The sequence below is a fragment of the Hyalella azteca genome, unplaced genomic scaffold, assembly GCF_000764305.2.
Source record: "Hyalella azteca isolate HAZT.00-mixed unplaced genomic scaffold, Hazt_2.0.2 contig5025, whole genome shotgun sequence".
Classification (NCBI taxonomy): domain Eukaryota; kingdom Metazoa; phylum Arthropoda; class Malacostraca; order Amphipoda; family Hyalellidae; genus Hyalella; species Hyalella azteca.
In genome coordinates, this window is record NW_025935231.1 from 55,423 (window position 1) to 119,318 (window position 63,896).

The window sequence follows — 63,896 nt, forward strand, 5'->3', positions numbered from 1 at the left end:
TATGGGAAATAGACGACACGACGGCTAATGGTTCTTAACATCTTATATACTGGGCTGCAGGAAGATAGCATTGGAAATAAAACATAATTTTCATCATCATTATGGATTATTTTTTCATTCTTTTCGAGTATGCTTAACTTAGGACGTCTTGTAGACCCTCTTCAGAAAACGAAATGAAGCTTCATGTAACTTCCCAGACATCAAACCGAAGTGAAGCCAAGTTTTCTCTCAAAGGCAAGCTCCAAAATCGAACGCTTTGATGGCCGCAGAAAATCGTTCGATGTCCAGAATAAATTGAGAAGGTTGATCTATCACGTCCTACTTGTCAAATTTCGAAAAATCAAACTTTTGAACATAGCATAGTTGGTTTGAGCAGAGCTACGTCAAACGCGATGAGGGATTTAGAAGAAAACTAATTTAGAGAGACGCGTGTCAGGAGACTGTATTTAAGTGTATGTATCCGCAAGTCGCACCTGTAGAATGAATGAAATACAATACATATTAAGATGAAGTCGATATTAGGTACAATCAATATACAAGGAAATATTAAAAGTTTGAGTAACAATTTAGGAGCTATTTAAGGGCTTACCTTAAACGTTGGAGGACAAGGCTGTAGTGAGGTTACAGTTAACTGAACTAACGAAGAAAGAAAAAAGTCAATTTAGAAGTAGTTCGGATGTTTACGAAAGGATTGATTTTATTAGAAAATTTGAAGATTCAACTAATTATAACCAGGGTTGACATTGGAAATCCCTAGAATGGCTACACATGCAACTGCAATTAAATAAAAGCGAACATCATTCTAAATTTATTGTTGTTGTCTCTTGCACCGACGATTCTAATTTCGTCGGCTATCTAATCTAATTCATTCTAAATTTAACATTCATACCCTAAAAACTCATTCTAAACGATCAATTGAACAGCAAGGGATTTAACGGATTTATTGGTCACGTTTTATAGCTCGTTGATTTCCCACGAGTGAAGCCATAATTGGAGTCAATAGAACTCAGGAACTTCATGAACTTCATTGCAGCAACACAAGCAACAAGTGCGGCGACTCGAGTGCACTTGAACGCGGGCTCTGCACCTGCGCAAAAATAAACGAATGGAGTCAGCGGCTGTGTGGGCACCAGTGGTACTTAGGGTCTAGGGGGAAAAATATTATACGCTGAAAAAGTAATGTTGATCAAATGTTATTGGATTGCTAGAATTGAACTGGAAGGGTCAACTAGTGAAATAAATAATTTAAGTGGGTACTCTAATAGCAGAGTAATAGATTTTAAAAACAACTTTGTAATTCAAACATAATGAGAATATTTCAAGTTCTCGATAGGGAAATTCGGCGATGAACAGTGAATATAACGCGTTTTAGTTTGTTACAAAATGCAGTTTAACCTGTTGAGCGCGCCACGACGCCCCGGTGGGTTGCAGGGTATTTTTTCCGGACAAATTCCGTAATTTACTTTTTTCAATTGCGTTTGTCGGCAAAAATTTATTATGGCAGTACCCTACTACCTCATTTAATTTTAAAACGTACGAAAAAAATTAAGTTTTTGTACTGTAACCTACAAATTTAATGGTATATTTTGAATTATAGGCCTTTTTATCCTTAGACTTGGCCGTTTTTAGGCCATCTGCTGGTGCGTCGTGCAGCTCTTAACGTGTTAAATTATCTCTACTATTGGACAAACAAGGGGAACTAATCATGCTTTTGCATCGGCTCTGATAATTACTTCCCTTATTTCCAAGTGGAATATTTATACTTTCGTTATTAGGTTTCAGTTATTAACAGTTGTTAAATATATGAGTTCATTAAGCGATGCTACAGCCAAAATGCCCAGATAAAGAAATTTGGAGTAATGGATGGTGATACGGAGGGTGATCAATCCGGTGCTAGGATCAATCCGGAGGGTGATCAATATTGAAGGTGATCAATGTGGGGGTCTATACGGAAGGTGATCACTATTCACTAATCACCAATCACCCTCCTAATATGCAGCTCAAATTACAAAATATATTGCTTCATTATATGAACTGAGCTGACTCTTTACTATACCGGCATTTTTGTTCTTTTTAATGTTTACTGAGCAATAACGTTTGCTGAGCAAAATTAAATATTTTGGTATTGCGAGCACGTCTAGACAAATGTATTACTTTGCAACATCATTGTTTCCTCATAGCAGCAAAGAAAATTAAGGGAGTCAAACTTACTTTGTATGCGTTAACTTGGACATCGTTAGTTTGTAAATAATCTCGCAAACACAATGGGCATTTATTACTCGCTTGATAAATTCGCCTTTTGAGAAGCAGGACCAAAGCAAGGAGTCAGCTTCACAGTTGAAATTTCCAAGCAGTTTTTCAGTCAGAATATTGTCTCAAACGTTGGACAAATAAATTTTTGCCTGCATTTCAAGCTTCCCAGTAAATTTTGGCCAGCATATTTATTGTCTGTCACAAAGAATTTATTTGTTGCATTCAGTTCTTCAGTGTTGTGGAGACAGGAATAAAATTCGTGAGCTTCTTGCATGAACGAAACCAAAAATATGAACGAAAAAATGAAAACCTTGACGACCCTCTTCGTCCGACGTGCTTTGAAGTTCATAAAATAAGAGATTGCACTTCCCTCTGCCCATCATGGCAATATTCACACGCACAAAAATATATAAATAAGCTATTCAAAATTTTACGGGATCAACTCAATGCTCAATTTTTTACTGAAGTATACACGCGAAAGAAAAAGCGTGTCCAATTACGTTGTGTGAAGTTTCCATTCAGAGCACGACTCCCAAGGCATGCAAAGCTCATACTGTGTCTTTTAGTGTTCGAGGCCAAACTCAATTAATGTTTGGAGCCATTTTTATTGTCATAGAGTTTCTCATGTGTGTAAAGAGAGGGATTAATTATCAATGCAACATACTTTTTATAGATATGCAACCCAGTGCATATTGAAATTTTTTTATGAGAGTAAGTTCCATTTAGCAATTATGAAGAAATGACGGCCGGAGATTGCAAATCATCTGTTCTCTGCAGGTATAAAAAAGATCCCAAGTTATATACGATTTTATTGCAACTTTAGATTCGATTCCGGTAATAAGTTACATACCCTGAATTTTCAATAGTAAATTATCTCTGTAAAAAATATCATTATCTATAGAGAAATACTTAGACCCTTTTTGTCAGTATCTGCATAAGAGCGCTAAATATTTAATGCATTTATATAATTTTACGCACAGATCCTTCAGCTGTTGTACTACAGATAAAAATCTGTAATCATTTACACCCCAAATTATTATATTGGAAGAACATACTATAATGGCTCGTGTATCATTAAACGTAAACCCCCTTAGTTCAGAATCCACAAAAAGTTCAAAGTTTACAATCATTTCGATCTCAACATAAGCTCCATCATTTTGAGCTCGGTGTGGTCCGATCATTTTCCCGAGTGGATGTTCGTGCCAGAGGGCTGAGGCTATCCAGTGTTTTGTGATCGCTGTGTGCACAAAGAATTTCTCGGAATTATTCAAGCGAAGAATAGACCTCATGTCACACGCAGGGCTCCATTTGTCTGTCGATTTTGCCCCAAATGAATTAATAAAGATGTGAACGAATGGAAATTACGTTCAGCTGCCGCGCTGGTGATGGTCCATTTTGAATACTACTTACATTTCGGTTTTGTGTGTTGGGGCTTGTTTTAATCAAAATACGTTGAGGAAAATGATTCTAATAAAAATTTCATATCATGAAATTAACTTTGTCCTAATTTTACAATATGTTCATTTATTTCAATTGCATCTCATTTGTGAGAAATTCTGGCGACAGTCAGGAGTGCAGAATTGTGACCGACACACGAATTCGAAGTAAGATCAAATGAGTTATGACCAGAATTACACGGGGATCAAATCAGATTTAGGTCGAGCCGGAGCCTATAAACAGCGGATCTGAGTTCAGCATCCGAAATCCCTTCGTTAATTACGATGCCCAGTCCAACCGAAGCTTTCGGCAACGTACTCCAACCGGGCATTGAATTTCGACGAGCTTCATTCGTATAATGTGAGACTTAAATCAGGAAACAGTGGCGGCAATCCTCTAACCTAATCATCTTTACGCCCCAAAAATCAAGTTCAAATCCGAATAAAATGAATACTACCTAGATGAATTTGAAAGCGTCCCAGTCTCTCCGGAAGAAGAAACTTGCAGCGGAACATTCGGAAGCTCAGGCCCACAGCTACTTTTAATTTGGCGATCTCATGGTGCTTTGCGCATTGCAGTACTTATCAAAATTGTGGGAGAAGTTGCAATCTTACTTTCTAAGCTGGCTCAGTACATTATTGTGCGCTACGACGCATGAATATTGTCGAAAATCGCGAGATATTACCGAGCACACATGTCTACATTAAGACAACTTAGCTGCAATGCAAGGTGTAAAATGATAACAAAAATATTAATAATATTGATAATGGTTAAAGGATTGGTAATACCTTTTATATAGGTGTTAACTGTTAAACTATATTTTTTGTACTGGAGCAAGCACTATATACCATTATTCGCAAGCAAAAGTGAATCACGTTAACTCATGCAACTTCCTACATAATGCAACAACAACTTTGCGTCATAAAATCTTGATCATTTATTGGATGAGTGATACAGCATCCCTATCAGGAATTCTTAATTTAGCCAAGAGTATCATAAATTCCTGCTGAGTTGGAATCAGGAAAGACGTGCTTAATCATTTTGCAATTTAATTCAAGCTAGTCGATTATATGTTTTAGAACTGTGTAGTGCACCGTAATACAGTTCTACCTGTATGAACCAAGTAAAATATCGTGCATGTCCGAGAATATTGTGTAATATCGTATAAAAAAAGTGTATCAAAATTGAAATGAGTGCTCGTCGGCCCGATAGTTGAATAAAGCACAAAACACTCTTTTATATTTTAGTCTCCCTAGTGAAGTGCTCCCAGCTATTTGCCATTCCCTAAAATATTCTATTAATAAAATTGTCTTTTCTGAGTTGCAAAAAATGGGAAAAAACTGCAGCAATTACGTGGACTTTAATATCGACGCAAGCCATTCTTGAAATTTTCTTGCCACTCTTGAAATCCTGGAAAACCGTCGCTTTCTTTCAAATTATGAATTGCCGCCGCTCGAGTATATCGTACATAGTTTAAAGATATACTTCCTGAAATTGATTCATATCTGAAAATATAAGTATCCTAATTTATTTTTATTGTATGTTACAAGTTGCAGTGCAGGACATTGACGGCTATTAATTGAGGAGCGCACGCTGTCGAACAAATGTCTCTAATCTCGTTAGACTTTTAACTTGTTACTAACAATGTAACGGATTACCAGTGTACATATGTAACTCAATGATTTAAAAAATATATCTCAGAATCTTACTATTAAATTGTGAGCTAAAAAAGTGAAAGTGTGCAATTATCCAATATTCTCTAACAAAATTTAGAACCGAGTGCGACTCGGAAATAGGGAACGCCTAGGAATCGAGGAGCACGCAAATCAGCTTCTCTATGTCCGCTTTTTGGTCAACATTCCGATCCCAAGTCAGACAGCTACGAGAGTCTGGTCCCGACTCCAGCGGCCACTGAGCGTTTCGTTTGTACTTCTCCCCGTATCCAGGACTGCTCTACCCGACTCACCAGTGTTATAAAAAAATCGCCTTCCTACGAAGTGAGAGGAAGGAGGGGCAGTTGAATTTATAAAATATTTACTTTCAATGCATGTTCCTGTAACTCTCTGCATACAAAAAAAAATGCTTCATAATAAATTCATAATCATGGGTAAAACCTTTTTCCCTCACTACACACGAAATAGTACAAGAAGTTATAGACAATCAACTAATTGTTAACCGAACCAGAAGAGTGTTGCGTAATATCTGCTATGATGAACGTTGCCGCATCAATATATACCAAACCACTGGAAAATAAATGAAAATTTTAACGAGTATGCTATTAACTTTTGGTTGTGTGTATTGATAACGGATTCTTACTCTTACAGTTGCGTACATACCCAGTATAGCAGTGCAATAATTCCAATAAACATAATAAACATTGGTTATCAGTGGAAAGTTGTTAAGAGATTGGAACACCGTAGAACATTAGACGAACGTGCGGTGGAAGAACGAAGCGCCGATCCAAAGTCTCGAACGCTAGGCGACTCTGAGTCCGAGCCTCATCTCAGTGCGTGGCGACGCACATACACTCCTTAAAAATTTTTTATATTCACTGATGACGACAATGGACAATAAATGAAATTTTCCTATCTTGACTCTGACGGAGATAATTTATCAGTTTCTCGAAGAGCTACTATAGTTTATTTAAGAAATACACAATTAAAATGAAATACTTTCCTCGTATTGATGAGCCATTTACTGCATCAACGGTTCTTCGCTGTTGTGAAAGCTTAGCTTATATTTCCTTTATTCCTAAAAACTGTTGATAATCACGATTTTTCGTTAGCCTTTGAAAAGTTTTTTAAATAGGGGTTCCCAAACGGTGGTATGGAAAGGAATTTCATAAGATATTTTCCTATATTGTAATGTTTCCTGCCCAACACTAGATACCTGGCAATGATCCCAGTTGCCACTAGTTACGAGTGACACATCATTAAATTCTAATAGTACATTTGCTTGATTCACTGATATTAGAGCATTACAATGAAAGAAATGCAACAATGAAATTCAAATGAATGCCTGAATCGTCAATTTTAGCAATTGAAAACGAATTCTGATGAATAGCAAAACAAACATACACGTACGCACGCACCCGAACCGGAATAGTCTGGATTCTTGTATATTTACCGTTTAACAGATGCTGGAAAAGCTCGCCCATGAACTTTCGAGAGGCTTAATTCTACCGGGTGCACTTCCGCTCGGGGGCTTGAAGTGCAGCCCCGGGCAGCTTGCAGTTTTGGTAGGCTTGGCCAAGCTCACTCCTGCCATACTATCAGGAGAATATAAAGTCGGCCAAGCGATTTTGACTCGTCGATGATTGCGATCAGGTGGCCAAGCAGACCCAGAATAATTTAACGCGAGCATAGCAACTTTAGGGCGTAGGCTGGTGTATACCCTAAAATTTGTTATGGTCCGCATCTACTATTTTTCTATCTGATACGGGCTAAAACGTTCACCTTAGATGCAGAGCTGGGCAGCGCTACTTGGAAATGTAGCGGCGCTACCGCTACCGCTACATGCTCTAAATATAGCGGGCGCTACCGCTACCGCTACACCCACTAGATTGTAACGGGCGCTACCGCTACCGCTACAGTAACATGTAGCGCGCTACATTAGCTACTACAATGGCCAAAATTATTGGAAATCTCTAAATATTTATTGTTCTGCTATTAGGATTTACTCATTAACATTTAATGATAATAAATATTTTTAAAACATATCAATGCAACTTTATTGCAATTAACCTAACCGAACTAGTATGGGTTACCCCAGGGTTAGATACAGTAAATAGAAGTATTTGAAAGCTACAAACAAGACGCGTTTAATAAAGCTACTACCATGGATGTTCATGCAATAGTTTTTGCGTAATGCAGTTGTAAAGTTATGTAAAATGAATATTTTATATATATATTTAGATATAAAAAGTCCCATTTATAGCCTATTATTCACGTTAAATTGAACATAAATAGGTCTAAAGACGCGTGCTGGTACCTTGAATGCAAATAATTGGCAATGGGAAAGCTTGGGCTACAATATCAAGACTTTTTGGGCATATTCTCCTGTTTTCAATGAATTTTACTTTATTTGGCTCCCCTGAACAATTTAAAAATCCAAAAAACGCCATCTTAAAAAAAATTATAACTCCAACAGTTTTCAAGCTACGGCAATGAGAGACATACCATTCGATCTGTAAAAACAATACTTAGCGACTCTAGAAGCCTTTTTTTTAATATGTGCATGGTTTGCACATATTATTTTGCAATATTTGCAAAATTGCAAATACATTTGCAATTATTTGCACATATTGCAAAAATGTGAAAAAAATGGGAAGAACGCGAAAAAAAAGATGAGGAAAATAAAAAATCGGGGCTCTACTGGCGCTAGATATTGTTGTTACAAATCGAATGATATGTGTCTCGACATTGTAGCATGTGATTTGCAAAAGTTATAAACTTTTTTAGAGTACCCCTTATTTGCCGTTTTCTATTAATTCCACATTTTCTTTCATTGTTTTTAAATTCACATGAACAAAAAGGTCTTAGATTTCTGTTTTACATATGTGTACCAAGTTTCAAAACGATCCGTCTGCAAACAAAAAAGTTTTGTTGGAGGGTAGCCGGTCCCCTTAAGTAAAATCTAAAGGCTTTATCTATAAATGTAGCGGTAGCGCTGTAGCGGCAAAACCTCGTATCGCTACTTAAATATGTAGCGGGCGCCACCGCTACCGCTACATTGCCTTAAATGTAGAGCCGCTACCGCTACCGCTACTGAAAATGTAGCGTCCGCTACATGTAGCGCGCTACTGCCCACCTCTGCTTAGATGCTAATCCTAAAGAGTTCATTGCCGACAAGCACACCGCCTATACAATAGTAAATGTTTCGAAGACTCAAAAAGTTGAACTTTTCAATAATTTTGCGAATTAAATATAAATATATACAGTATCTCTTTATTTGAGAAACGAGAAATCACTTCTTAGATAAATGCATGATGATACGTTGAATCTTTTATCAAGATATGTTAGACATCTAAAAAAATCCAACTCGAATTAAGAATGCATTGTCTTAATTAAAAATTAGTAATCTAATACGTTTCCGTGACAATTGTCATAGTTCTGCTGTAAGATCCATATTTTTGAGACTAATTATTGTCAGTCGCTGGAAAACTTGAGATGAGGCAGCCTCGGGCCGCTGGCTGTCAGACTGATGAAAAACTCAGAAGCAGAGTAACAGCGGCTGTGCAAAAGAAAGATAATCCACGCTGGGCAATTTTCTCTCCACTAGCTGGCAATTAAAGTTTTAATTTAGCTTGGAAATTTTGTGAAGCGAGATGTTTAGGAAAATCTCAGGTGAATTTGGAATATGAATTGGCTATGGCAACATACGTTGATGTCATGAAAATCATTAACGAAATTTCATGAGATCTTTATTCGTTTTCTGGGGTTCCGTTAACAAGCGTGAAACGTCCTCAAAACAACATTAGGCAAACGCTACTTTTATTTCATCAAACAGGTAATAATACTACTCTAAAAATTTAATCTTCTATTATGAACAACGTTCAAAACTAAACTAAGAAACGGCGATCCGCCCTGGTAATTACAAACTATAGTTCCCAAATATGACACAGAACGCAATGCATTGAATCATGGATATTTTACAGAACAATCAATCTTTCGTAGAACAAATTATTATAAAAGAGATAACTGTATAAGCTTACCAATAAAGTATTGTTGTCCGCTGCAATTTCTACATTATAGTTTTTGCAATAATTATCTAGAACGAATGAACAAAGTGAAGTTAATATTTTCGCTCTATTTTTTTTTTGCCCTATTAGTTAAGCTCGGCGTTCCAGATAACATCTCTCGAGAAGTTACGTTGAATGTAAGGTCTGATATAGAACTGCAACTCAGTTCGTAACGGAGGAAATAACGATAATGACCCTGCATCAGTAATCATTACTCAAATAAGAAAGAAATTTCGATGATAGCGTTACCTCAGTAACTACGCTGTGCAATCATTGACTTTACCAAAACTTTCCGCGAAGATGTTAACAGTTTTGCGCTGCCAGCTTCCTGATGAAGCTACAATCGGCGTAGCAAATTTTTGGCGTGAGGCTTCATCAGGCGTCGGGAACTTAAAATTTGTTATTGCACGCGCACTTTTTCCTCAGAGGCGTTGAACAATTCTGAACTTTAATTGCTTATCGTCGTTGAAATTGTCGTTGCCTCCACAAAAATACCGGCTTACAACGCATCAAACTTTCTAACACTATGCGTATAGTGTCAGGAATTAATATTCAGAGCGATGGGGGGGGAGGTATACGTTATATATAGCATTGCTGAGTAATTTCGATATTATTTCGGCTGAAGAAAATTATTTTATTACCATATTTCCTCACGCATTCGGTGTCTTCTTCGCCTATCTGGTAAACGGGAATGTTAATATATGACTTCCACTAACAAATAGTCATTTACAGTTTTAAACTATTTATAATGCAATCTTTCTAGTGAAAGTAAATGAAATATGGTCAGTTTTGCTTCAAAATATCTAAACCCACATTAGTATCCCAAATAAAGCACACAAATTACAACACGAGTTAAAGTCTTGTTTGTACGACGTATTGCAATTGGAATCGAGAAATAAAGTTGATTGCTATGGCTTATAAATTCATTGGTTTTGGCTTTGAGAAGACACAAAAATCTTGTATCAATATAATAGGACACAGAAAAATCGATGCGGGGTGATTGAACATGAATGTATTTACAGAACCGACACAATTCCTGCAGAAGATAAGCTCCATATTTGATAGGCAACATTAGCATAAAAAATAAATTAGTTATTTACCAATAAAAATTGATGCCCTAGATTCATTTATTTAACATTTTCATAGATGTTTCATACACGTAGCGTGAATGATGCCGAAGCTGTCACGAGCATGAAAGTAAAGCTTGCCTGCCGTTAGCTGGTACCGCCGCGAGCCTCGATAGCAAAATGTCGCATTATCACTGCTGCCCTGGGGAGAGCAAAAACCTCATGAGAGGGAGGACGAAATGTATGAAAGAAACCAATTACTAGAGCATTTGGTTACTTGTAGGTAAATATAAATGGTATTACGTCATAAATAGCTTGGAAGAAGAATTAAAGAATCCTAGAAAACTACTATTTACCATCCTATAAAAATAAATAGTACCATCATTCCATCTCACAAAAATACTATTTAATTCAACAGAAAATGATGGGACTCAGAGAAAAATATTGCAGAAATCCTTACAAAAGGAACCACCAGTATTCACTGCAGTGCGAGGGGAGTATATTGCTCCATAAAAGAAACACCGCCCAGACAGACGACTATAGTCAAGAATATAGCCGGCAATAAATACCAGTTAATGATTCATGGACAGACCATAACAATTACGAACAACGCGGTGCAACGGACACAAACGTTGTCACCTTACTTTGCAGAGGAGGAAATCCTGGTTACTTGTGTTCGTAATTAACCTAAAAACATTTTTTTATTATAGTTTCAGTTTTACAAAGCCTGTGCTAATATTCTTCATCCGAAATTGTTAAGTTGTATTTGAATTTATTTTCGTCTTGATTTTAATGTTCACTGACCAGAAGGCAAACTTCAAACTCGGTAATTTCCATCAAAATCAGAATAGAATAAGTTAAAGTTGAACGGCAATAAACTTTAGAAGGCTCTTTAAATTGAACGTTTAAGATATTATATTAGTGCGTGACTACTAGCAATACAAGGAAAGAAAAATTTTTTTCTAACTTGCCAGAATGCAAATAGTCGAAGTAAAAGTTACCATTTTAATTTGAATCTCTGTCATTGTAGTTGATAACACTGAATAGATGAGCGGCAGGAGAGCCTCTTCCGAACCCTGAATAAATACACTAATAATTCAATAACCAAATAAATAAGTTGAGAGCTGAACAGTGACTTTCATGCCCTCGACAGCCGTGAGAGATAACACGACTCCTTCGGTACAAGATCTATAATTTCACCTTATTGAGTCTACTTTGGTGACCAAATGATGAAAAATGGAGTTAGCATAATCACATTTCTGGTCAAGTATGTTATTTGGCATGATCACATTCCGAGTCAAATATTTTATTTTACACAAGACACTCTGGACATTTTGGAATTTCAACTTCATTCAAGTTCTGTGCAAAATTAATGCTGTTTACAACGCGCACCATCAACGACATGTCGAGCTGAGCAGGCGGCAGCTTGACGATAGCAAGCTGTTGTAAGCTGTTCTGCTTGATATGAATAATTAATCTGATTCTAAAATATTAATTGCTTATTGTTTATAATTATCTGCCCTGGGATCTGCCGTGTTCGCTGGGCTTGTGCATCTTTCTCTTTATTTACTGCCAGAATTAATTTCTTCAAGTTGTGCATATTTAGCGGAAATTTAGATATTATTTGAACGATACATTATGGCATGCCTGTCATCTTTCTAACAAGACGTCATACTCCGATGAGCAGTAAAGATAAGTTTGTTAAATTATATCATCGAACCTTTGATGATTCCACAGTCATTGCGACGCATCTTAATCTAGAAATTGGGCCTAATTTTTGCAGATACGAAAATCTAAATAAATTTCTTTTCAGTAGGTGTTTCTAGTGTTGACAACAACTGCCAGTGGACTCGTCAACGAACAATATGAACAATAGCCAGAGGAAATACAACACTTTAGTTCCAAAAAATTAAGAACCAATTAAACTTGGAGCATAGAAGCTACCTTGTTAAGATAACGAGATCTATGTCAGAAAAACTGTAATGCAGACCAGCGACGCTACTTTTGTCTCATCTCTGCAGTCGTCATCCCTAAACCTGCTCGATGTAAGCCCTCTGGAGGAGCACTGATTGCAAACCTCTAATGTACTTTCTCGTTTAATAGCGGAAAAGAATTCATGCAGTTTAAGATTATTAAATAATAATTCTTTTAATTATACAAGACGTTCTCTGCAAATGAATTATTCAGAATTGTAGAGGCTGTAATCTAGAACTGGATCAGCTTAATTTAAACCGACTTGGATGATAAACAGGAGGGACCATCCCGGAGAGGGTGAAACTCCTTATCTCATTAATGAAGTGAAGGAAACTTGGAGAACAGAGTTTCGATAACGAAGTTCCATGAAAGCTCTTGATTGATGATTGTTTTCAAACACAATTCTCGTGGTGTTCAAAATTTCCCAGGAAACATTAAATCTGTTTTTTTTATTCGTGTACAATATCATTTAATTCATGTATTTAATTACGCAGACAGAAATCATTCAAAATTTAACGGAATATAATTGCATTGGTTAATTATTTTCAGTAGAAAATTGGTAACATTTCATTCAACGTGTGCTACATTTACTACCTAATATCGAATACCCGCATTCAACAATCAACATTAGATCCTGTTACCGATCGAACTTTATAATATCTGCCCCGTACACCCTTTGCATCGGAACAGCTCTCTCTCTAGCATAACATCAAAACAGCCCAACATCAGAATAAAGCTTTTGTCCTGAGCTGCTTATCCAAATAGCGCAAACTTTGATGACAGATTATGTGTCCTAACGAGCCGATATCTTCTGTAGCACTGAAATGAAAATTCAGGCCTTGTATTTATTATATTCACTGACCAGTTAGGAAATGGTGGACTTGCAAGTCGGTGAACTCGGATAAGATTTAAGCGCTCAAAGCGTAATGGAGATTACTGAGCATGCAATACAAGCAAATTCGTGTGCCATCATTTTTAGGACAAGGTTTATTGCGTGACATGTTTGTTCGACGCTATTTGTGTCCACGAATTCTCGACCCGATAGTTGGATCACTGCGAGCAGATTTGCCAAACCAAGAAGAGCAGAAAAGAATTACGAGCAATAGTTCTAGGTGAATCTAGTAAGAAAATCGAGTCAACTTAGTTGGAGAAAAATTTATTTAGCCCAAATAACCTAAGTACAAGTAACTAGTGTGAAACTCGTAGTTTGGTGTTCTAAATTTTCCGCTAAGAACATTATTATTAGAGAAATAAAAAGTTTCTCAACCAATATCAGTTTCTATCCAATATACCGATAGATCGGCAATTTTCAGACACATCTGATGTCATAGTATTAGATCAAGAAATCAGAGGGTCTGAAATAATCCTAGAAGACGGATTTCGTGAAGCTTGACCATCACGGACGCCATCTTAGCTGCTAATTAGCAGAAGACATTCTCTTTCCTCGCTCTTGATAATAATAAATATATTATTTTCTTGAGGGTATCATCATTTATCCTCGTACTCTTTTTACAAACATGAATGTTGGATTTATTATAGCTCCATGATTAAATCATTGCAATATTTATTCAGATTTAAAGAGTCAAAATTTCCACGCTATTTGATAAGGATAGCGAACCGTGCAACATAGGGGACATTGAGCTTTCAAAGCGTTCTTATTTGCTCAAATAAACTAAAACCAGCCTACACGTAAGAGGAAATTGTTGAGTCCCTTTTTGCATCCATGAGCTCGGTTTGAGCTCGGTTGCATTAACTTATTCGGCGAAGATTCCCTCCCGCCGGCAACCAGTGAACTTCATGATATTTTTCAGACAATTAATTAACGCTTAACTAACGCTCAGTCTATTTACATGGTTCAGGTTCCGTACATGGTTCAGGCTTAAGTCTTATGAGCATAAAACGAATTTCACGCATCGATAGGCAGTGTTGATCGTAAGGCCTTCACTACAACACCTCTACTTCTCCTCCACACAGCCGCGCGTGCTCAAGCAACACTTCGCTCTCATTGCGTATGCCAAACGTGTATTGCAATACAGACAGATATGCATGACATGCAATGTCGCCTCAATAGCTTCGCTTTCAAAGCAATATTCTCGATGGGTTGCTGGTATTTGAACCTTGCAATATATTTATACATGCAATATAATCAGAAGAGAATATCTGTGCGAAGTTGAGCAACTTTCTCCCAAGCTTGCGCCATAATATAACGTTCCTTATTTAAAAGTCACTAAGAATAATTTCTGAGCCAAGATTGGCGTGTAATATTAGAAGGCATCATAAAATAATGGCTAATTTGTACCTACCTTGAAGACGCCTTTCGCGCTTTGTTATACCACAACTTCCTTGCCTTGATATCGCCTCCGCGGAACGAAGTGCTGCATAATTTGTGGTAAAATGAAACTTATAACAATAAACATTTTACCCGGAACCTCTTTACCCTGAGCAAGATAGTAATACAATACTTCTAAGTAGCAGGCTGCTACTTAGCACCGTAAAACGAAACACTTGGTCAAAGAAGCCATAACGCACATCTTGAGATCATTCAAATAGGCAACTGAAACATATGTATTTGAAAAACAATATAACATGCCTCTCTGTTAAAAGATGAAATGGATTCTTCGTCATTAAATTTAAAATCACTCCATGTTGTTCTGTTGCCTTCACAACCCTCGTTAGTGCACCAAATTTTCCATGGTTGAGTCTCAGTCGCCCGCAACAGAGAGGATGAATAATGAACATCAATTAAGAGCTTTTGGTTCTCTGCCTCAGATGGATTTGCAAATTTCATTTCGCCGTCGAATAGCTCATAATTTTTTCAATGAGACCTTCGTCAAATTTTGATTTAAAAAGCTAGCAACAAACTTCTTGCAAAGTTAATTGGCGTTCAATCTAAAGCTTTCATGTCACGCAGAGAATATTTACACAGGAGTTTTCCGGAAATTTGGAATTTCTAATGCATGCGAAATTACGGCAAGACATGAGGATGCTCACAGTAAGATTTTATATCCATTGAAAGCATACATAGTATGTACGTCGGTGCTACAGTGAAGTGCTTGTTGCTCAGAACGCTAGCAACGGGTAAGTTCTTATGGCCATGACAAATAGCATGGCTTTTACATCGGTGCTGCTGCGGCGTCAGGTCTCTGGTGCTCAGAACGCAAGCAACGGGTAAACTTTTATGGGCATTAATAGTATAGTTTGTACGTCGACGATGACGTGACGTCATGTGCTTGTTGCTCAGGCACTAGCAACGGGTGAGTTTTTGTAGCCATTAATAATATAGTTTGTAACTCGGTGCTGCCGTGACGTCATGTGCTTGTTTCTCAAAACGCAAGCAGCGGGTACGTTTATGTGTTAGATTTTATGGTCATTAATAGTATAGTTTGTACGTCGGTGCTGCTGTGGAGTCAGGTGCCTGTTGCTCAGTAACGCTCACTGCTGCATGCAAGGAGACAGACTGTTTTTTGAGAGTTCGCTCATAACAAAGTGAACATAACATAACATAGTGATGTCGGCGCTGAAGAGTAGGCCTGATGTGTCCTGTCGCCGATTCTTGTACTTTTCGTGACTCGTTAACACAGAAACCTAAATTCTTGTCTCGTGACCGGATCTTTTCAAGACTGACGATAGTATGAAATAACTTACGTACCAGACTTCCACAGGTTCGATATGGTGCTAGGCATTTCAAGTCTGAATACATATTTTTCCATAGCTTTATCTAGTCTGTTCTTGAACGCGTTCTTACTTGGAGCGCCAACGATGTAATCGATGAGGCTGTTCCGCATGTCGGGGATTCGAAGCGAGAAGAAATGTTGTCGCGTGGATAAGTTGCAGCGCAGTTTTTAGCGCATTTTCTCACTTATGGAAAAAATGCCCTATTGTGCTCGTCATGTCCGTCTGTCTGCCCGTCTGTCCGTCCGTCTGTCCGTCTGTCCGTCTGTCTGTCCGTCCGTCCGTCCGTCCGTCTGTCCGTCCGTCTGTCCGTGACTTCATGTTTTCGTCGACGAGAAAATGCGCTCTCTATCACTCACTGCTGTGAGTAACGAGTTATATTTTTAGTTTACAGCCGTGGCCCTTGGTGTTGGTTCTTGCCTCAAATTCTAGTAATACGTACTTCTCTCTCCAGTTTAAAGTTCTCTCCAGTTTAAAGCGACGCTGCTTTATTGTCTGCAGCGACTAGAGAAGGGAACGTGAGCTGGAAAATATATTTTTAAAATGCGAAAAAAATCCCCAAAATATGTAATCTGTTACCTGGTTTCAATGAGTAAAAATTATACGTTGTTTCTTACTCTAATACACCCAGTTTTCACTTTCCATCATGTAATATGTTCAAAATTTGACTGTCTGAATTTTTCTTCCGGTGGCGACAGAACAACGGGTGATGCTTCAATACATCAGAAATGCGACGATTTTCTCTAAGCGTCCTGGTAATTAGCGAGTGATGCAATATAATGAACGAGTGAGTCTAGAATTTAGGTTAAATTTTGTTTGTCCTATTACGTCCGGAATTAATGCATCCTTAGTTCGGGTAAAACAATTTCTTTCTATTGTCGGTAAATTTGTTATTTTGATTGTAAACTTATTTTATATTTTTAATAAATAAGTAGAATTGACAGAAAGTTATTTTGATTTGGGATAGCATTGTAAACCATTCATTCGAGATCGCAATGAGAAACGAAATTTTTCAGCACAAGTTTTAATTATGAGTTACGAAATCGACTGTAGAGACAGCTTATCATGTAATTGATAGCAATTTAAATTATTTGACTGTTTTTATCTGATTTATCGTTCCATTTTCCTCTAAAACGGGAGCCTTGCTCTATCAACTTTGATTGTTTTGATTGTAAAGGTTCATACTTTGAAGGGTTCATGTTCTTACATTAAAGACACAAATTCTGCCATTAGTAATGTTTCAGATCTTCATTTCGCAATCATTATGCCTTTATTTTTTATATTTCTGTCTGTAGCGGGGAGTTCTCATCTTGTTATCTAAATAAACAGGATCATGACTAGAATTGATTATCACATCTTTAGCGATTTGCCTAAAAAATTTTTAAGCCCTAGGCTTAGGCGAATTTTCCGACACTCATATTTTCAAGAGTTTTATTGATGAGTTTTTTAAAACTACAGTTTCTGCAGGTATGACATGGGAAATGCTAGCTATCTACTATAAATTTTGACATAAGAAAAACGCAATTAATTCCAAGTAAATCATAAAAATTTCACGTCAAATTAATTACGAACGACTAATAAGTTGCAGCTCTAAATTAACTCACCGAAATATTTCATCACTAAGACAGGTATGAAGTACAAGTGACAAACTAACTTTCAGGTAAACTTCTCGGGCGGACGACTAAAGGTCTGAACTAAATGGCCACGTGATGCGTACTTGTGAAATTGCAATTACAAAAATACTGTATATATAGAAGTCGTGATTGAGATACACAATAAAAATCTTGCTCCATTCCTCTAAAAAATTACCTACTGTTCTAATGATTTTATTAAAATAAAAAGAATTGTTTATTTGTGTGATGCTGACAAGAATCTAAATTTCCGTTTCAAATGTTTTGAACTCCGAATGACGATATTTTGGCTAAAATGAAAGTTCGGCATCGGGGAAGAAGTTTAGTCCAAAATATAAAGCTTTAACTGAAAATAATCGCTAAAATCTAATAAACAAAAATTTGTTTTCAAAGGTAAATCTCATCAATTAATTGTTAATTGTGTCAGTGCCGTCAATATTTTCAGCTCATTTCGCAACGAGGTCGACCAAAATATCGTAATAACACTATATTTGAAGCAGGCGAGTTCAAGATATATTTTCTATTTGGCTTCAGGGCTCCCGCTTACTCATAGGAATAAACCGAACCGCTCATTCGGGGCTTCATGGCTGAAATCCGTGGTAAAGTAATAAATGAAATCTTGCACTCAATAACCGTGGAGTTTGCCATTCACACGTGCGGAAACCTTCCAACCATTGAAGAGCTCCGTTCGGCCAACGAGGTTTTCATTTTTCAACAAACAAATTTACTGCTGCTCCGCGTTTTTTTTGTATGTGCGTTGTTGCAAATTTTAAAAACTCGCTGTAGAACGTATCGAAATAAAACGTCATAAATTATAAATTAACAGGCTCAGATTAACTTCGAAATAATTTTTAGATTTCAGATACAAACTCGTGCAAACCTTGCTAACATGCGAAACGCGACGCAAATTTGTTGCAAATATAATTTATCAACATAAACTGCGTTAAATTGACGGCCAAATGATTGAGTATAGTGAGTTGCAGATGAAGAAGTTGTAGTTCAATGCTGATGGTGGAAGACAAGTTAATTTTTATTAACGTAAAATATTTCCTTTAGGATTCAAAATTCCGTGTAATTATTAACTGTGATATAGTTCAATTAAGTGTTTCTGTCTGTCAGAACCTGTGGAAAAATAAGCACTTACGTACATTAACGCGATGAATAGAGCCAATGCTGTTCTTCGTCCATGCTTGCTTCTTCAAAACTCATGACCGAAATAATGCGCTTGTTTATCTCATGTTCATTGTATTCGCATGATGCATTTCAGTCATGAAGACTAACTTTCAGTGTCTCCTTGTAATGAATTCGTTTGTTCAACGAAATTTTAATGAGAAAACTTTGCCCTGATGATATGTATATTTCATGTAAGTAAGTTTACGTAAGTTTATAAGCTTCCGTCCACATTAATTGGGCAAGCCTTAGCTGGTTAGCAATTGAGATAAGACCTATATAAATAAGCCTCAATGAGTCACCTAGCAGCTTTGCTGACGATTGAATTTTCTGCAACACATCAGCGTTCTGTTAACCAAAGATCATGTGAGAACTATTCGAGAATTTTCAATCATAGATCTTGTCTGGACCATACCAGGTATTACATGCCTAAATGACTCTACCACCGAGCCTATCATCAACTATACATATATTTACTGGAGAACCATGCTCTTGCAGGGCGTAATTCATTTTAGGAAAATTTAAGTATCTATCAATAAACTCACCGTAGACTCATTCAATCGTCGTCTGATCTGGTTTTATTCGTCAGCAAATGCACTGTCTGGTTTCTGATATGGTTTGATTCTGTAAATTAAGCGCAGCTCTTACTCAATTGAACATTATTTAGCTAAACTGTTTTCGATTTCAAAGTATACACAATTCTGTTTGACTATTGTTTTTGTTCATTAGATTGAGCACAATTCTGCCATTTTTCAATCATATAAATAATTCCTTTTAAAATCACGCAATTTGTATAACGTATAACTATGGTGCAAATGTCGTTCAGTCCTTCTGCACAAACTTAACATCGGAGAATGAGTATTGATTTCAAAAATAATGAACTTAGTGCTCTGAATCAGAAATATGTGAGATGAGGATGCGTAATGTACGTCACTGAGATAATGTATATAAAAATAGTTTTTTAAACTACAAATAGTAATATATACTATTTGTATAAATATACAAATAGTAATATATACAGCAGATATACTTTATTTCGTGTCATGCAAGATTATGAGTGAACAATGAACATGATAGCTGCATGCCCATAATGTGTCGAGTTGCGTCTCAATTATACCTATCAGATAAGGGCTGTTCTAAAACCTTTTGGCAGTGAGCAAACATTTCAAAGGTTCTTGATGGGAAAACAATCTGCCTGCGGGATACAATGAAGCTGATAGCAGCATGGTGCGCTGGTGCCTAATGGATACTTTTCAGAAGCTTTTGCTCCTGAAATTTACTTGTTTTCATTATAAATTTTTTTTGCCGTGTGTATAAATATTCATGTGTATAATGGATGTAATGTTTTATCATGTTAACTTTCTTGTTTTCTGACGTACGTGTACCAGCTTAGAAATGCTTTTACGAGAATCAACTTAATATAAAATATAAACCAATTCATTTACTCGCTCAAGACGCTGTTCGACTTCGCCAAACTAATATTTTTCTACTCGGAGCTGACGAGTCGGCAAAATTGTACTTTTTATTTTAGAAAATTTTATCCTGAACTTCCTCGAGATCTTCCGAAAGCTTTTAAGCAACGATGTTGCTCAGCTGTCGAGCGTCCCAGATGTGCAGAAACTTCAACAAACCTTGCAATGCATTCACCAACTTCACTTTAAGCAAACCGTATTTTGTGTAACTTCTTTCAGCTAGCACATCAGGAAATAAATGCAAAGTGCATGGCAGCATTCACGCCAACAGACGCTTCCATGGCAGGTAATGAGAAAACTTGGCGGCAGTAGCATTGTTCGGGGATGCGCGCTTCTATTTCAGTATCGTCGTGATCGCTTCGGAAATTCTTCAGGCCTTTCAAGGCTCTAGGGTGAACTTGACTACGTTCACTTGTTGGAGTCTAAACTGCAAACTTCTCGTGTGATCTCACAGGCGTCATTAACCGAATATGATGGGCACCTTTGATGATGAATATTATGGTGACCTTTCAATTTTCAAGAAGCAACGGATTTTGATACGTCGTACCAGGCGCATTAATTGTCAAGCCAATTTGTCTTCCACATTATGGTTCCGTTAAACACATAATCTTAAGCATTTAAAAAATTCATATATGCTTGAAACATATAGGACATATTTGCTATAATCAACTTGAGGCCTTTTAAACATCAAACAAAACAACCCTTTATTAAATTTTTTTAATAGTTGCAGAGCGCTTCGGTGGCTTGAGCGTTGTCATTGACCCTATAGTTTGCCTAGACACCTGGTATTTGTGATCTCTTTGAAATGATAAGCGGAATATTAGCTGCTATTAAGAAAAGAAGGAGAAAAATTCATGTTCAAAGCTCAGTCAACATGAATATAACGATACTATTAACGGCATTAATAATGATTTCAATAAATTGCTTGTAGTTTTACCTTTATCTCTAATCTACTTAATCAAAAGACATTCTGATCAGCCTTATAGTCATTCAGTGTCTGTTCAGACTTCAAACTATATGTGTTATTCCTCCTCAGAAAAGGTGATTCCTCAAGCTGTGTGAGTTATTCAGCGCCATAGTCAGAATTCAACATCGGAATCTGTGATACAGGACTCGAATATTCATCGGGCCAATTGGTCTTGATATAGTGAGCGTTGAGAATTTGGTATTCTTTTTTATAAACAAATGGATTAAAATTTGTAGAGTCAAAAGCACCTCCCAGATTGATCTCTGTCAAGGTCTTGTAATATTAAACTATTCATTGCTTGATATATAATCGTGCCGAGAGCTTCGAATGCCGCTCAATAGCATGCTGTCTACTTCAACAACATATAGTGTATGTAAACTAAAAACCAGAATGTTCCCTTACCCCCCTACATTTTAATATCAATATCAATAAGCTAAACCCTCTTACAACTGGCAAGCCAATGTCGTGGTGTTGCAGCGTCCTGAAGAGGAACTGTGGCATCGCCAGCAACAGCGCGCACGCCCAAATGCCCGGTAAGGTCAGCAGCGCCCCCGAGGTGCCCAGCGCGCGACGTGTCGGGTGAATAATTACCTGAGGCAAAGAATTATGATTGCTATCAGTTTTTTCAACACCAAATAATTATTAGTGTGCATTGCAATAATTTTGATCGATTGTAGATGAAGAATGATTAATTTCATCATTAGGAATGTTTAATTTAAGTTAGTTCTTCCAATATATCGAACAAAACTGTGCAGCAACATAAAATATACTTCAATTCGGGCAAAAGATTACAATCTTCCTTGCAGAAGCTCACTCATGTATAAAGTCATAGGAGCTTCTACTGAGTCTTGTAAAATTTGCAACTATTAAACAAGAGACCATTACAGGCGAGTAATAGGATATATGTAGAACAGCGCTTTATCTTCGATATTGAAGGCCGGTATTGCCAGTCATATCGTATTTCAGTCCTTACGATAGGAAATTGAGTTTCGTTCTTGGATGCAAGAAGCTGTTACGAACACAAAAAGCCTTCGCTTATTTGCATCGTCAATCAGTTCTGACTTTCTAATAAAGGTTGCGACCAAATTTTGGACAGAAAGGTCTAAACTTGGGTCAATTGGAAGGTTGAGAAAGAGACTCGTACTCATAACAAACCTTTTCGATTATGTTTTCATAATATCATTATACTCGCATACAGCGGTTGAAAATATATCCTTTTAAATGTAGGTTGGTAAAAATTAATTTCAATAAATCAATTATTATACTGTTCAAACGCATCCATTCAAGAAATTCTCACTTTTGGAGCAAGCCATTGATTTTCTTCAACAGAATTGCTACGATTCGAATTAATGGCCCAGAATATCCGTGTCATAGTACGGTCATTAATCGCTTCACCAGATCTAATACATGGCTATACAGTATATACCAGGTAGATCATACAGCTGCACATCTGAACACTTGCAGCCGCAGAGGCATCTGCTGGCTAGGAAAAAACTGAAAAGCAACAGCACCAGAACATGTGTATAGAATACTATTGACAGGAATGAAATAGTACAGTCTTTCAGCCTTTCATGGATGACTATTTCATTGTATTATTATTTCGGAAGTGATTTTTAAAAACCAAATTAAGCTGCATAATGAGACTCGAACGACTTAACAAGTGGTTGCCCAGACAAGATTCCCATGCGAAAGCAAAAATATGATTGTTTCTGAAACACGGACTAGAGAGTGCTTACAACATACAACAGAGTGCTTTCAGAAGAATTTTTTAGAACTTACTAAAGAACTTACTAAAGAAGAACTTACTAAAGGGCAATCTAAATTTGCAGGTACCAGTACAACTTAGAATCATCACCCAATTAAACTGTATTACTAAAGTAACTCCCACTCACATGATAACGATCGAGTGCAATAGCCGTGATGGATATGGTGGAGACGAAGATGGACGTGGCCTGCAGAGTGCCCACCAGCTTGCACAAGAAGGGGGTGTCCCCGAGCGGCCAGTATTGAGGGACGATCTCGAGCAACGTGAGTGGAGTGGTGGCCAGACAAAGCACCAGGTCTGAGATGGCCAAGTTGATGATGAAGACATTTCTGGCGGTCCTCATGGCGGGCTTCCTGATGACGGCGAGCACGACGAGCGAGTTGCCTGCCACACCCACGGTGATGACGGCGCCGTAAACGAGCAGAAGAGCGGCGAGCAGAGCTCCGTCGAGCCGTAAATTGCCCTCGAACTTCAGGATCAAGTCAAAGTTCAGGCCACCGCTCGCGTTCCACAGAACGCTCAAGTTGCGCGACAGGTTCAAGTCGCTCGCGTTCATCTCTCTGGCCTGCCTGTCTCCCAGAAACATGGCCACGCTCGGCGGCAGCGACATGTAGCCCGGAAAAATGTCAATTTTTTCGTCAGTCACGAGTGCCACTGAATGTCACAAAGTAAGTTTATACTGGTAAACATGTAAAATAATCGCTTCCTCGTGATAGTGAAAAGTACTCAGAAAGTGAGTAATAAAAGGTTATAGGGAACGATTTACAATTATTGATAGAACTGCATCCATCATAGTTCTCTGCTATAGGTAGACGAAATTGATAGCCCGCTGCAGGATACAAAAAATTACACAATTATAGTTCAATTAAATGATTACAGTGAGAGCAGAAGTAGTGTCGAATTTGTGTAGAATTAACGTTTCTGCATGGCTCCAGTTTAGGGGAACAAGGCATCGAAACGAATTGGTTCTTAATTAAGGGATTTAAGCAATATAATAATTACAGGCTATAATAAATTTCATGACTGTAGCTAAATAACTTTGAAATGTTGACACTTGCTAAAAATATTTTTACCATCAGACACTTGTTTCCAGTTTCACATCTGGAGGAGCCATATCGCCTTTAAATTATATTAGACTTTTAACTCAACCCTTCAGTTCTCTGGTTACGGTATGACTACAATAGATTAAATAGACGACCAACGTCTTTCAATGTCCTTATAGTTATACTTGCACTGATAGCCATAAAATAGCATACCACAATAATGAGGAACACCGATCGTAAGAATGTAACGTACTAGTGGGGGATAATTTTAGACCATGTCTTTGCATTTGCTCAATTAGGTAACATATAAATTATTTCAAATAATATAGTTTGTTAGTTTCTACTTTTGGAAGTCGTCAATTCGCGATGTATGGAGCGATCATACAAGTTGTTTGTCTGAATAACAAAATTACCGGTTGCGTATCAAGAAATCAGAACAATTTCATAATTATTGCCCAATTTTCCGTGAAGATGAGCCGAAAAGTTTCTGAGCTCGCGTTCATCGCTGAGGATCATATATACTAAGTTTTTTAATTTAATTTTACCCAACTTCAATACCAGTAATATTGCTGAGTTACCACGCAAGCCGGTCAAATACCGGTACTCAGTGAAGTTTTCTTTTAAAGGACATTTTTATCAAAGTTGCTGTATGATCATATCATGATTGTTATGATCCCACCCGATGTAATTTAGATCGCTTATACATACTCGTACACATAGTAAGCGACAGTACACGAGTATAAATACAGAATATATAACAGCTACACTCTTTTCAATAGGGTTGTTTGTATTGAAAGGCTTTACGTTACTTTATTCGTAACTAATCCAAGTTAATTTTTGAAGAATATTGCTGATATCGTTCGACTACTGCTTGCACGGTGCACATAAAGAATTTCACTACGTTAATTAAATAAAATTCATACAATCTTCTATGCAACTCATCAGTGCGACAATACTTCTCGCTTCACCAACACAAACTCCACTCACTTCGATTCACAAACTCCCTGCTAGCATCGTTGGCTCTCCGAGCATGAACGCGTTCAAGAACATACTATGTATATGAAACGATGCAGAGATATTTGTTTTGATTAAAAATGCCTCCCGCCTCCTAGACTGGTGGATGATCAGCAGCTACTTGGTTTTAATATCAGCTATGGATAGATCTTGTCAAAAGGTCAGTTCTCAGATCTCAGGGTGAAGAGTAATGAACAGAATAAGAATTGGTGACAGGTCGAACTTGGCCTATTCATCAACGCTGAGACAACAGTAATATACCATGCCAGTACCACACTTCATCCGATACGTTTGTAAAGAGTGCCTTAATGCTTAACTCAATCACTGCGTCAAGTTTATATCTATCACAAATATCAGGTTACATTCTAACGCGCGTCACTTCATTGCATTTGATATAATGATAGGCGGTTAAATGCTTGCAGTTGCGTGATCTACAACTAGAACGAGGCAAGGCGTGCGTCGGCAAAAACAGGCTCACATACTCTCACTAACGTTCACTCACTTTAATAATTATATTATCAATGTAACAAATACTTGATTTAATATGGGGTGCATGTATAAAAGAAAATTGCATATTTGTGATACATTTTATATTAAATAAAACTCCTTGCAGTTGATACGTTAAATATTTCTTAAACGAAAACAATATACTTGTCAATCCAAATTATTGTTGCGGCACACAAAATCTTATAAAGTTTTATCAGTCGTAAACAAGTTTCCTTATTAATAACAATTGTAACATATGAACCACTCTTCATTGCAAATAAATTGAATTTAAACCCGAGAAACAGTTTTCAGCGGCGTGAAATTGAAAACTCAAATAACTGTTGGACAGCATTCTTAGTTGCCCTGAGCAATTAACTGCAGGTCTGCACACATTCATTTGGAAGCAGCAACATTTAATCATCACGTTTTCAATCAATTCATTCGAGTTTTACTTAAACAATCAATGAAGAGCTATAAAAAAATAAGACAAGGTAAGACAGCCCTAAAACAATCATTCTTTATAAGTTATCAACACTCGACTGTGCGGGAACTATAGTAATTATACGTTAACATTCACGTGTTTAAATAACGGATAAATTTCGAATTTTAAACAAAATTTTCTGATAAAGATCCAAATGTAAGTTCCTCGGTCTGTTCAAAAAATCGTAGCCCCGCTGTTCACTGAGCGACTCTTCGTCGCACCACACCTACTCCGACGCCCGGCCTTGTATGACTGACGCGACAGTTAGACGCCGGCCAGGCTTTCTCCTCTGTCACCAACTTCTTCAACTGGAGTGAGAAGTCAAGCAATGAACTAAATGAGTGAAGGAAGCGTCACAACATGAGTACCTCGAAGCAAAGACTTCATGGCCAGTGGAATCGAACCAGGAAGTTGAATCAAACCTCAATTAAAATATAATATAAATGGAAACAATTCCCGTACATTTGCTTATAGCTCATTCCTACGGAGGTAGCTTCTTATTGTGCATTTCTTGCTAGTTGCCAACATCTTTTATAGCCTAGAACTTTGTCCTTTCCCTAGTACTCACATTACAAGGTTGAATATAGTTGAGCAAATAACTATCGACGCAAATGCTTGAAGTACGTCTTTGCATCATGAGTAATTGCATCCAAGTTTGTCCCTTCGCTAAACATGGAACTTCATAATCCCGTTTATCAATTAGATTATAGTGAAATGCAACTAGTTTAATGGTGGACCTCAGGGAAAACGTTTATAGCGAGCCTCGTGTGTCATGATTTCTTCCTGAAGGAAAGAGTCAGGAGGTCAGCGGCCAGGTAGTCGCCACGTTAATACGAGCCATCTACGGGCCTGGCTCCCCCGACTGCTGATGGCAGGAGGCAGGAGGACAACGGCCAAGAACTGGCCACGTCTCTTATTACGAGCCATCCAAGGGCCCGGCTCTGTCTCTTATACACATCTAGATGTGTATAAGAGACAGCATCTACCCAGTCTATTTCTGGATGGTTAAAGTCACCAACGATCAACGTATGCGACCTGCTGAATGACATGCTCGGTAAAAGGCTGTTTAGTACTTTATTGTTATCAGAGGAGCTGTTAGGTGATCTGTAAATGACCCGTATGAGAAGGCTATGAGAGACAATGAGAGACAATGTCACATTGCAAATTTTATAATTTTATATCCGGCAAACTCTGTGTTATTCTCTGTGTAACATGAATCCTTTAAGCTTGGCAACAAAAAATCTTAAGACTTTTTTATTAATAAATATAAATTTGTTAGTAAATAAAAGAATAAATCTTTGACAGAAAATCATCAGTATCATCCCATATACATATAGAAAAATTCTAGCATAAAAATAGATCGCATAATACTTTAAAGAACCGGTAAAAGTTTTGAACAAAACGGGCTAGCTTCTCATTTAGGAGGCAATATTTTCTTAATATGAAAAAAGTTTTGATTTGAAGGCGAGCAACGAGTACACGAAACAATAAAAATCGCTACATCGAAGCTCTTCTGAAATATGGCGTCGCCTGGACCAAATAATTTCATACAGGGAATTCGCACTAATTTATTACCAGTTTTCGAAGGTTATATGTTTTTAGCGCATTTTCTCATTTATGAAAAAAACGCTATTGTGCTCATCATGTCCGTCTGTCTGTCTGTCTGTCCGTCCGTGACTTCACATTTTCGTCGACGAGAAAATGCGCTCTCTGTCACTCACTGCAAAGAGTACTGAGTTATCTTTTTATAAGTTCAAGGTATATAAATCTAAAAGCAAAGAAACCGCGAAGTAAATTCACCATATATTCAACGAAAAATTCTCGAAGACCAGTTCCATCTTTAGTTCAAAGAGGTTAGATAGAGATATCTAGATTACTCCAACCAAGGCTATACCCTCGGGCCATGCATAGAATGCAGTGCAATATCTCACCAAGGCGAAGACATTACCGATACGCATGACAAGTTTACGAGAATTCTTGCAAAGCAGCAGGCGCTGCTAGAAAAATTTACGGTGTGACCGAAATGTCGCCCTCTGTTACCTCAGATAAAACTCTTTACCATTACGAATAAACATGATGAGGATTTTGGGTTTCATTTATACCTGCAGGGAAATTTTCAGGAGTATTTTCACTGAAAATTATATATTTGAATATTAACACTTATTATATTATATATTAACACAAATTTTTCATCTCATATACATTCAATCAGGAAACAAAAGTTAATAAACTTCCAAATGTATGGCCTTATAATTACTATAAACAAATTGTAAAAAACATAATATAGGTTTTGAATATCACTTCAAAGAGCTTGTGCCCTTGATAAAATTTCGCTTTAAAATAATATTTGCAAGATAATGTTGCGAAATTAAAGAATGACTATTAAGAAGCAGTCCCCGCACTCCTACAGGACCAAGCAACAGCTTTCCGAAGCAGCTTCTATTAACCATTCAATTCACAAACGTTCCATTTGAACTGCTATTTAATCTTTATGTTGCACCACAGTTTCCAGATTTGTTTTCATAATCATAAATTCAAAATATTTTGTTGTGCAGGATACTTATCCTCTAATTAGTTTAGGACTTTTTTCACCTATGAACGTTTTGGCACCCTCGACATATATGAGTAAACGTTTCCTGTATTAATTTTCGCCATAAAGTCCATTACGGTTTTTTCACCACGCACAAGTAAATATTTGAATGCGCGTTACTTAAACTATACTAATGGAAATAGGTTAATAATCTTTTATTGGTTATAGATGAACTGTATATTTTCATCAGCTGATAATATAATGGTTATATTAATCTTTGAAAATAATTAATCAACCAGTTTGTTTCATTTCATTTTATTTAACAACAATTTCAGATCGATTGACTTAGAATTCAACCTTCCAATCAAGCTCTTGAAAATGCAGCAGCAATACAAGTTTCTAAACTTATTCTGTCAAAGTACAAAGCAATCATCTGTTATGTCACCTTCAGGCACACACCTTCCACTTATGATTGAATGCAGAACTTCAGGAATGAACCTCTAAATAATTAGGCCTTGAATGCGGAGAACTGTCAAAAATTAGGTTGCTAATACCACCGCGCCAACTATAATTTTTCCATGTTATTCCATTTCTCAAAATAATATCATGCTTGATTATTTGATAATATCTGTGGCTTAAATTAAATTAATTAAATTGTTTGAATGTCAATGATGAGCCAAGAGATCTTCTGCTACGACCGTTCATGAAACAGTATTATTGGCGATGATGCTCCGAGATTATCTCTTTTTCTTATCATTTCCACTGGCGCGTCGTCACTGCTTACTAAATTCTTCATTTTAATTTCCTACCATGGTTTCGCACACAGATACCGTTCAAGAAACTTATATGATTGGAATGTTCCTAGAGAAAGCTACCTCTGTAAATGAAAGCGTCAATTCTTAATTCTCTGACAATGTTCAAACCTCCCGAGCCTTATTTCCGGGAGGCTACAGATCTACTTGATGCTAATCATATCTAAATGATTTATGAGAGAACAATTTTATAATAACTTTCGAGATGAAAGATGCGATGAACACCGGAAATAAGAGGAGAACCGATATCTTCAAATCAAATCTGCGCGAGAAAAGTGGAAAGAAAAGCCCTAAGCAGCTATATCCAGGATATCATCATTGACTTGAACTCTAACAGGGCATCATGCTAATATTCTTACAAGTTTATGTTTTGAATGGCATTTATGATGAAGTGGCGCCCATTCATAATTATTAACGTAACGTTACTCTGTCGAAGCAACATGATTGGCTCGTCATGTAATGTCGGTATCAATTATTTTGAAGAGACTACAATTAATAGTCAAATTATGCTATTATTCAGGTATATGACATGCCTGGATGGTTATCAATTAAATGTTTCTTCGATCTAATGTATATAAGGATTTCACAAGATAAATAAAACACGGTAAAACCATTCGTGTGCATTAAATATATTTTTAATTTCTTGTAAAATGACAGGTCATCCCGGCGTAACCGGGGATCAATAATAATTTGTGTTCTCGAATCCAGTTAATAATAATTTTAATGCATTCTGGTTGAAAAATCCGTTCAAACCCACATTTTTCATAAAACTCCCATTTGATTCTCGTTTCAAAATATGTGTCGGCCTAATTTGCGCATTTCAAATTAAATGTCAATATTAATTTTATTTTGTGATTAAATGTTGACAATTTATCAATAAAGTAAAACTTTTCGGCCCAATCTTCTTCTCGCAGTTTTCCAATGCTACGCTTTTCTCCCACCAAGAATGCATTTTTTTCCAATCTCGACGCGATTTATCCTCTATTACTCGCACTGGGTGATTCGCGGAAACTTTTTGATTTAAAGTTCAATAAAAAACTATTAAAGTTATCACAAAAAAATATAGATTTTATTACCAAAGACACAACCTGAATTTTTGTATCACTTAGTTTTAAAGATGACATCTGATTAATGACGGACCCCATTGGCAGTGCATTCAGTCACTCAATTTTTGGAGTTCCTTTCAATTCGCAGAAGCATATTGACAGGTATGTTGAAGATGGCTTGGCGTATTTTGTTCTTCTTATTAGTTAGGGCCCGTGGACAGTCATTGTAAACGATTTATTTAAGATAACCCCATAAAAAATCAGATTGAGCCAAATTAGGGGATAGGCCAGGGCAAAATAGGTCACCTCCCAAGGAGATGAGGTGCTCTGCTCAACGTTGTCGCAGAAAATCTATTGAACATCGCGCTGTGTAGGCCGCGGCTCCATCCTGACTAGGATGACACAAAACTAGGCCCATGACTAGGCTCCATTCTGACTAGGCGGGACACAAAACTTCAAGCCCTTGCCTTTCATCTGAAATTCTCCCCGCCCTTTTCCTACGGCATTTTTGGCGCGAAATACAAACAGGAAGTGTCCATGAATCACCTTGTACAAATTATTCGCGCCCTAGCAGGCCCCATATATATAAGGGGTGCTCGGCTACAAAACCACACACTAACAAACTTTGATAAAATATGTAGCATTAGTACAAGATAAATACGGAATGAATGTATAAGCTGGCTATTTAAAACTGAAATATTTAATATCGTTGTCCAAAACTAAGAAGTAATGAAGAATTCAGAGTTGAGCGATTTTATTTTTGTAAACAAAACTTTATTTGAGATATTAATGATAGAACCACTTTATTTGATGTGGATATAACAAACAAAACTATTTGAATGATGATAGAACCACTTTATATTTACGTCAATTCAGCTTCTTTGTTAATACAAATATGAAACGAATTGTTGGGTAGTTTTCATATTGATTTGCTCAGTTATTTGCTTACAAGAAATGTTTAAACATCACAAATAGAACTTCAAATCACGGATACCTTGACATATACATTTTAAATAGCTAGTGCGCACATAAAAATATTCATTTTCAAGCAATTTTATGTTGCCCTTATTGTGCGGAATTGATTAACGGTGTCATGCAGTTCATCGTATGATAGCTCACAAATTATTCAATTTTGTGTGAAAGCTATTTGACTGTTTGAAACTATTTCTTTATAATACCGACCAAGTCGAGATGGGTTAATCGGTTTGATATCCTTTAGCTAGTTTGCAGGTTGATTATTTCCTCATATTTTTGTGATGCATAATAAAATTCGGTGCTTCAGAGTGCTGCAAACTTGCTGAATATTGGGAAACAGATGCACACATTGCAACGAAAAAACTAAGGTAAGTGAACAAAGACTAAGTAAGGCAACTACAATATTTGAAACTTTGTCTGCATTTTCATCATTTCTGCGCTTCCTTTTCAACTTCATGTTCCTCTTTACCATCTTTGAAAACACTGAACTCCTGATAAATACCTCGAAGTGACTAAGTTCGTGCGTGCTACAATTTCAGCTACTTCAGCTGGCTTACAGAAAGGCTTGCAGCTTGCAGAAGCAGACGGCTGCCGTCCCAGCGTAGTTCTGCAGGCGAATGTAGCGGATGTTGCCAGAGGCAACTGTAACACAGACGGGTAAGTGGTACAGCAAAAAGACAAGCTTAATTTTAGAGTACATAATATGCTTTCAGTTTGCCACACTATCCATTCATATCGATCGAAGGAGTGATAGTGTTTCACTAGTGCATGCGAAGAGCCTGGTCGATCTCAACGCCAACTCGTCAAGCTAATTCTTTCTTTGCGACTTTATGATAGTCATATTAAAGATGCGAAGCACTCCCTTGTCTTGTCAATGGCACTTGCGTCACTAACTACTCCTAGTAAAGGCAACTGAATCACTGTTTTTTTTATATTTCATCACTAATCTCCTTGAAGGAAAGTGTGCCAGATTTAATCTGAGGCAATGCTTGTGAATGTTGACGGAGTCACAAGGTCGTCGTGAGTACCACTACCGCCTTAGGCCGTCATGTATATGACATCAGGTATTCTGGTATTATCTGGTGTGTAAAGTATGGATAAAAATACCAGAACCTGGTATGCTGTAGGATCTGGTATCGAACCTATTTTATACACAGGTAAATTTTACAACTAAGAAAATGATTATCATAGAAAACGCAAAAACACGTATAAGATAATTTTTTATTATCTTTAACCTGTGAGAGTCTACGCAGGTTAGGTTAAGTTAGGACAAGGTTATACTCGCGATCTATCTTAAAGATAACGGAACTAAACCTAGCTTAACCTAACCTGCGAGGATAGAGAAACATCTCTTATCTTAACCCGATTATCTTAACCGTTCTCCGATTATCTTAATTGGTTCATTTTCTGGTGGTAATATAGGGTCGAAAAGGGTCGAAAGCTGTAAAGCTGTGGTACTGTGGTGGGAACCAAAAACCGGAACACTTAGTGTGCAGACAACTTGCGAAGGTAGAAGGTAAGAGTGTCCCTTGTGACTTTTGTGATTATAGGCAACTGCGTCCTACACTTCTGAGTAACGCAGTGAGTAAATTTAAAACTGCCGAGAAAGTGCTAAACCTTTTCGTCTCGAAATAGGTCTCAAAATGAACCCAGAAGAAGAATTTCCATCAAGAAGACAATGAGTCCGCAAAAAAGTCCCAGGATGAAATTATAAGTCTAGCCAATAATTGTCTCGGAATTGAAATATTGTGTTCCAGAAATTTCGAAAGCTTCGCTACAGATATAAAATGAAATATGTCCTAATAAAACGTTACGCAATATAACGATACTGACTCATCATAACGATGCAGGACATTCTATTACGATACGGGACTGAACGAGACATCCCAAATGCTCAGATTACGGACAAGCAAATAAAATACCGTAATTATTAATGAGTCAGATTTGGCGACATTCGACTGCTCACTCGACTTCGTAATTGAGTGTCGTTAGGTTGATTGTACAAACTACGGAACTCAATGAATAAAACTTCATTTTTCGAAATATGGCATGTACGTAGAAGGTATGCATATATGTACATACTACTGCATGGAGAGTAAGCATGCCCACATTTAGCTCGTTGATTTAATTTTTTAGCGCGTCTTTTGAATCCGGTAATGTTTGAGTATGGTCAGAGTTAAATAATCAATCTGCAAGCGGTCACGATGCACGGAAGATATCTGGAAATATCTAAAAAATCGCAATTTAAATTTTGTATTGAAGATCAACTGAGAGGTCTCGTTTTGTTGCATTTTTCCGATGAAAATTTTGAATCCATGGAAATTTTAAAGCTTATATTTCGCCTGGCACATCTCGTTTCGGTATCGTCCCGGATTTCACCAAATTGAAAATTGTCCTACTTTTTTTTCTCGAATGTGTTTAGGATACTCAGTACAGGCGTGGGTATAGACTTACTGTTTATGATGTACTTGTAGAAGTTGGGAGAGGCGGTGGCCGGAGTTTGGTAGATGATTGGATCAGACTCTGTGCCAGTGTTGCCCGCCTGCAGACGATGTGTCTCATAAAGCAATAATTCATAACAATTGTATATATATATATATATATATATATATATATACACTGTAGCGTCATTGACGTTAAGCGATCCCAGCTTGCAAAATTTACAAATTTCTCCTCGCTCATTTTGCAATTTGATCTTCGAATTCGGTTTAACAGGACTGGAGGCCTTCTCATTTAATTTTTTTCCTCTCTGACCAGCCATCATAAAATGCAAGAGCCGAAGAAAAAACACAATTTAAAACTGAAACAAGTTAAGTAAAAATTGTAAAGTTTCAGAGGGCTGTAAAAACTCAGTTACAGACTTGAGAATAAGCGGCTTGCAAATGCAAGAGCTAGATAAACACAAGTTAAAAACCGAAATCAAGTTGAGTAAAATTTGTACAAATTGTTAGATTGTTCAAAATTGTTAGAGACTTGAGAGCAAGCGGCTTTCAGAGAGCGGCGATCACAGCGGCTAGGAAGAGGTAGGCGCGAGAACAAAGGCTTATATTGTCCCGCGTGGGTCAGGGCGTGGGCGTTACCCTCGCGCGGCAACCCTCACTGACTCTACAGGTCCGCGTTGTTTGAAAATGAAAACACTTTCACTTGTTTGGCTTGTTCATTCTATTTGCACTCACTTTCACTGATTTCACTGAACTGAACTGAAATTCGGTTATTCTCTGGCACGGATCATAAAAAAATGCGAAAAGAGTTCCGAAAACGGCACAGTAAAAAGTTAAAAATTTAGAAATTTGGGACCACGAGCACGAGCGTCCGCTCTCGACCACGGCTTAACGGAGACTCAAGTCGTGTCTGGCTATTGACGGAAAATCGAAGCTAATACTATCTATATATAATATAAATATTTATCTAACCTAACGTGTTTGGCGTTCAAAATCATTTCGCATAATTTTATTCATATTTCCGGTGTTGCACAATTCTGTATAAACTGGTTATCGAAATGATAGAACGACGCGGTTTTCGTCGCACAATTACTTCGCGTCGCAGAATTCACTGAAAATTGTCTCACAATTGCCCGAACTTCCTTAGTCCGTAAGTATATTTATAAATATGATCCTTTAACAATGATTAACTTAAACATTTATATGCAGAAATATTCAACCTCAACACTTTTCAATTAACACAACATCTTTGACAAAGATCAGCCGGTGAGGTGCACCTGACACCACAAGACAGGAAACCAACAATGAAAAAAATTAACACAATATAAACCTCTTACCTGAACAGTGACGGACTTGAAGTAGTTGACGCCTTCGAAACCTGGACCAGTGATGACAACTTTCCTAACGGGCAGGCTGGCTGCAAGGTCGATCAGAACCCAGCTGTTTGCGTAGGTGGTGCAAAAGCAATCAGGCCAAGAGGTGAAGCAATCCGTTCCCGTTCCCGCAGTCTACATCAGAAAAGAGAAGTAAGTTATACATTCAACAAATCATTAAGACGTACAACATAATTTATTTTTTCGTATTTTCAGTCAACATTTCACTCAAAACACTGTTTCAAATGAGGTATGGGTTAACACAACATGAATACAGCTGCGAGCTGCATTATTTAGTACTCGCAGTCAGGAAGAAACTCTAAGAGTGTATGATATTAATTTTAAGTTGTTGAAATTACTAGTTCAACATAACTCCTTGCAGTTCAATTCACACACTTTATACAAATCCATCATTTTTAAATGTTTAATGGACATGCAATCCGTCATCGTTAACGAAGTGACCATTGCTCAAAATTTGCACTATGTAAATTTTATTTCAGAAAACTGAACGGATCATTGTCCAAATAGTGACGCACTTTTTTACCCGCAGTTCGAGCAGAGAGCGAACGAAGCAAATATACGCCCTATTCTTAAATCAAACTCAATTTAGCTAATCACACAGGAGGTGAAAAGTGCTTCACTATCTGGCCAATAACCTTTTCATTTCTCAGAATGAATTTTTAGCGCATTTTCTCATTTATGGAAAAAATGCACTATTGTGCTCGCCATGTCCGTCCATCCGTCTGTCTGTCAGTCCGTCTGTCCTTGACCTCAAGTTTTCGTCGACGAGAAAATGCGCTCTCTGTCACTCACTGCTGTGAGTACTGAGTTATATTTTTTTTGTCATTGCATCATTAGCTGACGTAAGGCCAGTACTTCAAGCGTCGCCAGACTTTTGAGAATTTAAAATTTTTAGTGTAAAGTTCCGAAGCGACATCTGCAATGCCAGTTGTGGGTGCAAGAAGAAAAAACTGAAGTATTTGAAATCGCCTAAATTTTTAATTCAAACCTTTTCAGCGCATTTTCTCATTAATGGAAAAAAGGCACTATTGTCTGTCCGTCTGTCTGTCCGTCCGTCTGCCCGTCCGTCTGTCAGTCCATCTGTCCGTCCGTCCGTCTATCTGTGACATTCACGTTTTCGTCGACGAGAAAATGCGCTCGATCTCTGTCACTCACTGTAGTGAGTACTGAGTTATATTTAAAATGCATCAATTGCCTAATATTTTTTGCGCTGATAATTTAAACATTTATTTATTTTTTTAAGTGAAACGCAGTTTGTATTGCATAGGTCGGAAATTTGTAGCCATGCATGTACAATCATATTAACTTTAAAATGCTAAGCACGGAAAATAAAATTTAATTGTCAAATGCTGTCATCGATTCTATGTGAACGATCAATCAATATAACCTAAAAAAATAGATCAGTACTCACTGCAGTGAGTGACAGAGAGCGCATTTTCTCGTCGGTCCGTGACGTGAAGTCACGGACGCACGGACATGACGAGCACAATAGCGTTTTTTTCTATAAATGAGAAAATGCGCTATAAAGAAGTATTTATTAATTTGTTGTTTGGATTCTGATAATCGTTCTAGATGTTTTTCCGACTAATGAATAAAGAGGTTTCTTTTTAAAACAATTTTTATTTTATTCGATAATTTGGTAGTGATATGGTTTGCAGCAGATGATCGGCGTTACAATTTTTGCTCGGAAAATATTTTGAAAAATAAGTTCGTTCGTCACTGAAAAATTCAGTCGCGAACAATAGACAAATAGATGCCCAAATGTAAAATGCTCCCGCTCTCAATTCCGCCATTTTTTGTGAAATTTCTTGTGTGAAATTATTCAGAGTTTAAAAGACGCTGAGTCGTTTACTTGTGGACACATTATGAATATGAACTTGCAGAGGTAAATGCCTCGTATTTAGTATAGCTTTCTACAAAATGTTCTAGAAACTTTGAATGAACCAGAATAAGGCGGCTGGTTAAAACATACAAATTTGAAAACCATGCAACAACCCGAATCGTTTTAGGAAAATATTCCGAAATTATATTATTTGATTATTCCCGTATAAATAAGGCAATAAATATTTGCTTCACCAATGTATATTCAGGAGCATATCCAGGTATCCACGTCCCCCAAGTGACGTTTTTCCCCATCGCGACATCCACGGCCGTGGCGGGCGCCATGGGTTTAGGGTAGTACGCCACTATGGTGGCCCCCGGGAACGTTACGTCTTCGTAACCCGGGTCCGTTTGGATTGTCCACAGGGTGCACACGTCATCTGATAACAAATTATCTCTCACAACAAAGTTTTGTTAAGTTTTTGACGACTGTTTAAAAAAGTGTGATTAACAAATGATTCTGCAAATCAAAACTTTGTACTAAAACAAATTTTTTAGTGTAAGAACGAGTGAACGAGTGAAAGTAACCTTTAACACTCGTTCACCTTTTTGAACGAGTGTAAGTAACATGATTCCTGATTTGTGCAGGCCGAAACTGTCTTCTAATACCTATTTTTGTCGCATTTTTTTAGATATATTTTACATCGAGTGCCAGTAACATGATTCGGCATGATCAAAGCTTTTTTTCTGAGACCAATTTTTGCAGATTTTCTGAGATACATTTGTACAATAAGTGCTGATAACATAATTCTGCATGACCAGAAATTTCTTCTAATTCCAATTTTGTAGCTTATTATAAGATATATTTAAAAATGAGAACAAGAATCATGATTCGGCATGTCCAAAACTTTCTTCCAAGACCAATCCTGTAGCATTTTTGAAGACGATTTTAATACCGGTACGAGTGACAGGATTCGGTAAGCTTAGCAGCAAAGAAATCTATCCTAGAAATCCATGTGAATAATTTTTGATTATTTTTAACACGTTAGAATCTAGAATTTTTTCAGATTTCATGTAATAATCTAATCAATTATTTGCACTGCTTAGTACAAATTCGGGCTTTGCAAAAACTTTTGATAACATGTACCTGCAGAACCAATATCAGATAATTTGTGTAGATTAATATAACGTTAAATTGCGATCGTGTAAAAATTACTCTTTTCCACTTAATAATGTAATTATTAAAAAAATGTAGCACGGTACCGGTTCACTGTACAACGGGCCCCCGGTGTCAACCCGGTTGTAGAAACGTACCTACAACTGAAAAGATGGTACAACTTGGGTTTTGGATGCACAGGCTGTAGCACAGAATGGTGTTGTCGAGCGTCAATGAAGATCGCAGTTGAAACGATGTAGGGGGGCATACACTTCGATACCAAGGCTCATAAGCAAGAGCAAACTGAGAGAGAAAATGAATAAGTCAATCAGAATAATATATATTTAGTATTTAGAATTCTTCCCTTATATTTATATAGCATGCCATGCTGTATTCGGATGATTATCATTTCATTTTACTGTTCATGATGTTTTGTAATTTTTATTGGTATTTAATGGTACGAACAATATATATTTTGATTTATGACTGGGATAGTATATATTCGAAATAAGCTCACCTTTTGAAAAGTACCCGAGCGTATGGTTGACAGCACATGATGAAGAAAAATGATAACTACAGAGAGAACTTGAATATTTCGCACAGAGAATTGCAGCTTCATTGGAAAAATATGCATTTTAATAAAGCGGTAAGTTGTTGTAACGCACAACAAATCTCGAATGAACGATTTTTTATATACGTTAAATTAGTGGTTAAATTGTTTATTTATCACTAAGATAAGACCTTTGATCGCTCAACAAATCGTCGCAGTCGAAAACGTTGAATTAGTGGCTAAATTGTTTATTTATCACTAAGATAAGACCTTTGATCGTTCAACGAATCGTCGCAGTCGAGGGAAGTAGTTCCCGCGTGGTTTGCTACTTATAGTGAACTGAAGGCCAAAAGGGTTTCAGTCAGGAATTTATCGGAATAATTTCTCATCACTCAAACGAACGAAACTTTCGGCAGGTGGTTATTTAAAATGCCCAATGTTCATGTTCGAGGAGATTAATCTAGAAGGGTGGTCAATTACTCCCCTGGACGAAGTTTAACAACAGTCCAATAATTAAAGTTTTATATGAACTCGTTCACTGGATGAATCAAGATGTCGAATTGAATCTTTTATTTGCCGAGGAATGTCAGAGAGAAGCCAGTACAACTTATAACATTCAACTTGATTAAAAATCGACCATGCTTCAAAATTTTTGTCGACATGGTCGACACATTTTTCATCACACGACGTATATAAATAGGGAAGCATTAAAATAATTTTAATTTTGTTTGGAAATTTGTACTTTACCGTGAACTATAATAAAATCTCATAAGAAATTTGTTAAATTTAATCAAATTTTTTAATTTTTTGTTAAAGATCCTTGTAGGTTTACGCCCAAATTTTCCAGGAAAATTGGTCAACCAACGACGATTTTGAACAAAGTTAAGGCACGTACATTGAAGCAAAGATTATAACGCACATCGTCGATGAAAACTTCCATTAAAGTTATGAATTTGTTATGAACGGATTTAATACAACTGCAAATCACTACTCAATCTTTTCACCTGACATTTTCTAAGCAAAGGTTTACACGTGTATGCTTTTACACAATGAGTACCGGAAATTGAACATTTTCATAGCATGCATCATGATTGTTAATTTATCATGTAAAAATTCTGAATACATTTTTGGGTTTCATTATGAAAAATTATTTCGTCGCATAATTGAACATTCGAAGACTTGAACTTCCAGAGGGAGATATCCGTTTGATCAACTTGTCCTTAAGCAGAAAATGGTAATCCATGGTTAGATGCTACGGTAATCTTTGAATGAGTGATGAGTTTTACTTGCAGGAAACAGGACTCATTTAATTATCATTGACAATCACGCGTGTCACATTCACTGTCACTCAATAATGAGTCTCAGTTATTTGCATGCCCAAGTAACAATACATAACAATAACCAATTACATTAAGAAATCAAAGCCTGAAAGAAATACGGTAGTTAAACGATTTTTTAGCCGATTTGCATGCATGTAAGCAAAAATAACATTATTTTTACATAACTAATTATGAGCCATTGCTTTCACGAAAAGCATCTCATTGTTTAATTAGATTTCAGTTAAATGGCATGTTAGATTGCTGTTTGATGGCGTCAAATTATGAGTTCTGTAATGTCAGCGTATAGTTCCTGCAGATGTGAAGTGAAAATACTGCAAGCTTCTCATTTCAGACCATCTAATAGAAAAAACCTATATTGGTATCAATTATTTGTGGCAATCCGGCCAAGTGAGTTAGTGAATAATTCATTTTTGTGTTTAAAAATGCAATTGGAGAGGAAACCTAAAAGCAATTTTGAGAATTTACGCGTAATTATTTCACATGGAAGTAAATATCTCGCCATCCCCAAAATATCTGGAATTTAGATCTACAGAAGTGGAGTTGGTCAAACATGGTTGCATAATCGTCACACTTACAATGGCGTTGGCCCTGACAATGGCGTTGGCCGGGTATGACTGCATGAGCAACCCACTGACGCATCACAAAATACAGCACATGCTTAGCATCTTCAATGGAGACGGTCAAAATTACTGTCGAACCGAACGAAGTAACGCATTTTCTGGGGTGAATACCGGAGGCCAGCTTTGTCCAACTTCACACTAAGTTCATATTAATTTCCGTGGGTAAGGGCGCTACAGGGAATAGCAGTATATGATGTCAAGTGCTCAAGGCCATAGCATAGCACCCCATGCCACGTCTCGGACAAAAACGCGGCCTCTCTCACGGCCGGTCTCGCGGCCGTGATTCCAAATTCAGTGAGCAGTTGTATGATTTGATTGATTTGTTGATTCCAAATGTAAGCAGTTTTCTCTGTATTGCCATATAACTCACGAACGAAGGCAAATTCGAAAAAATTGTCCCGAGCTAAACATCACCGTTGAGAGGTAAGGTATCAATATACGAAGTTTCGTTCGAATTTGTTTAGTATTTTAGAAGAAATCATACGCTCACTGTGAATTTCAACACATATCGCTGTTAAAATCACGAATGAGACAAAAGTGAAAAAATACTCGCGAACGAAGGTAAAAGTGAAAAAAATATCATGAGCTAAACATCACCGTCGGGTATTGAGAAATTTATATTCAAAATTTAATTCAAATCTGTACAGTACTTTAGAAGAAATGTCACGCTCACTGCAATTTTCACCACGTATATTCATATAACTCAGGAATGAAGGCGAATTTCGAAAAATTGTCACGAGCTAAACATCACCGTTAGGCTCTAATGATTATGTGTACCAAGTTTCATCGAGCTACGTTCAGTATTTCGCGAGATATTCCACGCTCACTGAATTTGCAATCACGGCCGCGAGACCGGCCGTGAGAGAGGCCGCGTTTTTGTCCGAGACGTGCATAGCCTCAGCTTGAGCATGCTCGCAGCGTGGTCATACTGCATCTTGCCAAATCAACTCCGGTGAAATCTCTTCTGGCCTAAGTAAAAATCTTAGTTTCTATTATCTTAGTTTCTATTTAATATCGTCAGTTTCTGGTCAGAATCGGCGAGGAGGCCGGGCGGTTAAGCACAGCAGAATTGTAGCAGTGAGTTGCGAGCTCGAGACCGCAAAATGCTGTGAATATCCTGCCATGTTATGAATCGGCGACAGGCCTACAGCCTAATAAACGCTGAAACCGCTATTATTCTATATTATTCATATCATGACGCAGCTGAACGTTGGGTCCAGGGCTTATTTATGAGCAAAATTTGTGGCCTACGGCTGCGCTCCCTAAAATCTTGTTAACAAATTTTAATAATAGTCGGTATATATGTTGTGTGTTTATGGATATTTTAAAATATTCCAGAATGAATGTGAGTTGAATATTCCAGTCCGTGCCCGAGTTTTAGGAAGTCCGTTTTTTAGATTTCGTCAGAGTGTCAGACATTTGTCTCACTCAGACACTCACACGTCGCTTAGCTTAGGTTTCTCCACGCTACGACAAAGAGAGCGCAACGCCGGCACGCCGCAAGGCCGCATCCCTTGGACACCACAAATCTCGATATAAATAATATTTTAACACGTCGCTGTCATTACGTCACTTAATTTTTTGCAGTAAATTTCAACAAATTCCGTCATGCTCAAATTCTCAATATTTATCAATACGTCGATCTTAGTCATCTTATGCCCGATAATACTTGTTCTATGTGGTTTAATAGAGGCATCAGAGCGAGGACCAAAGTCTACAGAAACATTTTCTAGTCTCGCTATTACTTCTGACATTGCTATTGACTTGGAAGAGGATGAAACTGTGAAAACAGATTTTTTGCAGAATATTAACCCAAAGAAAATATTCATACCTTCTACTGAGTGGAAAGTCATTGATGCTGGTGAGTGTGAGTCTGTGTGACAGTGTGAGTGATGAGAAATTATTTTGTACTAAATCAGAAATTGAAGTTAAGCTTAAGTCTGGTTCTTATTTTTACTAAAGAAGTTGAGAAAGGCCTGTCTCAGTGTCTGTACTGTATGAATGAATGCCGAATGGCAGAATGGGTAAAATTGGCCAGCGCCAGATAATAATAGCCCAGATTTATGGGTAATTTAGGTCAATTCAGATTTCAGAATTTATGTGCAGCTTCTGCCCAATATAAACTTTGACTTTGGTCACTGAGTTTGGTGCATACCTAGTTCATTTTTCATTTACTGATTTGTCTTATATGATGAAATGAACTAAGCACCATATGCACCATTTACTGATTTGTCTTATGAGCTTGAATCTTTTTATACTGTGTTTGTGATTGTTGAATCATAAATTTTCAAATAGTAGCTAGTTAAGCACTTGAAGCAATAAAGTGACTTACAGTTTCATGAACCAACTTTCTACTCAAACGAGTTCATCAATTCCAAGAATGAAAAAAGAAATGAAAGTTATTGTAAAAAGCTTTTATAGCCTATATATGAAGCCTTAATTATGCTTGTATATAATTGAAATAACTTTGATGAATGCAATTTCTGCCACAAAATTCATAAATTTTTCAATAACTATTTTAGAGACATATATTATTAATATAACATTTTAACCCAATATTGACAGCAGAGGTTTGTTGAATCTTAAATTGCTATGCTGGATCTACTTGACCTCAGTTTGCAATCCCAGTATTTGAAACAAATTAAACTCTTCTGCTTGATCTGAATCATCTGACTCCAAATGAGTCCAAAACAACTCAATACGGTATAATAATTAGTCAGTCTTCAAGGATACAAAATTTATTTAGACTATTTCCTTTATATCACTCAAATATTCAAGTACCACAAAAGTTGACCATCAAATTTAGTATTGTCACTTTCAATGTTAAATTGTGTCATTGTGAAAATCTATTGTAAAGAGAAAGAAGAGCTACTGGCAGTAAACTAGCTACAAAAAATGCATTGAACTCAAAAATTTAGAGCTCAGAAGTAAATTACTGGACTACCAAAGGATCTAACTTGAAATAGACATTATAAACTTCAAAAACCATAGCAAATGAAATCTTGCAATCTTGCATCACAACTACACCATTAAGATTATTGATAAAACAAACATGATCTATGTCTTTAGACTTCACCTGCAGCTGCATGCTAAGAGTCCTCCTTGGGTTCCTGTGTCAGAAGGAATAGGTTAAATTGGATAGTACATAGCAAGCAACTTAACTAGATGGTTCAGAATAATTTCAAAGTATCAGGTTAATTACTATCTGCATGGTAGGTTGGATGTTGCAAATAATAGACAAGACAATGTCAGTTTAGACTGTACCTGCATTCAAATTATGCATTAAATAATTATAAATTAAACTTTTTTACACTTCTCTTTCAGATCATGTGGTGCTACCTGGACTTCACTATCGTATGAACCTGGAGACTGGGATGAAAGAAGCAAGACTAATGGAGGGTGATGATGGTTCCAAATACCTTGCATCTGCAAAGCAGTGGTTGCAAAAACACAAAGTTTATCTTAATAATATCAATGACTTTCAAGCTGATAAGTTTCTCAGTGATGTTCATAAGGAAAACCTTTATCTTAAAACTGGAAATGAAAAGGGCAACTTGGAGGATTTCATGAATGATGTGAGAAAAATTGATGATTCTCAAAGGCTGAATAGAGAGCAAGATGATGGTACCACTGACGAACCAGTTGAGGTAGGCAAAATTTAATTTAAGATGGATAAAGCAATAACATGCCTGATCAATTGCTACTTCACCAAAAATATTTTAGGAACTTAGAAGTTGCCTTGCCCATAGCTGTTCCTAATTTCTCTGTTTTGCATTGACTTTGCTTCTTACCTCCACTTTAGGATTCCTCAGTTTTAAAGTTTGTTGAAGTTATCAACACATCTTCCAACACCAAGTCATAATATTGGAGTTGTGTTTTTATTTTGCAGCACAAAGAAACATCTACCAAATCATTTCGGACTTATGAGGAGTTAAAGGAAGAATTGGCTGCTCTGAATCTAATAATGGAAAGTGAACAGAACATTGTTGCCAAGAAAATTCTTGATCACTACGGCCTTGAAACTGATGATGAAAGATTGGAGAGTCTTGCAGACCTAGAATACTTACTTCACAACATTGACAATGCCCAAACTTTTATTGATCATGGTGAGAATTTTCTTTGTTATTCTTGCATTGTTCATCGTACATTTGACTGAACTATTCACTTTGTAATACTGTATTTTTATAGTACCAATAGGAGCTCATTAAATATTTGAAGCCTCAAATTTAAGAATTCTAAGTACCTACAGTACCGTTTGTTCAATTTGAAGTATATATTTATTTATTTGAATCAAGCCGTTTTGATTTGAAGTATTTCTATCATGCAGTAATTTTTAATTTTCTGTAGTAGTTAGGCAAGTTGTACCTACTGTTTGCATTGCAGGAGGCTTTTCAAAGGTAACGATTCCTGCCCTGAATAGCACGTCGTGGGAGCTACGGCGGGCGGCATGTCGTCTCCTTTCAGCTTGTGTCCAAAACTTTCCCAAGGGCCAGATCAGTGCTTATGAAGCAGGGCTCGTGCAACGCCTCATAGCAATGTTGATTGCTGATCCTGTGAGTGTTTTAACATGTTTCTTTCTTCGTTACCTCAATGCTTTGTCAGCTAAATAATTTACAATTCTGTTGAGAAACGATTTGAGCAAATGGAATAATTAGTTCAGGCTACTGCTAAAAAATAACTACTGAAATAATATTATTTTATTTTACTCTGTGACTATTTGAAGTAGGCTGTGTAAATATTTTTAAGCCATATTCACTTGCATATCGTATATGTACATTGTTAAAATCTCAATTTTGTACGTTCAAATAATAGGAATTGGGTTGACATACAGTGGGGGGAAATAAATATTCGTACACTTGAAAAATCATATTTTAATGTATGTAAGTACACAAACTTAACAGGAAAAGTGATTTAAATTATGTATATGCATTGAGATTTAATTTCTTTTGATAGTATTTTTGAATACTATGCGTCTCTATACATAATTTAAATCACTTTTCCTGTTAAGTTTGTGTACTTACATACATTAAAATACGATTTTTCAAGTGTACGAATATTTATTTCCCCCCACTGTATAGAACCTAATAAGTGTATTTATTTGCTATAATGGCAAACTAACCATATTTTCATTTAAAATGTTGCAGGGATCCTTAAATCTCATATTTTTGTGAGGAACTTGATTCCGCTCCTTTCTTGCAAACTGTGCAATTTCATATGCATTATTATACATGAGTTACGACATTATTGTTTGTACAGGAAGCGACAGTGCGGAGTGCTGCGTTGTCAAGCGTGAGTTCTCTAGTGCGTCACTTCCCACTGGCACAGCAACAGTTCATTGCACTCGGTAGCCACGCTGTCAAAGCTACGCTATTCTCGACCACAGATGCCTCTGCAGTACTGCGCCGTAAAGTGAGTACCGTACCCACAATTCCTGGGATTGGAATAATTGCACCTGATCAAAGGTTCATGTCCTGATCTTGTAATTATTCACGTTCTTTGTTTGCACGTTGGAATTCACGTTAATGTCGGTATCCAGTTTAATTTTCCCTGCAAGTACCTACTCTATATATAAAGTAAGAATATAAGACATAATGACAGCGTTCCACTGCCGGTACGTTTCAACAGGAATAAAATTCAATCATTAATGCTACTCTCTTTCAGATGATAAACTTACTGAGCGATTTACTGATGGAGCGTGCCGAGACCTCGCTAACGGAAGACCGCCTGTCGCAACTCGAGGCTGTGAAGCTCGAGGAGTCGCTTGCTTCCATGGGCTGGTGCAGTTTAATTTCTCAGCAACTCGAGCTTCTTAACAACCAGGTGTGTTCAATCTCAAGGCCATATTTACCACGTGACCACTACATTATTGAGTTACACAATTTAAGAATTTATTATTTAGCATCCTTGCCTATCCTATGAGCTACAAACACTTGTTCGCTTTATTTACCATTGGGGCAAATCCGACGCAAGCGTGAGTCTTGATTCAAGTATTATTGCAGTTGTCAGTTGAAGCTTCAGAGTTAGAGCGCGGCAGCATAGAGCACAACTTAGACTCAGTACTACACGTGGTTGAGGCTTCACCAAGCGTGTGCAGTGAAGAGCTTCGCAACGCCGTGCCTGCGCTACGAAAACTCGCTGCCCTACAGGACGTCTTCTCGCAACCAACCCACCACAACCTCGAGGTACATTAGCTCCTATAGTCCTCTGATCATACGATTCCTCTTACTTGATCAAATAGTTTAGGTTTCTTACATCACACAGTATTGTGCTGATGCTCCTTTATTGTCTGTACCTTTTGTTCTTTACTTAAACTGTTGCATTCATATTTACATCTTTCCTCGACAGAACGAAGACCTCGAGGACGAGTCAAACCTCAGAGATGATAATTCTGAGGTGGTTGATCGCATCCAGCGTATCATTGCTACGCTTGAGCACAATCGGAGTCGGCAAGAGTTATGACTGACGTAAATATATGTATGACGTTGAAAAATTTATCTCGTATGTTTGTATTTATTATTACTTTGCAATAATTATACATGGAGCTTGTGTTCAATTTTTTATTGTATGTCTCCCGTCACAAATGTTCTTCAGATATCCGTGTAACGAAATTAACCAATTTGTCAGATGCGGCTGAAAGGACAAAACAGGTCCCGATGTACATGGTTAAATTGGAAACTAAAAATTCTTTGACTTCAGTTTATTTCACACAGAGAAGATAAGTAAGCGCGGCCATAGAAGCAAGCAATAGGCTACATAAACGCCTACATCAGGCGACAGATCTATCAGCCTACATTTACTGATTTTCTATCTTGCTTGTTCTCGGTTGTGGGGATTAGGATTTAATTTATAATTCCATACGTACACGGATTATGCAATCATTTTTGTTAAGATCACGAAAAGTGTTTTGCTCACAAATCGCTCATCCCGCCTCCTTATCAGCGTCATTTGCACAGTAACCTGAACGAAGCAAATGCTGGTTGGTTTCAAACAATACAGACTTGAGTGCTCACATACAAAATTAAATCTATATCTCATCTATTTAAGCTGTTAAATACCTTATGAATAGAAAACAACGAAGAGAAGCGTACATCAACGATACACAAGCAGCTGTCGTACGAGAAGCTCAGTGTAAAGAAGCTCACTTTAATATGCTGCTCGCAAATAATGCCTCTTAGTAATTGCTGAGAAGCGTCATTATATTGTCGAGCAACCATATACAGCTCTCAATAACTCGACATACGAAGAAATTGATCACAAATGCCGACTAACTAGATGCAGAACATTAAGAATGTCGCTGCAATATTCACAAAAAAATGCCTCTTATGACTTAACTGTGTTCACCATGAAGCTAATATTACCAGACAAAGTAGCCATTAGTACAATGAGTGGATCTAGTTCTACGCAAATGTTCAATGCTCTGAAATTGCTTTCTCCATACGGACAAAATATTTCAAATATATACCTAATAAGATAGCCCCAATGCCCGAAAGTCAATTGTATGCAAATAATAGGCTTGACCAACATCTTTTCTTCTCATCCACAATCGTCAGCCCAACACATTAAAAAAATAATTCATTCGTTCTTAAGAATTAAATGAATTAAAATTCAAAGTGAAGCCAAAAAATTTGCCATTTTTACAACTACATGGAAGAACGTAATGTAGTCTCATAAATTCGTCCTCGAGTGAGATCCTGAAAAAAGCAATGTCAACACCCTTTGGTTCAGGTTTACGCCGATCTAATTAACGAGAACATAGCCAAAACTAAATCGCACACAATTTATGAGTCCAATGAAGGTAGACCAAAACTGAGGTGTAGATGCGGCTTAGGCCGTAAGATATATTGGTTATACACCAACTGGATTACGTCGGTAATTAAGTCAACATCTCAAGTATAATTAACAACAGGATTGATAATAACGCTTGCCTTTCACATGTTAAGCTTGAACTCAAACACGATTTTGGCTGAAGCGATGTCTCAAAAATAGCAATCTTGCAAAAAAACTCTTGGTTCGGTACGATAAATGTAGACTTACCGAAAAAATTAGATCAATGCTCACTGCAGTGAGTGACAGAGAGCGCATTTTCTCGTCCGTCCGTGAAGTCACGGACGAACGGATATGACGAGCATAATAGCGTCTTTTTCCATAAATGACAAAATGCGCTGAAAAGTCAAACTCTAGAGTTTCTAGGAAACAGAACAAGAGAACAAGCTCGTCAAAAATACACCGAAGTTAGAGGGTAAAATTACCCGGATTTATCCGTTAACTCATCACCTCAGGGAGCTGTGCAACCCACTCTTAAAACATTGTACTGTCCTGCCCAGTTCATACTCGTATAATTAACAATAACAATGCGTGGAATGATATCACTTCCACCGCATTTCGTCTTATATTATAAAATAGCAGAACTGGGAAAACAAATTATACCCGATGCCTTACACATTTGGATAAGAAAAATATGAATACACATTTTAAAATAGATTAAAATCAACCTTGAGCGTCATCTCATGACGTTAATTCATCATCATCTCATGAGGTTAACTACTTCATCATAATGTAAGCTAAAATCATATGAAATAAATAAACTTTTTGTCGAACGCGTTTTTGAACACCGCTCCCGTACATATTCAGTGGCATAGACACAGGTCAATAGAATAAACTATGATGTATAATATCATAGAAAATCGAGATCAGCACTGAAAATATGTCATAGAAAATTTTCAGTTCAGATCAACACTGGAGAAGTGAAGAGTTTACACTAACATGTAGATGACATGATCGATGCGCTCAGGTGCAGCAGATTAACAGTAACGAAGCCATTTCCTTGAATACGATTAGAAATTTTTCATCATACCGATACAAGGAAGTAATGATCATGACTTCCAAATTCCTCTCTCTCTAGTACTTCTATAATTACAGAAAAATTAGCAGTAAAAACCATTTGTTCGCGGCAATGAAGAAGTGTGAATCGAGGGTGTATATATATGGTCATAACATGACGCAGAAACGAACACGATATCTTTTCTGCCGTTTGCTTGCTGGATGACAATAAATTTTTTAATGTAGTCGTACTTTCGAATGTGGAACCACAATGGAGGTTTAGTTTGAAAATTATTGGTCAATCATCATTCGTGATACAATCAATTATGAAATAAAAGCAAGAAATCTCAATTGGTATCGATACTCATAAATTTAACATGTGAAGAGCGTAGTTTGAGGATAAAAATTCACTTAAATCATAAATTGAAAAGAAATTTTGTAAGCTCGCGACGGTTAACAACATAATAATTCTCAACAGCTAGAATTTGTGGAGTCTTTGGAGCCTAGGAATATTTCGAAAGCTTGTGAGCAGATTCCATTACGTTAGCCCTGGGCAGAGATGGGCAGAGAGTGTTGACGGTGACGCTGCGTCTAGTTGGTAGGCTCAAGTGTTCGCAACGGCTGTTTATTTAAGTAACCGAAATCAACATAAGGATTTTTGTCACTGTCAGAATTCACTGTCACGCAAGCATGATCTGCAGCTTACGAATCGTGGATGACGTCTACAGCCGTGCGACGTCGGTTCTTAGGACCAACGGCCGCGAAGAATCTTCAAGCCAATGAAAAAAGGATGAATCATGAGTAACATCAACGATTTTCAAGAAAATACAGTGGGAATTCCTACTATTCATTTGTAGATAACTTCAAGCTACGGTCAAGCCGGCAGTGAAACAGCCCGAGAAGTAAGAAGACGAAAGGTAATTGCTGAGTGGACTGTAACGTGATTTGAATGGTAATCGCAGAATGAGAGATTTTCGAATGAGAGACTTGGCCCAAAAATTATCCTCCGAAAGAACGGCCACGAGCTGAAATGATATCACACATGAACAGCCACGGAAACACCATCCTGAAGCACGATCACTAATACAATAATTCAACGGCCATGCCGGCGGTGAGACACAATCAGAAGCTATAATTTTAACAGCGGTAGGCGTAAGTGATGGATACGGGCGGATGCATAAACCATATCAATCAACTGGTCGCACTGCGGGACGTTTATCTGGAAAGTAACGCAGGATTAGATGGGGGATCTAAGAAGTTTCGTTTTGTAAGAGAATAGATTCTAGTGATTAAACAAAATTAAAAGTAACGGGTAAATAACACAATTTTGATTCAAAGTTCAAGCACCTCAGAAGAACCACCGCTAACGCAGATTTTGCTTCCTTATATAAGCAGCCACCGACACTTAGACTTACCAATGCAACAGTTTCTAATGTCCCTTGCTCTGCCCTCGCGTAGCACTCGACCGATATAAACAAACTCGTTCCAATGCTGCCAGTGAGAAACATTGCAACTTCTTAAACTTTCAAATGAATGCATAATTCAAGTAATGTATTCGTGTACCGCTAACTACGCTTTACTCAAACAGATTCGCCGAGGAAAATGCATCTCACATGCCGATAAATACAAGCAGAAAATACCCAAATCTCTGAACAATTTCTTTTACACGCTACATCAGCATTTAACAAGTGGATAAAAAAACAATGAAGCGAGACGGTTTTCATGCCCTACTGTGTGAGTCGGAGCCCATGTCACTGCCATGCGGTGACCGGAGCACGGGCTGTCAACCGAAGCATGACAGAACAACACACGACAGCCCAGTTCACTGCGTGACAATCCAGTTCACTGCGTGGCATGCCAGCTCACTGCGTGGCACCCCAGTTCACCGCGATGCACCCCAGTTCACTGCGATGCACCCCAGTTCACCGCGATGCACCCCAGTTCAACGCGATGCACCCCAGTTCACCGCGATGCACCCCAGTTCGCCGCGATGCACCCAGTTCACCGCGATGCACCCCAGTTCAACGCGTGGCACCCCAGTTCACCGCGTGGCACCCCAGTTCACCGCGATGCACCCCAGTTCACCGAGATGCACCCCAGTACACCGCGATGCACCCCAGTTCACCGCGTGGCACCCCAGTTCACCGCGATGCACCCCAGTACACCGCGATGCACCCCAGTACACCGCGATGCACAGCGATGCACCCCAGTTCACCGCGTGGCATTCCAGTTCACCGCGATGCACCCCAGTTCACCGCGATGCACCCCAGTACACCGCGATGCACCCCAGTACACCGCGATGCACCCCAGTACACCGCGATGCACCCCAGTTCACCGCGTGGCATTCCAGTTCACCGCGTGGCATTCCAGTTCACCGCGTGGCACTCCAGTTCACCACAATGCACCCCAGTTCACCCCGTGGCGACCCATTTTCCCGACATGGCCAGCACGTTATCCGTCCGCCAGAGGAGGAGTGACCCAGCCATATTTTTCGTGGGTCCGAACAAGCGATCGGAAGCTCGCTTCTGCCGCTTTCTGGTTGAAGTCCTTCAGAGGTTTGCGGGATATACGAGCCTGGAATGTAGTCACAAATATAAACTGTGTCTACGTTTAGGTACAAATAGAATTAATTACAGAGGGAAAAGTGTCCATAGACAGAAAGTTACCTCTTTGTCTACTAACAATAGCTCTAACCTCTAATGAAGGCAAAACTGGCATGATAACTGAGAACATGAACATCATGAGTAATGAACGTGGCAGTTGTGACATCCAATATGAAGACTATGAGTAATTACCGAGGCAGCTGTGATATCCAACATGAAGGCCATAAGTAATTAACGAGGCAGCTGTGATATCCAACATGAAGACCATAAGTAATTAACGTAACAGTTATGACATACTACAGGAACAAAAAGAGTAATTGACATAACAGATATTACTCCGCACATGAACAGCATCCATAATTAACATTGTTAACATACCAGGGATAACTGCAAACATGAAAATTAATACTAATTAACATCATTAATATGACACTTGTGACTCACATGGCCCTTGACGAGGCTGGCGGCGAGCTGCATGATGATGGCCTCGATGGTGTAGGCCGACGCCCAGCCGCGCGGCGTCAGCAGCTCCATGCAAATGGCGCCGCCCTCCATCACGAAGCCCTGCCACCATATCAATAAATGTCTTACAAGGCATCAATTTTATTACCGTGTTAATCTTATGTCATGGCGAGCAACACATTTGCATAAGAACCCTATAAAAATCAAGCGACAACGCTTGGTGAATCAAGCCTCGCTAACGTGACTGGCATGACAGTGACACAAATCACGTCTTGCGCTAACGTCAAACTTTTTAAATTATAAACTACGTACAGAATTTGTGAGGTTTGTTTGAAAGAATTCAGGATGCAGGATAAAGGTATTTCTAAATTGTTGAGATCATCTATCCCCTGAAAAGCCCAGCTACCATATAAATAAATGTTTTACAAGACATCAATTTTATTACGTGTTAAACCTACTGTGTTAACAACACATTAGCATAGGAACCTAATAAAAATCAAGCGACAACGCCTGACGAATCGAGCCTCGCTAACGTGACTGGCATAACAGTGACAACAGAAGCCTCGCGCTAACCTCACTGACATGATGATAGTGACACAAATCACGTCTTGCGCTAACGTCACATTTGTTAAATTATAAACTGGGTACAGAATTATGGAGGTTTGTTTGAAAAATTCAGGATGACAGGATGCAGGATAAAGGTATTTCCAAATTGCTGAGATCATCTAGCCCTGGCAGAGCCGGGTCAACCCTCCACTAATTTAGGCGACATTTCAGCGTGGTCTGGGACTGCTACGTTCAGAACATATACGTACCTACTGAGGATATTTTATGAATTTTCTAGCAAATAGACTCACTTTTTCGACCCTCGGCGAGAGTACTCTAAGGAAGGGCGGTTGGAACGGGAAGTTGTCCGGGAACGTCATGCTGAAGAGTATGAATGGCACTCCACAAGCGACCATGTCCCGGTGAAGAAATGAATCTTGATCGATGCGATGCAGTTTTACCTGTAGCAAGACCAAAGGTTAATGTCATGAATATATATCAATTTGCCGGTAAGCTTGGTTTCACGTTTTAATGATAGGGTTTTCTTCAGTCGTTTCATAAGAGATAGAATTTTTGCATGACGCTTGAATACGTACCAATTCTATGCAAAAAATTATCAGCATATAAATACAGTTAGAGCTAATGAAAAGAAAAGTGGAACCACAGGAGCCTATGCTCCAAGTATTTAATACGAATATTTTCCAATGCAATAGTAGTGAGAATGCAAGGAAGCGACAATGCATTCACCTTCCATTCAAAAAGACAATCGTTGACAAGAGCAACAGAGAAGACCGGGTTTGGTGTGGACTGTGAGATCTTAGTGAGCTCTTGAAACTCCTTCATGAGACGCCGGGAGCGCACACGCTTCATGTGGTCTCCTCTCATGGAGCTCACAGGGGCTATGCAATCAACGGTTCCTCTGCCATTAGAGTCTTCAGATAACCCTAGCGAGTCGTCATCATTTAGGCTTTTACTGCTTTTTTTACTTTTCGAAATTGCCGCCTTCGAGGCTACAGGCGCTTCTGTGAGATCAACATCAGCCTTGCTGCTAGTAAAAGAACTGCTAGGTCTGTCAACTGATTCTAAATCAGTTTCCTTTGAAACCGAAGAGAAATCTAACTTCGAGTCAGAAATAGATTCCTTCTTTGCACCAGGTAAACTCTTGGAAGATGAGGGATTCGATTTTTTTCTACTGCTGCCACCACCAAGAGACGAGGAGAATGCAGTACTGTCATTTCTGGCACCATAGCCTGTATCGTCGACAGGACTTATTTTCGCACCTTTAGTAGCTAAAGATGCAGCCGCATGCACTGCACCTTTGAATGACTTGATAGATAGTGCAGGACTTTCAGCAGGCGCATTAGCTCTGCACTCATTATGTGCTACCATGCAACGATTAAGAGGAGTTTCCTTATTATGAAAGCACAACTGATCGTCCGCTACGTCAGTTGAACCTCGAGCAGCAGTCACGTTCCTGTATAGACTACTAGAAAGAGTATTAACAGCAGTACTTTGATGTGACTCTTTCGAATCATCATTTGAGGACTGTCCACCGCTACTACACCATCTCGAAAACCGTCTTAGAGCGGAAGTACAAAAGTTCATCTTATTTGACCAACAGCTTCTGAGCGCGGAAGAGGATGTACGTCTTCGACTTCTTTTGCGGACTCTGCTGGAAATTTCTTCTACTACATCTACCCCTTCACTAACAGACGCAACTCTTGGCACTTGATTCTGATCTATTTTAGCGGAAAACACTAAATCTGAACTAAGCTCTCTGGAGCAATAAGGTGACTGATCTTGATGTGCTCGAATTAAAGGGCGTCCCTCACCAGAGAAGATGGGTGTCGATATATTCGTGTTATTTGATGAGATGGAACTCGAATGGTTGGTTAATTCCTGTGAGGAAAATCTTTCTTTTTCTTTCACGTCAAGCGAAGGGAGCAATTTATTTTGTAAAGAATTTACACTACAAGAACTTTCAGTCTTGGAATCAATTCTGGATCGAGCAGAGTTAAGAGTGTGTTCTTTCACCGGCAATAATATCTTGGAGTTGTTCAAGCGTTCGGCGCAGTCATTCCCATCGAGAGTTGAGAAATTATTTTCAAAGTTTTGAGGCTCAACAGGCGGACGTGAAGCAGAGGGGCCATCAACATTGTTGAGTAAGCGGCTATTAGAGCTCGCCTTATGCTGCAGTGTCCGACAGCTGTTTCCTTTGCTGTCTTCATCTGCAGAGCATAGAACATCATTCGCAAAATTTTCATTTAAGTTATAATATCCATCGGATGCGTCCGACAATTGGTTCTGGTATGAACTTTTTTGTTCGTGGTCCAACAGTCTAACATCCATAGCAACTTCATCTAGAGACATTGGTAAAGTTGTTAAGCTAGAATCAACAATCTTCTTTGGCACGCCATCGTCTGTAAAACTATTTTTTAGTGTACAATCATTTGATTGTTCCATATGATTCAAATTTTTATCAGAGAAAGAGACCGAAGAAGAGTTTCGATCAAGCAGAGTTCTCTCATCAATTCCATAATCCCCATCAATGTTAATATCAAAATTCATTTCGGTACTAAAATCATCATTTTCATCTGATGTTGCCAACACAACTTCACTGTCCAAACTGCAACCCTGAAACGAAATATTTTTATTGGCACCGGTCACCTCATATTTATTACACAAATCAATTTCATTGGAGGCTGAGACACCCCCACGGAAGCCGTTGATTATTGAACCATTAGATTCATTATTAACGCTTGTATTAGAATGCTGTGTGTCGGACTTGAAGTCAAGCACGGTCGACACTTCAGACCCAGCGACGGACGAACGCGCTGCGCTGTCGAGACTGTCTTTCGCCGGTGGCTTGGAAGACGACATGTTGGCATTGTTGGGTGACATTTTCACTGCAGCGCGGAAGTGCTCGCTTTTCTCTAATGATTGGACTTTACCGCATATGTTCTAAATCTGGGGTTATAAAAAATGTTTCATTGGGATCTAACTAATTTTGAAGTTTCTCCAAATGCCCGTGCAATAAATCTCAATTCTGTGCACTTTCACAGGAGTCAGAAACGCCCAGCCAACAACATTCTTTTCTGAGTGATCGCTGCTCGAACGCGCTTTTGCGGAATCTGCAAAATAAGAAAAAAAATTCGGTATTAATTGCTTAACAAATTATTTGAACACATGGCATTAATACCGTATCTGAATAAAACAGGCAAGGAGAAAGGAGGAAGAGAGGACGCCCAAAAACAACTTGGAGGCGAATGGTGGAAGAGGAGAGAAACCGAGCAGGCTGGAACTCGTGGAACATAGCACGGCAGGCAGCTGCAAACCGGACCCAGTGCATGGAGGAGTGACGTCCAAGCCTTGTGCGCCTTATGGCGCGGAGAGAACTGAACTGAACTGAATAAAACAGGCAGGCAATAATCATTCCTAGATGACTAGATTGAGAGCAGAGCACATTTATGTATGCACGGAATCAGAGATATGGAGAATATTTCAAAATTATCCGGCTTTGTCCTAGACTAAAATTTTAACCCGAAATAATGTGAGAAATTTGAAACCAATAGTTGCCTGCCATGAAAATTACTCATTTCCAAAAAATCATAATAAGCGCACAATGGCAAAGTGTCAAGCATCATACGCAGACGCAGTCTTTGTAAGAACTGAGGTCACAACGGTTTATTTCCAACTATAGTTCGAGCCCACAGGGTCATTACTCACTTCCAATAACGAAACCCATAAATTGAATGCCTAATTGTCACGTATCTCCCTCTCACTTAGTTGTTGTTTAAACCTCATTCTTTCAAAGCAGCGCATGCCTGTTTACAGGCTATTGTATATCTGTCCTAGCCAGAAGGCTGTTGTCGGCCTCTAGCATAGACATATTATTATCCGACTAATCACTTCAGACGAGCGTCAAACGGTTGCATTATATTCAGTCTCAGACGACAGAAGTAGATAGAGAAATTATTCAATATTCAGTCTCACACGACAAACGTAGGCAGAGAAATTATTTAGCCAGTTTGGAGTATTTATAATGTGAGTTACTGACATAATTATTGAAAACGCAAACATAATAAAAAAAAATAATCGACATGAATTCTCGCCCATGTTTCAAACACTTTAGAAAAATTTTATAAGAAAAAACATTTAAAAAACGCCACACGATTAACAACATATTGACCTAGATCCGCGTGAATGATATCCATCTATGTTGTCCGCATTTGAAACGAGCACTGGAGTGATTTCGGGATGAACAATAATTAATTAATAAGACTTTTATCGGGGAAATGAGCGACGGTTACTACGGTATGTGGTCTTAAAACTCACAAGACCCTAACCCAAGAATCGAAACTGAATAATCCCTTCACAATCTTACTTTTTGCCATTTCCGTTATGAATTATTTGAAGAGAATATTCGAACATCTCAGAGCTGAAAACAAATCCAAAACAACTGTCGCCATCAAAGAAAATGATTCGTATCAGCAATGGCCTTGGGAATTCGGCCTTGGGTCAAGGCTGTACAAGGACAACCAATATGTCAAAAAAAATCATCCTCGATAAGATGGTATCTAATTAAACTGGAAATTGAACTTGAGAGAGCAGCAAGGTCATATGCGACATGGAATATTTAAAAAATATGTATTCAGGATACCATGGTAAATAAAAGTTAACCATGAAAATTTGAGCGAGTAATGCGACAATTACAAAGAAGATTAAACTAGAGTGGCTTAAACCACGGAAGTCGACATAAATCCGTTTCACTGCTGTCGGATGAAATTGCTTTAAAGCATATAACATTACGTAAAATAGGGAAAAAGAGCAACCGAGGACAGTGTTGATTCTTGCTCCAACTGAATCAAATGCTCTTGCACCATGCACCAACTATAATAGCGAACGCAGTAATTAGTGACAGTTAAGCGAAAAAAACGGCAATTTTTAATTAAAAATCGCGCAGCAGCCGAGTTTCTGTCGACTTTGGAGTCATGATTTTGCCTAAATGTTACATCGATTTCCGACAGTCCGGCTAGGTCAAGTTCCCATATGGTCGGTTTCCGGTATTCCACTTTATTGCTTGGAACAAAAGTTTGAAATATGTTAATCGACCAACACACACAAAATCAACGGAAATTGATTATGTTAACGAAATGTTAATCGGAAATGTTAATCGGCCAACGGAACTTAATGAATTCATACTTCTTGTCATTGCGGCAGCTAGCGAGTTATATAATAGGTATATTTGATAAATCGCAAGCGAATCAGCAATAAATCCAGCGTCGAGCACCAGCTAGGCAGTCGAGACCTCCAGCAAGCGGCTTGACTGGGCAGACGCTCACCTCTGCTTCGGACTCGAAGAATGCAGTTTTATTTCACAAACGGTAATGAATAATTACAGTATCTATACTTCTTCAACAAGGGAAAATAGGCAAATCCCAGAATATCGATAAACACAGCACATCACTAGGTATGCTTCACTGCAACAACGTACTAATTTATTACACTAGCGCACCTAAAAAGGACCGGTCTTCAAACGTCGACTAGTCAATTTACTTCAGTAATCTTAATTAAGGAAGTTAGTTAGTTAGATTAGTGGCCAAATGTTTACTAGCGCTTCAGCTATTTAGCTATCTCGCACCGAAAGTCAAGATGAACATCACCATAGAGGTGGAAGGTCTCAATTATTCATCACCCACAAGGGGCAGAAGGTCTCAATTGTCCAGCCCGCTGAAGCTGGCTCGAAAGAAGCAGCGTTAGCATCTCAAAGAGACGTAGTGACAAGGAGGAACAGGTGAAAAGCAACAGAAACGAAGACACTCGAACAAGAGGTCGCTTACACGGGACGTCGGCCGCCCGCACGAGAGAGACAGAGAAGGGAAATGTAAGGAATCCTGCCTACATAATAACTTAACCCCACAACTGAGAAGTGGGGCGCTCAGGAACAATCCCCCTAGGAGCGCGAAATCCCATAGGACTTCTGACGAGCACAGACACCCGTCAGAAGTCCCCCCTGAGGGGTTAATTAAGGAAGTTATCAGAGCCGAAAAAATACCAGCTTTGAAAAATCACCAGTTTAAATTACACAATTTTTATCATCTGTTTCCATGAATCACGTTCATAACACAAGCGCCGGCAGCTGTAGGCCTATATAAAACTGTTGATAGGCATTGGCTTCGACTTCCTGCAAACTCAGAGCAGAATAACATAGAGTCTGGGCACGTATTTCTTCATCATTATATTTTCCCTAAAGGCTTCATTAGATGAGGCGCTCCTAGATAGCTTTCCCACATCATAAGCCAAGCTCGTCGTTTTTCCTTCCCCGAGGCTAGGGAGGTAATAAACCATCAGAAACTAATCCTACAAATGAGCACAGACAGTTACACGCAACCTAGAGATCTGAAGTATCTGCAGTGAGTAATACATAGTATAATATACGTTTAAAAATTACTTTTTAAAGACAACACTTCCAAAGAATCCAGTATCTCCAATCTTACAGATGTACAATGAATTTCTCATCTAATTTTCGAAAATTAAAAAAATTACCTTTTCAATTTTTTAAATATATATAAAATTTTTTTAATATATACATTTTTTTCAAAATTATTTATTCTGTTAATTGATTCTTGCATTGCCTCTGATTTCAAACCAGTGTGCAAAATTTCAGATCAATTAGACAGGTAAAAGTGTGTCAAATATCAGTTATAAGATTTGTAGCTGACGAAATTATTTTTTCAATTTTTTTAATATTGAAAAAAAAAAATTTTTTAATTTCTAAAATCATTTATTTTGACATTTGATTCATGCATTGTCTCCAACTTTACACAAGTTGGCAAAATTTCAGATCGATAGGATAAGTAGAAGTGTATTAAATTTTGATTACAAGATTCGTAGCAGACAGACAGACAGACAGACAGACAAGAAGTGAAGTTAAAGAGAAGTGTTGTAAAAAGAAATGCGAGGGGAGGGGGCAGGGTTCATTTTACGAGTAAAGCGTAAAAGTTTTTTTAAGTTAAACAATTTTTAAATACCCGTTTCGTCCACAAACGAGTCCAAAAATTCTAAAATTTATGAATATTCTCCCAGGAAAACTAAAGAAACGTTGGTAGAAATTGTTCACACCATTACATCGAAATCACAGAACTATCGAAATCACATCTGATAAACCTATTAAAAACCGTTCCCCCATGAACAACCTACATATTAATCAAATTGACTGTAGAAACTTCAAAAATAATTTATTATAGTTGCCATTTCGGCATTATGAAAATGTTTGCGTGAAAACGTTCCTAAAATTTGCGGTAACACGCAGTTATTTCGAAAACCGATAGAATTTAGAAATATTACCTCAGAAAATTTTAATTTTGTGATATCTGAATTTTTGGGGAGTTTCTAGTTTGTGTTTTTCTAGATCAGATACATTCAAATTCACACTCTGATTGTCGATAGTACGAAGCATTTATAAGTATGAAAATATATTACCTACCTATTTATTCTACAAGGAGACAATAATTTCGAACAATAACTAATATGTAACTTTCAAGTCATTTTGTAGTTTATTTGCACACTTCAACAAATAGAACTCGAAATTCTACACCGAAACTTAGGCTTCAAGAGGGTGGCCGCGTACCTCGAATATTTATCACCTGCTTACATCAAAACAAACGCAGTTCACCACTTACGCTGACACATGATGCTAAAACTGTGCCTACATTCCTGTACAAACACATTTCTCGTAGTCCAAAATTTGTTGGTAGAAATTGATAGGAAAAAACTCTCTGTCTGTCATTTCTATTAGAATTGCAAAGACCGGCCATCAATCCTATGGAAATGTAGTGAACAATCCCTACCCTCAATCAAAAATTTAATTAGCACTAGAAGTAGAAAAAGCAGGTGATTAATAAGATTGTTTAATTTATCCAACTCCGTTCAGTGCCGAAAATTTATGTCACCAAAGATATTTGTTTTAATGTGCAGCATTTTGAGAACAATGAATGAGAGAAGTTTTTGACAGTAATAGGTACAATAATTAGGCTACGAGAACAACATCTTATTTTATGGATTAAATTGAATGGTGAAGGTAACGCAAATAAATCTATAATTATTTTTAAATAAATTGAAATCATTCGATTCTATTAAATTCAAAGCGTAAAACTTTGGTACCTTACATTATTCATGCAAATTGACGGGCTGTACCCTCTTCTCCAACATAGTCGTTAGTAACGCCACGGGATAATCCGCCGCCTAGACATGTTTTTCGTCGTCTTACTTCTCTGTTCTTCAAAAATAAGGAAAAAAACAACTAGGCGCTGACCCAGCGTTCACGTCAGTCTCGACTCGTGCATCCGCTATCGTGAGAAATCCGTAGTCACAACCGGGAGTTATGAGTGCCAGAGTTGAAAATGAAGTTCGAGCTCGCAGGCGAGTTCGCACGCGAGTTCGCTGAAGTGTCGAATCGGTGTTCGCTGAAGTGTCGAATCGGTGTAGTCACATGGATTCGATTTGAATCCGTTTTGTCAAGTCGATTTAAAAAATTGCGACATACTAGCCTAATCTTAAAGAAGAATAAATCATTGAAGATACGATATTCATGTGGGTCACTGTTCGACATGAATACTTGTGGAAAATAAATCTGTAAGAGTTAAGGAAGCAGGTTCATACAGCGACACGCAGACGCACAGCTGACCGACCGACCGTCAGGCCTAAACGCCTGAAGGCCACGCGCTGTTCCAATGCTGCGCACTGCGGTTCTTCATTGTCGTCACAGACGTGACTAAGTAAAACACTTTGCCGTGACGCGGCTAAGACTACACTGGAAATATCGTACTATAGATAAAAAATCAACATGGAACGCAAATATTTTAAAGTTCTTTCGGAACGAAGTGCGCTGGGACGCAAATGTCTTGGCCGACGCCAAAATTGGGTAAGATTTCGTCATTTAGGTAGCTTGAGCCAGTCACCTAGCTTAGCGAACATCTTGAAAACATTACTTTGGTGAGGCAAGAATGAATTCATGCTCATCTTTAAAGCTATGACTCATGTGCTTTAAATTAATTGAACATAGTACTACGCAAACTTCACAACTTGTTCTGTACCTGTACGAGTTGGTACAGAAGATCAAATCTCTTAAATTTTCAAGCTCGTGAAAAAAGTAAACAACCTCGACTTACTTCTCACCTATTCTAATAAAATAGAATAACAAGAAAAGTTAAATATAGAAGGAAACCTTTGGAAGTGTTCCGTCATTGCCATGCAAGAAAAGTCTGCAAGAGAATTTTCGAAACGAGATCCTGAGCTAAAGTTAGCAAAATCACAAAAAAGACACATAAACTGATGAAGATAAAAATTCTGCGGTTTCTTCCAGTTAATATTTGCCTTGAGTCCTTGACACACACAAACGCACTGTAATTGTAGAAGTTGATTGCTTCCAATCCCTAGTGGCTAGGATCACCGCCGTACGGCAACGGCATCACAGAACCGAACAGGATAATTCATCTTTGAACGTGAACGACAGCAAACATTTTAGGTAAATCAAATCAATCGTCTTCAACGCTATTTATATAATTCGATTAATATCGATCATAGTGAGAGAGATGGAACACCGTAATTTTCCGCCCTTTTTTAACATTGAACATTAGCAAACCTCAGAAAAATCGATCACCAAGAACTTTGTTCTAACAACTGTTTCGTCGATACAGGCGTTCTAGAACGAAAAATATACGCCTGCGCGATCACATAAAATTTGCACTGACTTCAGAAAATAATAGCACCATAGGCACATACGATTCTATCTTGAATGACGAATAATTTGGGATTACGAAACTAGAGACGCACACCTCTACACACGAAGTCTAGTCGAGCACTAACTCTACTGCAGCTGGAAGAGTCCCCTGACTCCCGGACACCCCTGCCCCTATCCTCGAGTCTCCGATTCTCGTCCGTCCTGCGTCTGCCTCACTCATGCTCTTTTCTCAAGTCAAGCAGCTGCTATGAATAGCACATTGTAAACTGATCTTTCTGAGAAATCTCATTTAGTGTTATTTCCAGCTATTCGGCACTAATTACATATCATATAACAAATTCCATAAAATTTAGATGAGTTTATTTATTATAAATTGAACACGGAATCACTTCACATCACAAATCTCACTAGATGCACGTAATTAAAATAAAAAATTTTAACGCCAAAAACTCCTGGAGCCCCAAAATTTAATATATTCGTGACCGAATTCTTCAATCGGTCCCTTCCAGCAACGTTTTAATGATCGTCTAGAAATGTGCAAATAAATCAAAAATTTTCATCAACTTGTAACTGATAAAATTTCCGTCTAAATGATACATAATCTTCTACAACAAAGCGGTTATCTAAACTCATTAAATTTGTATTATTTAGTGACAACGATATATTACTTACTTGGCGAGTCTACACTTCTAATCCCGAACTCATTCTATCCTTATTTTTTATGTATGGCGCGCGAAATTCATTGTAATGATTGCTCTTCCAATTTTTTTTGCGACAAACATTTGATAATTCTTGTGTTTTTGTTTACCGTAAGAAATTTTGTATTTTTGTGTGGTTGTTACTTGATTCAACAGTGAAAAAATACC

At 37.9% G+C, this 63,896-nt stretch overlaps 3 protein-coding genes across 3 annotated transcripts; 1 reads left to right on the top strand and 2 right to left on the bottom strand.

Moving 5' to 3' along the window:
* Window positions 1-20,516: 20,516 nt before the first annotated feature.
* Window positions 20,517-24,014, bottom strand: LOC108668392 (neuropeptide F receptor-like). Its single transcript, XM_018155596.2, has 3 exons — window positions 23,276-24,014; window positions 21,831-21,974; window positions 20,517-20,537 (listed from the first exon to the last, which is right to left on the bottom strand). Exons 1-3 carry the CDS (start codon window positions 23,756-23,758, stop codon window positions 20,517-20,519), a joined length of 648 nt encoding a protein of 215 aa, XP_018011085.1. The 5' UTR covers window positions 23,759-24,014.
* Window positions 24,015-42,294: 18,280 nt separating this feature from the next.
* On the top strand, window positions 42,295-47,424 carry LOC108668393 (nucleotide exchange factor SIL1). The gene is made up of 8 exons (XM_018155597.2): window positions 42,295-42,718; window positions 44,182-44,504; window positions 44,747-44,963; window positions 45,241-45,410; window positions 46,114-46,266; window positions 46,519-46,677; window positions 46,857-47,039; window positions 47,203-47,424. The coding sequence occupies exons 1-8, from the start codon at window positions 42,466-42,468 to the stop codon at window positions 47,314-47,316; spliced, it is 1,572 nt and encodes a 523-aa protein (XP_018011086.1). The 5' UTR covers window positions 42,295-42,465; the 3' UTR covers window positions 47,317-47,424.
* A 4,484-nt stretch (window positions 47,425-51,908) lies between these two features.
* Window positions 51,909-56,414, bottom strand: LOC108668405. The gene is made up of 4 exons (XM_018155622.2): window positions 54,036-56,414; window positions 53,600-53,749; window positions 52,725-52,844; window positions 51,909-52,251 (listed from the first exon to the last, which is right to left on the bottom strand). Exons 1-4 carry the CDS (start codon window positions 56,187-56,189, stop codon window positions 52,129-52,131), a joined length of 2,547 nt encoding a protein of 848 aa, XP_018011111.1. The 5' UTR covers window positions 56,190-56,414; the 3' UTR covers window positions 51,909-52,128.
* Between the last annotated feature and the right edge of the window lie 7,482 nt (window positions 56,415-63,896).

Excerpts from the sequence above, each read along its gene's own strand:
- LOC108668392 (XM_018155596.2), bottom strand. The coding sequence starts at position 23,758 with ATGTCGCTGCCGCCGAGCGTGGCCATGTTTCTGGGAGACAGGCAGGCC. Across the intron at positions 21,975-23,275 it reads TTGCACTCGATCGTTATCAT|GTAATTATTCACCCGACACG; the intron begins GTGAGTGGGAGT and ends TCTTTGCCTCAG. Across the intron at positions 20,538-21,830 it reads ACGACATTGGCTTGCCAGTT|CTGAGCAACATCGTTGCTTA; the intron begins GTAAGAGGGTTT and ends GACGCTCGACAG.
- LOC108668393 (XM_018155597.2), top strand. The coding sequence starts at position 42,466 with ATGCTCAAATTCTCAATATTTATCAATACGTCGATCTTAGTCATCTTA. Across the intron at positions 44,505-44,746 it reads CCACTGACGAACCAGTTGAG|CACAAAGAAACATCTACCAA; the intron begins GTAGGCAAAATT and ends TTTATTTTGCAG. Across the intron at positions 46,678-46,856 it reads TCGAGCTTCTTAACAACCAG|TTGTCAGTTGAAGCTTCAGA; the intron begins GTGTGTTCAATC and ends GTATTATTGCAG.
- LOC108668405 (XM_018155622.2), bottom strand. The coding sequence starts at position 56,189 with ATGTCACCCAACAATGCCAACATGTCGTCTTCCAAGCCACCGGCGAAA. Across the intron at positions 52,845-53,599 it reads TCTCGCCGAGGGTCGAAAAA|GGCTTCGTGATGGAGGGCGG; the intron begins GTGAGTCTATTT and ends ATATGGTGGCAG. Across the intron at positions 52,252-52,724 it reads CCAGCCTCGTCAAGGGCCAT|GCTCGTATATCCCGCAAACC; the intron begins GTGAGTCACAAG and ends ACTACATTCCAG.